The sequence below is a fragment of the Euphorbia lathyris genome, chromosome 8 (assembly GCF_963576675.1).
Source record: "Euphorbia lathyris chromosome 8, ddEupLath1.1, whole genome shotgun sequence".
Classification (NCBI taxonomy): domain Eukaryota; kingdom Viridiplantae; phylum Streptophyta; class Magnoliopsida; order Malpighiales; family Euphorbiaceae; genus Euphorbia; species Euphorbia lathyris.
Genome location: NC_088917.1, coordinates 33,467,182 through 33,539,270, shown reverse-complemented (window position 1 = coordinate 33,539,270; position 72,089 = coordinate 33,467,182). Strand labels below are relative to the sequence as shown.

The 72,089-nt window shown below is 37.3% G+C and overlaps 2 protein-coding genes and 1 non-coding gene across 8 annotated transcripts; 2 read left to right on the top strand and 1 right to left on the bottom strand.

Annotated features, from left to right (window-relative positions):
- The first annotated feature begins 24,200 nt into the window (after positions 1-24,200).
- Positions 24,201-24,319, top strand: LOC136204705 (5S ribosomal RNA). Its single transcript, XR_010675532.1, has one exon. It is a non-coding gene; the product is annotated as a 5S ribosomal RNA (ribosomal RNA).
- Positions 24,320-29,277: 4,958 nt separating this feature from the next.
- On the top strand, positions 29,278-33,052 carry LOC136202317 (uncharacterized). Its single transcript, XM_065992861.1, has 6 exons — positions 29,278-30,477; positions 30,590-30,687; positions 31,281-31,305; positions 31,886-32,006; positions 32,102-32,236; positions 32,465-33,052. Exons 1-6 carry the CDS (start codon positions 29,979-29,981, stop codon positions 32,664-32,666), a joined length of 1,080 nt encoding a protein of 359 aa, XP_065848933.1. The 5' UTR covers positions 29,278-29,978; the 3' UTR covers positions 32,667-33,052.
- A 235-nt stretch (positions 33,053-33,287) lies between these two features.
- On the bottom strand, positions 33,288-43,852 carry LOC136202315 (alpha-aminoadipic semialdehyde synthase). 6 transcript variants are annotated; one of them, XM_065992855.1, is made up of 25 exons: positions 43,593-43,852; positions 42,820-43,143; positions 42,650-42,736; positions 42,441-42,570; positions 42,024-42,197; positions 41,640-41,722; positions 41,043-41,159; positions 40,576-40,651; positions 39,726-39,897; positions 39,315-39,411; positions 39,033-39,199; positions 38,455-38,512; positions 38,157-38,297; positions 37,447-37,791; positions 37,230-37,310; positions 36,840-36,905; positions 36,471-36,588; positions 35,934-36,063; positions 35,601-35,680; positions 35,132-35,287; positions 34,749-34,989; positions 34,480-34,588; positions 33,985-34,146; positions 33,829-33,898; positions 33,288-33,608 (listed from the first exon to the last, which is right to left on the bottom strand). In XM_065992855.1, exons 2-25 carry the CDS (start codon positions 43,066-43,068, stop codon positions 33,556-33,558), a joined length of 3,162 nt encoding a protein of 1,053 aa, XP_065848927.1. In that variant the 5' UTR covers positions 43,069-43,143; positions 43,593-43,852; the 3' UTR covers positions 33,288-33,555. The 6 variants fall into 6 exon arrangements, with proteins under 6 accessions (XP_065848927.1, XP_065848930.1, XP_065848929.1 ...); XM_065992858.1 differs by lacking the exon at positions 39,726-39,897 and adding an exon at positions 39,692-39,725; XM_065992857.1 differs by having other exon boundaries at positions 42,820-43,108.
- Between the last annotated feature and the right edge of the window lie 28,237 nt (positions 43,853-72,089).

Here is a 72,089-nt window from a genome sequence, read left to right as displayed (position 1 = left end):
AGGACATACGCGGGGCGTACCGTCTCTTCCGGAAGCAGTCAACAGCAGTTGAGGAAGTTAAGTTAGTTGGTTAGATTTAGTTGGAGTTAGTTGAGTTAGTTGATGATGAAAAGACCAAAATACCCAAATACCACTCAATAATTACCAAAATGCCACTAAAAAAAACTATAAATAGACCCCCTCCCCTACACTAAAAGACACTCAACACACAACAAAACCCCTCTCTAAAGGTTACTCTCAATGCTCTCTTTTTAGTTCTTAGCTCTTAGCTCCTAGTTCTTCTAAATTCTTCTTTTCGTTCTTCGTTTTTCTTAGTTTTAATCCCTCATTTAGCTTCCTTTAGCTTCAATTCAAGTCCCAAAGCCTCTTTTCAAGTTTCTCGACTCAAATTAGTGTTTTTAAGCCGTTACTCTGTTCAAGTTTCAATTAGAATTTCCTTTCTAAAGTAATTTTCCAGATTCGTCCATCCTTTTTCAAAGCTCAATTCTGTCCATTTAAAGTCATTTTTTGCTTTCAATCCCTTCGACAAAGTTGTTCCTAACGTTCTGAAATTTGATCTAGTGTATTTACTTTCCCAATTCTGTGCCTAGAAACTCTATTTACAAGCTGATCTTTGCACCTCAAATCATTTTAGACATTCTGTTTCCAGATTTTTCCAGATTCAACTAGTCATTTTCAATCCTCAATTACGTCTATTTAAAGTCCGTTTTAGCCTTCGATTCCTTATAGAAGTTTGTTCCTGACATTCCGAAATTAAATTTAGCATGTTTACTCGTCCAATTCCGTATTCTTAAACGCCCAAACGAGCCTCCCAAAGTTGAAGATTAAATCTGCCCCATTTGCCTGCCAACGTTTTGCTATTGCCAAGATCATATACCGTACGGGCCCGACCGGTTGCAGCTCTCCAAGAACTTCCAGCCGACACCAAAATTCAACATCAATCCGAGATAGCTATTGTGGCTCCGAGTTTGTTGTTGAATTCCAATTTATTTTAATTACATTTCAATTCCTTGTATTTGATTTGTTCTTCCATTTCAATTGAATTAGCTATATGTTTAGTATAGAAGTTCTTCAATTGTAATTCATTTTTAATTTTATGCTTACCTCAAACACATGTATTCAAACCTTGATTTACATCAATAAAATACCGATTTTCACCAAATTTCGTGTCAATTTCGCACTTTAAATTCCTTTATTTTCTCATCTTCAATTTACCCGCATTAGCTTAAATAAAACAATTTATCTAGCAAAGTTTCTATAACGGCGCTAGAGACCCAAGAGGGACTTTTTCAATCCTTGCATCCCTCGCCAATCGTTTCGTTTAGAATTCAAGTTTTGGCGCGCACATTCCATAAACTTAACCATTTCAATTGAGAAGTAATCTTCTCTGGCACGCCCGCACCCTAATCACACGTGACAATGTTGAAATTAGCATATTCGCAAAATATCGCTAACAATTTTTGGCACGCCCAGTGGGACCTTTTATTTTATTTTTTTTGGCTTAGCCAAAAATTTGTAAGACTTGTTTTTCATACCACGTATATATTCTTCACGCTCATTTTTTTTTATCATCTGTTTTTATGCCTTGCTTTTATTCCATTAATAAGCATTTATTTATTTCCTTGTTCTTTCTTTTTCAGCACTAGATTACTAACATAATTTCATAATTTTCACCCATAAGTACTCACGGAGAATGCCTCCTAGGAAGAACACGAGGAAAGATCCCATCCCATCGGACTCCGAAGATATTCAAAATCAGAACCGGGATCAGAGCAATGAACCCGGCATGCTTGAAGGTTGTGCGGCTGAGACCGTGAACAATAGCGGAGGTGCAAACCAACAACCACCTCAAGGCCCACCCATATTCGACATGGCACCATTTTTAGCAAAACTAGAGAAGCAGATCAAACAATTTCTACATGGATTTTCGCAATCCATGAGAGAAAGTTATGAGGATATGTGCAAGGCAATGCAAGCCAACAACGAGGCGGTGAACAATTCCAACAAGGGACTGGCTCTCGAGGAAAGGATCGTTGATTTAACCGGAGAGATCAGCAAAATCCTGGAAAAGTGCGCCGAGCTGTTCACACAAAGGTCGACATCTCAAGGACCGGTAGACGGTGGGAAGAAAACGCCGACATTAGGAGCTGGGGAAAGGTATACCCCGCCACCAGCTCGAGAAGAGAATCTCAGGTTCAATGAGCGCGGTGACAGGATCAGCCCAGAACCCATTCAAGTCCCGCCACCTCAACAATAGTTTAGATCTCATACCGGACCTAGTAACCATGCTGAACATTACGAGGAAAGCCATGCTCGTAATGCGGGGGGCAATGTGAGACAAACCAACTTTCACCCACAACGGACGACGCACACATGCATGGAGCCCACCAACAACTTGGGAGAGGCCCAACGCATAAGAAACATCGTCCAAGAGATCTATAGGCCAACCGTGAGGGAAGTATACCGACCCGAGTTCCAGAAACCCTATCCAAGACACTATGATCAGCTATACCCTTTACCCCACAATTTTAGAGTACCCGATTTCGCTTTATTTTCAGGAGAAGAAGGGCAATCCACTGTGGAGCACGTGGCACGCTTCACCTTCCAGTGCAGCGGTTTGAGGATGGACACAAACTTCGACATGATACGCTTGCGGCTATTCCCAGGTTCACTAACGGGACCAGCTTTCTCTTGGTACACCACCTTACCATCCGGATCCATTCATGGATGGAAACAAATGGAAAGACTGTCCCACAACCAGTTTTATCGAACGGAGCCCGAGATCTGTGTTGCGGAGCTGTCCCGAATGACGCAACGACATGGAGAACCGGTTGAAAATTTTATCAACCGATTTAAAAAGATACGACATCGTTGTCGAATCAACATCCCCGAGGTCGAGTTCGTGAAGATTGCCCAACGTGGGTTGGAATTCGAAAACCGGAAGAAATTTCAGGGGATAGATTTCCGCGACTACTACGAGTTGGTGGCCAAGGTTTCAGAGTACGAGGAGTTGATGAGGGAAGATCATCGACGCAAGAAGAACTCTGTGGGAAGCTACTAAGGGGAGGTACAAACGCATGAGGTAGCCATTGCCGACTTAACGAACACCAGATCTCGAACATGTCCCGTGTTGGTAAAAAATCCCAAAGCACTAGAGGTAGTTAAAAGGATCCCAACCACCCAATATACGTTTGACGTCTCGAAGACGGAAGAGATCTTCGACTACCTGCTAAAAGAGCAGTTCATCACATTGCCTCCCAGACATGTGATCCCATCCAAAGAAGAAATACACGGACGAAACTACTGTAAGTATCACGACAACTGGAGCCACAACACTCAAGCATGTTTTGGTTTTAGAAACGCCGTGCAGGATAGGATTAACCGCGGGATACTTCAATTCCCGGAAAAGAAGGAAAGCATGCTGATCGACGAGGACCCATTCCCGGTAGCCAATATGATCACTGCCACTTCACTAGTGTGGGGGGGGCAAAGGAAAGCAACAGGGCGACGTGAGAACCCGACAGATATGGGTACCAAAAACGACGCCATCTAAATTGGAGGACAGCTCAAAGCAGTCACAAAACGCAAAGAAAAGAGACGTGCAACAACAACGGTCGCATTTCGTGACACCTTCGAGTACGTCCCCCGTCGATCAATGGAAATTGAATAGCCACAAGAAATTCCCAAGGCCTCTCTCTAGGAATGCAAAGAGAAGATTAAGGAAAAGAGAGGCAGAAAAGAGAAATAGTCAAAAGGAGTCATCCAGCGTCAACTCCAATGATGCGAAAAGAGGAGGAAAAAACCAAGAGAAGAACCTCCAGATCCGGGTTGGAGATTTCATCATACGGGTAGATTGTGCAGCTACCTCTTTAATCTTACCTTCGGATTTTAGAAGCGAAGACATCAAGAAAGAATTCCCCAAGCCTGAGTACAAGGAGCAAGAAGACGCAACACCGAAGGCACCGGGTGAAGAGGGCATGAAGAGGGTTTACTTTGACAAGCCCACTCCAAGGATGACTCGCCATATCAAACCTCTATACATCAAGGCTCATGTAGATGGCAAACCAATCTCCAGAGTGCTCATCGACAATGGATCAGCCGTTAACATCATGCCTATGAAGATGGTCCTAGCCTTAGGGAAATCAGAGGAAGATATAATCTCATCAGAGGTGTCAGTTTCAGCCTTCACGGGAGAAATTGCAAAGACATACGGCGTCCTACCATTAGAACTCACCATTGGCTCTCACACCACCATGGCCGCTTTCTTCGTGGTAAATTCAACCGCGAGCTATCAGGCACTGTTAAGGAGAGATTGGATTCACTCCAACTCATGCATCCCTTCGTCTTTGCACCAACTTCTTCTGTTCTGGAAGGGAGACGAGGTGGAAGTCATTCAGGCAAACGAGAAACCATTCGAAACCTACTCAGATGTGGTCGAGGCTAGACTCTACGAGGAATTTGTAGGCCCAATCCGAGTGGGATCCAATTACAAAGAGCAATCATGTGGCGAAGAGATTAAGAATATCCTAAGGCCAATGGCAATCGTGCCTCGTCGAAGGCCATTCCGTGATGAACCGATAATTGAAGAGATTCCATGATTAAGACAACATCCGGAAAAGAAGCGGTGGCTTTAACCGCTATATCAAAACTGAATGCACAACAACTAGCGGAGAAACTATACCAGGAGAACGACATGAGGGTCTCAGAAATCGAAGCACCCAAAGGAATAGCAGAACTAGATCCTCAAGGAGAAGAAATCCAATTACAAGATCTGAAAAGGGCGAACCCGAAGTTAGAAGATGAAGGTTCCATGGCAGTCGACCCTCTAGACGAAGTGAACCTAGGGACAGAAGAGGAACCTCGGGTTACGTTCGTCAGTAGCTTACTACGACCAAATTTAAAGGAAGCCATCATCGTTTTGCTTCAGGAGTTCAAAGACTGTTTCGCTTGGAATTATGATGAAATGCCCGGGTTGAGCAAAAACGTAGTGGAACATAGATTGCCAATCAAACTGGAGTTCAAACCCTTCAAACAACCAACAAGAAGGATGAGCAAAGAGGTTGAAGGCAAGGTGAAGGAAGAAATAGAAAAGCTGTTCAAGGCTAAATTCATCAGACCAGCAAAATACGCAGTATGGCTATCTAACGTCGTGCATGTAGTAAAAAAGAACGGTAAATTACGCGTATGCGTAGATTTCCGCGATCTAAATCTAGCTACGCTAAAAGACATCTATGTGATGCCTATTGCCGATATGCTAGTAGATGCCGTGTCTAAAAATGAATTAATATCTCTTTGCGATTGCTATGCGGGATATAACCAAATCCCCATTGCCGAAGAAGACATTGCAAAAACGGCATTTCGATGCCCGGGGTCAATTGGTACGTTCGAATGGGTCGTCATGCCATTCGGTTTGAAAAATGCCGGCGCCACATACCAAAGAGCAATGAATGCCATTTTTCACGATTTACTCGGCACCTCCATGGAAGTATACGTAGACGACATCGTTGTCAAATCCAAGCGAGAGGCAGAACACGTCGGCCATTTGAGGAAGAGCTTCGAGCGGATGCGTAAGTACAATTTGAAACTCAATCCTCTAAAGTGCGCCTTCGGGGTCAAAGTAGGAAACTTCCTCGGATTTTTAGTCCATCAAAGAGGGATCGAGATTGACGACAATAAGGCAAAAGCAATCAAAGAAGCACAACCTCCGAAGAACAAGAAGGAGTTGCAGCGGTTCTTGGGCCAAGTAAACTACCTGAGACGATTCATATCAAACTTGGCTAGAAAATCCAGAGCATTCTCAGATCTGTTAAGACTCAAAGACGAAGAAAGCTTCAAGTGGAACGACAAGCATCAAGCGGCGTTCGAAGAGATCAAAACTTACTTGAGCAACCCACCTGTGTTGATGCCACCAAGGGAGGGTACTCCACTCAAGCTCTATATATCAGCAACCGACGAGTCAATTGGGTGCTTGCTTGCCCAAGACAATGCAAACCGTCATGAACAAGCCATCTACTATCTAAGTCGAACATTGCTATCGGCAGAAATGAGGTACAACCCAGTTGAGAAGACGTGCTTAGCCCTCTATTTTGCTTGCACAAAGTTGAGGCATTACTTGCTCAAAGCGAGAGTTTATATGATTGCTAGCACCGACTTGATCAAATAAATGCTAAACCAGCCTATCCTCTCAGGAAGAATAGGAAAATGGTCACTAGCATTGGCCGAGTTCACTTTGGTGTATCTCCCGCAATCCTCGATAAAAGGGAAAGCAATTGCAGATTTTGTGGCCGACCACCCAACCGACTTTCAATATCCCGAAGAAGCAGAACTGCCAATTTATCTGACGCACAAAGAACCGTGGCAGTTGAAGTTCGATGGTTCAAGCACAAACAGTTCCAACGGAGCAGGAGTGATCATCACAGCCCCATCCGGGACTAAGACAATATTAGCGGTAAACTTGGATTTTGAATGCACGAACAACCAGGCTGAGTATGAAGCTCTAATCATCGGCTTAGAAATCTTGATAGACCTAGGAGCGAAAGAGGTCAAGATTTTCGGTGATTCATAATTGGTTATCCGGCACCTAACAGGAGAATATAAATGCTCAAGTTTATCTTTGCTACCTTATTTCGCGTTTGCAATTCAACTTCTGGAAATGTTTGATGAGGTCAGTTTGGAGCATATCCTAAGAAATGACAATTGGGAAGCTGACGAGTTAGCCCAAATCGCTTCTGGAATGAAAATCTCCAAAGATACAGCATACAAAGTCGTTATCATCAGAAGACAGGGCCATCCTTCCGTGGCGGATAGAGGCGTCCAATTTGAATCATTCGACATCAATATTAACTTAGCTCAAGATTGGAGGAAACCATTCATCGATTACCTCAATGATCCTTCCAAAAAAGTAAAATATTCACTAAGTATTCAATCTCGAAATTACATGTTGATGGCAGGTGATTTGTACCGTAAGAGCTACGACGGAATGCTGCTTAAATGTCTCGGTTTCCCAAAAGCAATGGAGGTCATGAAGCAAGTCCATGAAGGCATATGCGGAGCTCACCAGTCCGGAAGGAGAATGCGGTGGCTTATCAATCGCCATGGGTACTTCTGGCCAACGATCCTACGCGATTGCATCACATATGCGAAGGGTTGCAAGAAGTGTCAACTGTATGGCCAAATCCAACGAGTCCCTTCAGAAGAATTACACTCAGTGGTGAAGCTGTGGCCTTTTAGAGGATGGGCTATTGATCTAATAGGGAAAATATTCCCAGCTTCATCAAAAGGTCATTGTTTCATCATAGTTGCCACAGATTACTTTTCCAAGTGGGTAGAAGCAGCACCAATAAAGCAAGTCGGCCAAACACAAGTGATCCAATTCATCAAAGAGAACTTGATTCATAGATTCGGAATCCCAGAATCTATCACCACGGATCAAGGGACCATGTTCACAGGCGAAGGTATGAATGAGTTCGTAGAAGAGTACGGAATTAAATTGATACATTCCACTCCGTTTTACGCACAAGCAAATGGTCAAGCCGAAGCATCCAACAAAATTCTAATTCAAATCTTGGAAAAGATGCTAGAAGACAATCCTAGAGAATGGCATAAAGTTCTCTCAGAAACACTGTGGGCTATGCGAACATCTAAACACGGGCGACCGGAGTAAGTCCATTTTTCCTAACCTTTGGCCATGATGCGGTAATACCATTGGAAGTCATCGTTCCTTCACTCCGAGTGATGCGTCAACATGATTTAGAGCCGGATAATTATGTGCAAGCCATGACTATGGAACTCGAAGACTTGGATTATGAAAGACAAAAGGCGCTCGATTGCATGATGATCCAGAAAAAGAAAGTCGAAGACGTGTACAACAAGAAAGTAAAAAAGAAAAACTTTAAAGAAGGCGAGCTAGTATGGAAGCTGATTCTACCAATCGGGACAAAAGATCGTGAGCTTGGAAAATGGTCGCCCAACTGGGAAGGACCATTTCAAGTCCACAAAGAGCTTCCCGGAAATGCGTATTGGTTGAAGAGCTTAGACGGAGAACCACATAGGAGATACATTAACGGTAAATATTTAAAGAAATATTTTCAAAGTATGTGGGACGTAATTAACACAGGAACCGATGGGAGCGTCACGCACAACACATGATGTGTAACGTGCGAAGTAGCCAGCCAACAAGGCATAGAGGAAGCACATCCCGAAGGACAGCTCAAAAAGCCAAGTACGCGGGGCGTCTTTATTTCACGCAGGGCGTGACTCAGGCACGCACGAAAGTCACACCCCAGAGGCTCATTTACGCGCAGCGTAATCCCAAAGACGCCACGCGTAAATTTCTTCTTTAGATGCCCCAAGATCAGAAGCTCAAATACGCAGGGCGTGTTTGACAATACGCGGGGCGTGCCCCAAAGACGCAGGACGTAAACCAGACGTGTGTAGAAGATGTACTCCAGGAGCGAGAATACACGGGGCGTAAAATCAAAGACGCCACGTGTATTCATCATCGAGAAAGCACTTCAGGATCAGGAGCACAAATACGCGGGGCGTAACCAGGTACACGCAGGGCGTATACGCAATTTTTCTGGGCATTTATATATTGTCTTTGCAAGTGCTATAAATGTTCATCAATAAAAGAATAAGTGTGCTGATGCGTCCCCACCTAGGTTAGAGATGGGAACTCACTAAGGGATAAGTGTACCCCGTCGTTATCAAGTAATAAATTTCTGGTTTAAGTCCAGGTTATCGTCCACAGGATTTATTTCTGCAAGTACCGAGCTACTCGATCTCGGATGTTATCTAGGCTTAGGAGGTTTTGAGTTTGTTTGTTTTAATTAATCTACTCCTAGGTTGAATTATGCTAATCCTAGCTAAGTTATCTAATTCTAACTAAGTTATCTAATTCTAGCTAAGTTATTCTACGCCTAACTAAGTTACTCTACCCCTAATTGATCTTTCATTAATGAAACTATTCGAAGGAACATGGTATGAACGATAATAATAAAGGTAGAGTATCAAGTCTATTGAATAAAAACCTAATCTGAGTCACTTGTATTCAAGGCGATTAACCCTACTTACCCTCCTGAGGTTCCTAGCGCGTGATTCCCTAAGGCCGAAACTAGGTCTAAGGCTCAGTAAATTGGCGCTTAATCAACTAAGAGGTCGTCAATCTCCTAGGCTCTGACTAGGCCAGATTCAGCTCGCAATATGTGCCTACTAGATTTTGGGGCTTTTGAATGAGTTAAACCAATTGAATAAAGCGTAAGACAGAGATTAGACAAATAATCATAGAACAAAACAAGAGCTAAATTATTATTAAAGGCGAAGATAATTGTCACAAGATACAATAAGTCAAATTCGGCAACTGTATCAAAGAGTACAAACATGGAAAGATAAAAGGAGATACAAAAATCCCTTTCAGGGAACCTGTTTACTCTGCAGCCGGCGACTTGATCTTAAGGACGGACCTTGATAATTCCTCGAGAAAAAGCTTTGAAGGAGCATCAATGGAGGTTGAGGAAGATGGAGAAGATGGAGAGGAATTACAAGGGGAAAGCTAAAATAATTTACAAAAACGAAAGATATCCAATTTACAATGGAAAAATCCTATTTATAGACGCGTCTCGTGCCTCGTTTTGACCTATTTTCGTGTCCTTGTTGGTGTAGGAAGACATGGGGCCGAATGTGGCTTCGTGGGGGCGGAATTGGTCTTTTTGACCAATTCCCGTAGGGCTGCTCGCCGAGCAGGGAAGGCTGCTCGCGCCGAGCAGCCCCCTGCTCGCCGAGCAGGCGCCTGGTGGCTTGCTCGGCGAGCAGGCTCCTGCTCGCCGAGCAGGCCTCTGGCGGCATGCTCGGCGAGCAGGCCACCAGGGGCCTGTTCGGCGAGCAGGCATGGCCTGTTCGGCGAGCAGGCCTCCAGGGGCCTGCTCGGCGAGCAGAAATGGCCCGTGGGGCCTTGCTCGCCGAGCGTTTTCGCCCGAAGCATGCTCGATTCATGCCGAGTGACTTCTATGCCCTTTTTCATCCGAACTTACACCTGCACACGCATAAAAACTCCAGAAAACATTAGTCCAAAAGCCAAATTGATCCGTCAATCGCCTATTTTGAGCAAACGCTTCGTTTGGTGCGACTTTTGACGGACCAATTAGCTTCAAAAGATAACGGAATTCTACTATGCATGTTATTTCGACCGTATTTGCCTAAATTGATCATAAAACGAGCCTAAACGACGAAAAGTAAATAGAACGTTTCCAATTCCTAACTAACTCACACAAAAGCATTTAAATGCGAGAATTGCTCGCTTATTAACCAAATAACTCTAAAACCCGTCCTAAAACCGTACCCAAAGATAGGGGTTTTTGACCCCTATCATGTGCCATGGCCAAAAATAGATGACTTGGCAAATGTTCAAACGGCAATCAACTCACAAAACAATGTCCATTTGTACTACACAAATAAATAAATGAAAGAATAAGCGTACAAACTCAAAACAAAGATGAAAAGTACGGGCAACCCGTGAACGTACCTCACGGAAACAAACAAAAATCAGGCTTTGGGTATTTCGCCCAAGATTCACAAAGTTTGGAGGCAGCCTCTTTGTGTTGCTCGCTCTGTCGGTGCCATGCCAATATCTCATCATAATGATTGGCCAATCGATCTTTCTCACGGCACAACTCTTTCTCCATCCGCGGGAAACAAGCCCTAAACCCGGAGCTAGCTCTAACCATATCTTCCTTAAACACTCGAGCTTCAACCACCTCCCTCTCCAATGCTGCAAGCCGCTCCTCTACAGCTGCAATTTTGGCTAATCGTTGCCTATCCGCTTCTTCACCATCAACCATAGCATTAAACTTCTTGCTGTAGGCCTCTAACTCTGCCATATTTGATTTAACTCGAGCTGCGAGACCTGCTGCCACGTTTTTCTCAGTAACATAGGACTGATAGCAAAATAATACGTGGTTCTTGGCGGATTTCAACGGCTCAGTCTTGAAGGGATGAACACACACACCCATCATAAGGTCAAAATCAATCATAGCTCTTTCAACATGGGTCGGAGTCCAAGAGTCAAGAGGAGAGGAGATAAGCTTACTGAGATTGGCACGAGCATCACTCAAAGAATCATCACTAGGCAAGGATGAGTCAGCTACGGCGTTAGGCGGTCCTTTCAAAAATGAAAAATCCAAACCAGCAAAAGGATTATCAGCCTTAAGACCAACAGGAACTAATGGAGGACGCACTAGAGCTGATTCCTACCATATTCACAAATGACAATTCAATCAAACAATATGACTCAAGCATCCCAAACATAGTTCATAAAATAACGGAGTCGCAAAATCATACAAACCTGAGACAATGGTGCGGCAATCAATCGGTTTAAAGAAGATACAGAAGGAAGATGTGTTCGTGTTGGAAGTTGCAATGGAGTCATGTCCACCTCGGTCGAGCCATCATCAAGAGACAGGGTTCTAATCGAAGAAGTCACGTTCCAACATGCCCCTAGTTGATCCAGCGCTCCATCCTCAAAACCAAAATATAGGTCTTCGTCAGAATCAATTCTCTCTCCTGGTCTCACAGAAGGGCCTGCCGTAGTAGGTACCTACCCTCCCCCATCCAACATGATTACTTTGCCTTTGCCTTTGCCCGTTTCGTTTATCTCAAGAGTATTCGGGACCAGAAGAGTCAGATTGTTATCCTTTCCCGAGCTACCGCTCGAATCTAAAAAAAAAATGAAAAGAATGTATATATATATATATAAAATGTACATACAAAACAAAATAAAAAGAGCTTACCAACGGGTGGAATACACTGCTGAAAAACGGTATCCCACCAAGCATCAAACGAAGGTCGATCCGATCCAAGCAGAAGTGGTCCCTGATCATATCCCACGTCCAGAACCGCAGCGGCTATATCTTCGTCACTAGCTCCATACCGCTGAGAAGAGGTAGGAAATGGGAGTGGCCCTGGAATAGCTTGGAAAAATCCTAATTGACGTGCCCAAAGACAAGGTGCATATAAAGTCAGACCAGGATTTGATGATCTCGAGGTTCTAGTTCGGTTCACCCCGTGGTGTAACCGACGTGTTGCACACACCATCATCCACCATTCAGTACCTTCATGGGGGGCAGCAGACAAGTAAGAAAGCGCCCAGGATGGTAGACATGAATTACTCTTATTCCAAAAGAGAAACAACACATTGTGAGTGGATGGCACTAAAGTACGAAGAAATCTCACAACCACACCAACGGCCAAACTCGAAGAGCTGTAGCAAAGGTCTACACCAAGATGATCTGAAACCCCCACTGATGAAACAGTAGCCAAATGAGGGAAGTAGATAAAAACCCACAGTTGTAACAACCATAAGCCACCCCGAGGTTTTACAAATGGTCTGCCCTCAACCGTAAGAGCTAGGCGGTGGAAGGTTGAAGCTAACAACATGGTGCCAAGAGCTAAACGACGGCCTGAAGCCAAAGCCTTAGCAATAATCAATATTTCAGCGGTAGGCCTAAGACCCAACGGTTCAAAAATGTAATTGCTAAGCATCATCCACAGGAAATGCACATGATCCTCATCATCCAACTCCGTCTTATCCAATTTCTTCTTAATTATTTGGACATACGTCCCAGCCTCTTTAGATAAGATGGCTTGCACTCCAGGGAATGCGTGTGTATCGACACAACTTGGGACTTCCTCTCCAATAATAGGCAACCCCGTCAAAGCAACCACATCACGTAAAGTGATAGACATAGGACCCAGAGGGAGAATCAATGAGTTGCATGTCGGTGACCAATAATTCAAAACTCCTTCAAGCACATTCACACAAGGAGTAATTTCATGACGAGTCAAACGAACAAAATCCCTGATGCCAACCTGGTCCCAGACACTTGCATACCTCAATTCTAAACGATCTACAAGGTCATTCCACCCAGTGTAACAACGAGGGAATACCATACCTTTCTTATTCGCGGGGAATTGATAAGTTTCCCTATGAAGGGCTAATTCGGTAGCGGTACTCATGGGATAAGGGGGCAAATGCGAGTTATTCATAGCAACAGGGCTAATAGTAAAGACACTGTCCTGAAATTGGAAGTACAGACACAATCAATCAAAGCCTATAGATGCTACCTTCAAATACATGATCATGAAATTACAAAAATTACCTCCTGCAAGCCAAGGGTTATGCCTAGGCGAGAATCAGCGCGAATGGTGTCAGAATATGAGTCCGCAGCTGTGACAGACAGATGCAAAACTTCAGCAATACAATTCCATCCCCACGTAATAGCTCTAAAATTCTTATGTTTTATTCCAATTCAATTTATTTTCTCATAAAATGTGATTCTACACACACAAAAGCAAAAGAAAAATCAAAAAGAAAGAAAATAAAGAAGAAAAATAGTTTGCATACCCATGCTTGAGAGACTGAGAGCTTGATTCTGAGTGTTCTTGAGCTTGGGGAAAAGAAAATGGCAGAAACAAAAGTATCAAAAAGAAAGAAGAGTTGTAGATTGATTAAGATAGAGAGTTCCAAGGAATTCAAATTCTAAAAATCCTGCAGGATTCTTTTCTCTATTATCTTAAAAAAGAAAAAAGTATTTAATAAAACTTCTTTTGTACATAAATTTTATTGTTACTAATTCATTTATGCACAAAAGAGGGGGGCAATTGTTGGCCCAAAAATAAAATAATTATTTTTATGTATATAAAATGCTTGGGTCATGTTTTTAGGATATAGTTTATATTTTCTAGAAAATAATACACGTGTAAACTAACCTTCAACCCACGAGAGAGTCCGGCACCACGCGGGCCGTGTCCTCCATACGCAGCGCGTAAACAAGGCGTCCGGAGAAATCAAACGTCAGAGACTCAAATACGCAGCGCGTCCTTCACTTTACGCGGGGCGTACTTTATTACGCGGGACGTACTTGCCAATACGTCATGCGTAAGACGCATCCGCAGAGTGTTCCAAGATCATAAGCACGGATACGCAGGGCGTATCCGCCAATACGCAGGGCGTACTCCTTTACGCGGGACGTGACACCAGAGACGCCACGCGTAAAAATCATCAATGAAACGCACAAGGCCCAGGAGCCATAACACGCAGGGCGTAGTAGGACATACGCGGGGCGTATCGTCTCTTCCGGAAGCAGTCAACGGCAGTTGAGGAAGTTAAGTTAGTTGGTTAGATTTAGTTGGAGTTAGTTGAGTTAGTTGATGATGAAAAGACTAAAATACCCAAATACCACTCAATAATTACCAAAATGCCACTAAAAAAACTATAAATAGACCCCCTCCCCTACACTAAATGACACTCAACACACAACAAAACCCCTCTCTAAAGGTTACTCTCAATGCTCTCTTTTTAGTTCTTAGCTCTTAGCTCCTAGTTCTTCAAGTTCTTCTAAATTCTTCTTTTCGTTCTTCGTTTTTCTTAGTTTTAATCCCTCATTTAGCTTCCTTTAGCTTCAATTCAAGTCCCAAAGCCTCTTTTCAAGTTTCTCGACTCAAATTAGTGTTTTTAAGCCGTTACTCTGTTCAAGTTTCAATTAGAATTTCCTTTCTAAAGTAATTTTCCAGATTCGTCCATCCTTTTTCAAAGCTCAATTCTGTCCATTTAAAGTCATTTTTTTGCTTTCAATCCCTTCGACAAAGTTGTTCCTTACGTTCTGAAGTTTGATCTAGTGTATTTACTTTCCCAATTTTGTGCCTAGAAACTCTATTTACAAGCTGATCTTTGCACCTCAAATCATTTTAGACATTCTGTTTCCAGATTTTTCCAGATTCAACTAGTCATTTTCAATCCTCAATTACGTCTATTTAAATTCCGTTTTAGCCTTCGATCCCTTATAGAAGTTTGTTCCTGACATTCCGAAATTAAATTTAGCCTATTTACTCGTCCAATTTCGTATTCTTAAATGCCCAAACGAGCCTCCCAAAGTTGAAGATTAAATCTGCCCCATTTGCCTGCCAACGTTTTGCTATTGCCAAGATCATATACCGTACGGGCCCGACCGGTTGCAGCTCTCCAAGACCTTCCAGCCGACACCAAAATTCAACATCAATCCGAGATAGCTATTGTGGCTCCGAGTTTGTTGTTGAATTCCAATTTATTTTAATTACATTTCAATTCCTTGTATTTGATTTGTTCTTCCATTTCAATTGAATTAGCTATATGTTTAGTATAGAAGTTCTTCAATTGTAATTCATTTTTAATTTTATGCTTACCTCAAACACATGTATTCAAACCTTGATTTACATCAATAAAATACCGATTTTCACCAAATTTCGTGTCAATTTCGCACTTTAAATTCCTTTATTTTCTCATCTTCAATTTACCCGCATTAGCTTAAATAAAACAATTTATCTAGCAAAGTTTCTATAACGGCGCTAGAGACCCAAGAGGGACTTTTTCAATCCTTGCGTCCCTCGCCAATCGTTTCGGTTAGAATTCAAGTTTTGGCGCGCACATTCCATAAACTTAACCATTTCAATTGAGAAGTAATCTTCTCTGGCACGCCCGCACCCTAATCACACGTGACAAGGTTGAAATTAGCATATTCGCAAAATATCGCTAACATATACAAATCTAAACAATTGTTTCAACCTATTCAATTTACACAGATTATAAACGAAATAGTCCCTGGCAACACTTGATGGTGTTGTTGTCGGGTATTTCGAAATATAATCTAATTATAAATAAAATAGTTCCAAGCAAATTTAATCTAATTATAATCAAAATAGTCCCCGGCAACGGCGCCAAAAACTTGATGCTCGTAAAATATATAGCATTTAATAGGACAAGTGTATCCTATCGCAATAAGTAATATTATGCTAAGCACGAGATTGAACCACAAAGACTATTCGTTACAACTAGCAAATCTACCTAGAATGATCTAATTGTTTAGAGGGTTGGATAAAAGTTGGGTTTTTGAATAACTAACTAATTGAATTGAAAGCAATAAACATAACAAAATAAAGTGAACAATTGACAGGGTAGAAGGTGAATTGACGGATGGCACAATATAGGTTGAGGAATCCTTTGATTAAATCCTAGGTATGGGTTTAGGGAGTTCAGATTTGTGTTTTACCAATGATTGAAGGTAATTGTCCTAAGTGAAAGACTAATATGATCAGTATTGTCCTTCCTATTCACATGCATTCGGGTGAAAGCTTGATTAGGCATATACCCTAGGTCATGCAAAGCATTAGGTTTATTGACAACTAAGGCTAAAGCCGTAGCCTAGCCACAAAGCCTCATTCCTAGTGGTCTCTAGCGAAGTCAGATTTACACAAGTTCGATATAGACGATTCCGTGGTCAGGTTCTCATCTATCTATAATCCTATTTAATGTTAGGGTCACAGGCATTGGGCACATTATATACATAAACAGGCTAGTTGACCATTATCAATGCTCATTCTAGCATAAATCCTGTTCCTAACATCATCTAGGCATTAAGCATGCATAAACTGATCAATCAAAAGGTCCTAGATCCCTAATCACACATATTCATACAATCAATTTCATCCCCATCCCAAATTGGATGGGGATCAGTTCATAGACAAACTAATCACAATAGGAGGAAATCAAGAATAACGGAAAACATCCACAATAAATTATAAAAGCAAAAGAAAAAAGAGAGAGATAGAAATCTAAAACCCGCTTTGTCTGATTCGATTATAGAAATAGAAGATGAAGAGCTTCTCCCATCAATCGTTCTTGAAAGAAAAGACAAAACAGAAAATAAACCTAATCTAGAAAGCAGGAAATCTAATCTAAAAGCTAAAAATCTACATTTTGGAGGAGAGAAAACCCTAGCGGCTCTCTAATTTATTAAATGGCTAATCCCCTCTGAAAGATTAGGTTTAGCTCCCTATTTATAGAATTAGGAAGGAAACCCTAATGCCTCAGGGGTAAAAATGGCATTTACAAAGTGTTAAATGGGCTTTTAGGGCCTTGATCCGCGAATTTCAGCAAAGGGGAAGGCGCAGACGCGCCTTCCCCCGCCTCGTCTCGTCGAGACAAGGCCTGTCTCGACGAGACGAGGGCCTGTCTCGACAAGACAGGTGATGTCTCGCCGAGACAGGTCCTATTTGAGGAACTGTGGCTCCGGCTTTTATCTGTTTAGGTCCATGGGCTTCCGAAAAGTGCTCTAATGGTCCTTGACGAATCCCAAAAGTGCTCTGATGGTCCCTGAATGATCCGGAAATGCTCCAATAGGCTTGGGTCTGGTTCGGAAATGCACGAAAGGTCCCTGAAAATCCCTGAAAACACCGAAAATGCCATAAATAAAGGAAAATACTAAATTTAACTAAAAAGTAATAAAACGATACTGAAATTAAATAGAAACAAAGGGAAAACAAACTAAATTAATCCTAAAAATCCTATATAAATGGAAGCTATCAGGAATCCGGGAGACGAGCATTGGATTGCCGTCAAGAACATTCTTAAGTACTTGAGAAGGACTAAAGATATGTTCCTAGTGTACGGAGAAGGAGATCTGAAAATTGAAGGATTTTCAGACGCTAGTCATCTCACAGATGAGAATGATTTTAAATCCCAATCAGGATACCTGTTTATCTTGAATAGGGGCGCGGTCAGTTGGAAAAGTTCCAAGCAGGGAAGCGTAGCTTTCTCTACGACCGAGTCAGAGTACATCACTGCTGCGGAAGCAGCAAAGGAAGCAGTTTGGATTAGAAAGTTCATTACAGAACTAGGTGTGGTGCCTGACATTGTCAATCCCATTACTCTGTACTGTGATAACAATAGAGCCATTGCGCAAGCAAAGGAACCACGGTCTCATAATGTATCCAAGCACTACCTAAAGCGATACCACATCATTAGAGAGATTATGGCTAGAGGAGATGTGAGAATAGAAAGAGTACCTATAGAGGACAACGTTGCAGATCCGTTGACAAAGCCTTTAACCCAGAAAGTACATGATCATCATTTAACTTCTACTGGGATAAGTTTTAGAAACAATTGGCTTTAGTCCAAGTGGGAGTATGTTGGGGTTTAGTGTCCTATAGACAATTGTTGCAGGATACAAACTTAATGTAAATGAATTGTTCTTTATATCATTTGTTTTAATGAGATATATGTTTTATAACTATATAAAGGCAATCCCTTTTAAGCACTAAATAAAGTCTAATAAAAGGAAATCCGTAAGTTTGTTTAAAGTGATTATAAAGTGTTCATACAAGCATGAAGTGAGACAAAACTTTATAATAAACTAATAAAGTTAAAACCACCCCAAGTCAAGTGATATGTTTAGGATTGATATATCACTATTGAGACTTGTATGTAACAATGTCTTCTGTCCGACAGAAAGCTGATCTCACAAGCTTCATATATATAGATATCTGGACAGTTACATAGATCCGATGAAACGTCGTTCATTAGGATTGGGGATCCGATTTGAGATAACAGGATGGATAGATTCATCATTGTCACCTGTTCATCTCATTGGTATTAATAGGTATAAGTAATCCTCAGACTCAAAGGAATGTTAATTGGTCATCCTGAATTATTGAATGTGAGACTTTGATCCTGCGGTCCCACGATCCTTAACAGAGATGACTCTGGGGTGTGAACTGCAAAGGTTGGGTGTCACAGGAAGTAATGTCAGGGTAGTTATACATTGGATTTAGCATTTATCACTCCCGATTAATGGGAGATATATCCAAGGATCGCTTGTGAAAGACTCGACTCTAAATCCTTGCAAGGTGATAGCTTAAGACTTGAAATACAGATTTCACTTAACCTATCTATTTGAGTTGACTCGGCCTGAACAAGTAAAACGAACGTCTCGCTATATGTGACTTGACATCATCCATAATCATAAGATTCAGTTCAAGGATATAGTTGATAAAGGATCGAATTATACTGTAACTAATATGGAAGTGTTAACGACAGAATCAACTTGTCTTCTTAACGGACTCTGGGGGAATGATTACAGACTTGCCAATAACATACTCAGTACATCATTCCGTTATGCAAGGATTAAATATAATTCTTGAAGAAATTAATTTAATAGTTGCATACGGCCAGAAGTAGTAAGAACCTAATGGATCACACATAAGACTTGGAACCAAAAGAGAGATGGATGTCATTAATAGATGGAAGCCCAAATGAGCCCAGTAAGGCCCATTTAATTAGAGGAGGCCGAAATTTGTATATAATAAGTTAGGAATTATTTTAATTCCCTTAATCCTAATTTGATTAGGTTTGTGAATTAAATTAATTAAGAGAGATAATTAAATTAGGAGTTTTAATTAGATTAATATACTCCTATTATTATCCAATTAGGTTATTTATTATTATCCTAAATATATTAGATATATTATAAGATAATAATTAGGAATCCTATTCCGAATTGAATTCCTATTAAGTAACCTATTCCTATCTAACTAGGGTTTAGATACAAGTTATTATATATACCCCCCTAATGTGTGAATTTCGACTAAGCCCTAACCCTCCCCTCTATGTGATTTTCGAAACCTACATCTAGAGAGAGAGAAAGAATTCGCATCCCCTAGTTCGTGGACAAGAATTCATACGGCTTCCGTCGATTGATTAATTTCATTCATCTCCTTTTCTCTTTGATCTTGTGTTGGTTAATTAGAGGCAATCTATTTTGGTTGCATCTCATAAGGGTTGATTCCATCTTAACCTCACCGTGTTATACTTCGTGCTTTGGATCTCGGAGAAGAATTGTGGGCGCTTCTTTAACAATGGTAGATTGTTCTTCAAAAGGTATTCCTTCTTATCCCTCTTTATATGAAATAACGATTAACGGATCCTATGGTTAAAAGGAAGTAGGCTAAAAATTTTATATTTCCGCTGCTATATCTTAGCCTAATTTCCAACAACATGCTCCCCTCATTTGGGTTCGGGATATGTAATGTCCCGCTTATATTGATTCTTTTCTTTTATATTGTGGCAAGTTGGAAGCTTTAATCATTTTTTCCGCCTCGTACCCCATGATTCGCGCTGTGAATGGCGAATTCCTGTTAACTGGATGGCGTATCTTTCTGCATTGTTCTCTTGTCTATCCAGAGTGGCATGCACTCGCCTTTCAATCTCATCATTCGTGTGTTCAATGTTGAATCATGATGGTGAAGCCGACTCTTGATCTTGATCTCGATCATATTGAGGTTATGCTTGGAGCTATGGTTTAACGCGGATGGATGTTGTCACAACTGTGGGAGCCATTTTATCTAGCTTCGAATATCTTGTCTCCGCATCCTTCAACATTTTGCTAACATAATAGATGGAGAACTGCTGACCTTCTTCTTCTTGAATAACCACGGTGCACATAGCTTTATCCATGACAGATTGATACAAATGCAGGTCTCCCCTTCAGATTGGTCTGCTCATCAAGGGTGGTTCTGCTAGGAATTGTTTTATACCTTGATATGCTTGTTGACAATCTTTCTAGTACGATTCCGCCCGTTCAACCTCTGGATCTTTCTCACCCAGAGTGGGGCTTTCATTTAGGCGCTCTTTTCACCTTTTTCCTCGCATGGCTTTTATTTAGGCGCTCTTTTCACCTTTTTCCTCGCAGGGCTTTTTACTTTATCTGGATTTGCTCTAACTCCTTTTTTGCTAATGACATAGTCAAGGAATTTTTCTGAAGTGACTCTGAATATACACTTCTCTGGATTGAGCTTTATTTTTCATGCTAGTGTTTGGCACTGGTTGCATTATTAGCAATTCCCTTGTACCTGTGGGTTAGCACTGAAAGAACTCCAGAAGTGGGGCATACCCTGTCCATTATTAAAAGATTGTGGTAAGGCATAAAAGCTATATTCACTTACCTTGGGGATCAGTGGCTTGATCCACGGAACATACTTCATAGCAAAAGACTGTTTGCATTGGCCTTGTTGACAGATATCATGTATAATGCAATGTCTCTTTATGGAATTTTTAGTTCATCTTGGAATCAACTTAATAATTCCTTCACGTTGGTCCCTGACTCTAGAATGAACTTAGTCAAAGGATAAAACCGAGTAAATATTATATGTCAAACAAATTCATAATAGAATTTTAATCATGCTTGTTTTAATAATAATATCACGTATAACGGTCATAACCATAAAGATTGCTACTGCACATGAATATCATAATGAATTCTTAATAAATAACCATAATGAGAATGGTTTAAGAATAATGTCCTTTTGTATTTCAATGCGCATTAATATCCAAGATAGCATATTTATTTTAAACGTCATAAAAGTTATGACATTCTATATTGGGTAAGATATCTTACATAGTTGCTATTTACTTGCAATTAATATTGTGCATCCATACATTAATGGCATTCAGAGATCATTAAAGCCTCATTTGAATGAGGTGTAATTAAAGAAAGGTAAGTGATGATTTAATAATATAGTTATATATAAAATTACTCTTATATCATTTCATTTGTACGAATAAAATAAAAGAGAAAGGGTAATTTTAGAAGAAAAATACATGTACCATGATTCTCCTCCAATTTGGAGTGTAAGGGAAATTACTCAAAATCCACTCTCACCTACCTTCACATACAATCCTCCAATCTTTAAGGAATTCTCATGTATATCCTAAGAATTTTGCATAAATTAATGTTCTGATCCGAAACCGACACTTGCACTATTTTGTAGTTAGCTCAGGACATGAAAGTTTTGTTTATCCCATTTGGTAGTTCATCAGCCCATAATGGCCTTAATAGTTAGGGACAATTACAGGATAATTACAAATAGACTCAATATTTTCAAGTCTCTTGTGTTGGTAACAGAAATTCTAACAATGTCAAATAAACAGTTTTTATATGAATAGACACATCCTTGTAAAAAAGGGAATGAAATAACTGTTTGACAAAACAATATTCAAAAATATGAATTTCTGATATTAAAAGTACTATATAGGAGAAAATCCATATATAGATGGTGAATTGTACAAGGAAAAACCAAATATGATTTTTTTTGTAATTTCTTCTAATAGTTATATGCATGTTCATCCAAAAGACCGACCAGATCTAAATCATTTGTAATTACATGAGCCCTTTTATGATATTTTAATATCAAATGACAAAATCACATTGAATGGATGATTTTTTTTTGTAAATCCCAAGATTACGGGTCTTATACATGCGTTTGTACTAATTCAATAATAATATCATATTATACTTGTCATGCATAAAAATATGAGGGCATAGTAAGCATGCAAGATTTAATGAAAGATTTGTGTCTATGACTTCATCTTTCACAGTTTATTAGATTTATCATAATAACATGTAATGATATTCATAGCACTTTATAAGAGTGAGGGATCTCAATTTTCTTTAATTAAAAATGGAATAATAAAGGGGAGGAAACTTATCTTTTTCATCATAAAATTCCAGATTTAATGTAGAAAACTCTTTCCCACTAATATATGGAGAACTGTATCTTTGGATAGATTTGTTGTACTGATTGAGCCAAAGTTTGAGATTGTGATTTCTATTCTGTTGACTCCATTGTTTTGTTCTTTGTGAAACTCTATACAATCAAGATTTTGTGATCTTCTGTATGTTAGAGATCCACGATCACCGCACCAATTGATAACTTGGAAAAAATCCTTGATCGGAGCACTTCCCTGTGAGGCGCCGTTGGGATCGGCCGGGGACACTCCGATGCCAAAGTCAGTAATATTTCTGAGAATAAACTGTAAGCACAAAAGTAGAGAATCAGTAAGTGTACCTCAATAGCTTGGGATGCAAGCTATTTATAGTCATGTAGTTGTAACCCTCGGTAACTAGAAAGTCTCCATTAATGCTCCATTAATGGCGGTTACTGATCTTATTCAAGTATGACCGTTAGCACATTAATGAGTTATTAGTTGCCTTTATTGGGAATCGGCTCTGTCATTGAGTTGGCGTATCGAGGTATGATGGCGGGTCTCCCAAGGCGTTTGACTCTTTGTGGCGTGTTGGAGAATCTATAGATCCACCACCTATGAGTCTTGCTTTATACGCCATCTGGAGATTCGCCAGTGGATCCTTATCCATAAGAGTATTGATGGCGGATCCTTCATTCTTTGTCTAATTATCCTTTTTCCCCATGTATGATATTTGGATGTAATGGAGATGTAGATGAACAGTCATGTCATTACTCATCTTTAATTGCTATCAATTCTCCATTAATCTCAGCATTTATCCTTGAAACCCTCAGAGTTGAGGTATTCGAACAGTCAAGTCTTTATTCCGCTTTAATGGCTATTAATTGCCATTTAATTGTATTTATTCCCATTCATGGATGGTAATAAAGGCGCCTTTTGGTATTCTTGGATTCGTCAAGGCGTATGTACGCTCTCATTGAGAACAATGGCAGGTCTCCGTTACTCGCTCTCATCGGGCGTATCTCATTATGGCGTATCTTGCCATGGTCCACGTGGTGTGGCATAATGCTAGAAACTCCTTCCTTTTCCTCATTATTTGCATATTCACCCCTGCATTAATCCTGCATTAATTATCATTAATTCCACATTAATCATGCATAAATATCTCTTTTAGAAGGAATAATGGTTTGTCATTATCTCTATTAATTTTCCCTTATTCCTTATTCCTTATTCAAGAATAATTTGGGTTGTTATCAGTATGTTTTTATTTTTAAAATTTATTTAGTTTATAGTAGTTTGGAGGTTGTAATATTGTGCTAATTATTATAACAAAAAATTAAATGTGTTATAATTTGTTTTAGTTATATTGATTTTCATGCTATTTATTAAAGTTAAATGAATGAAATTTGAATGGATCCTTACATATTTTTTATCGTTATATAATTTCTTTTCGTTGGAATATTTTGTAAGTTAATTAATTATATCTATTAAATATAAATATAATTTTATTTCCAGTTATATTGGTTTTAATGTTATTTATTAAAGTTAAATGAATGGAATTTGAATGAATCCTTACATATTTTTTGTCAATGTGTTATAATTTTTTTTCCAGTTATACTGATTCTAATGTAATTTATTAAAGTTAAATAAAAAAAATTAAATGGATTTACATATTTTTTTGTCGTTATATTTTTTTCGTTGGGATATTTTATTAATTATTTTATTTTTTTTTTGTTAAACCATCTGGTACTCCGAACCACATTGGCCGACTAATTCGGATTCGGGGCGGGTCCAAGGATTACGGTATTTAAACCCCTCCCAAAAGATATCTGGACCGTAAATTAATTACAGTATTGGGTGCGATCATATCAGCACTAATGCACCGGATCCCATCAGAACTCCGAAGTTAAACGTGCTTGAACGAGAGTAGTACTAAGATAGGTGACCTCTTGGAAAGTCCTCGTGTTGCACCCCCAAACTTTTAGGAGCCTTTTGGACCAAATAGTCGAGAGTTCGAGTCATAGCAACCTCATTATTAATTATTTTATTATATCTATTAAATATAAATATAATTTTTTTCCAGTAATATTGGTTTTAATGCTATTTATTAAAGTTAAATGAATGTAATTTGAATGGACCCTTACATATATTTTATCATCATATAATTTTTTTCGTTTCGATATTTTGTAAGTTATTTTTATTATATCTATTAATATAAATAATATTAGATATAATATTTATAATTTTCTTTTGTTATTTATTTTGGTAACCAATAAAAAATGCCTATAAAACTCTCCTCATCAATTTCTCTATGTTTCTACTGTTATATATGATATCGATATAGATATAGAATCCATTACTAAAAATGAGAACGAACCTTAGAATAGTAATAATGGCAAAACATGACTTATAATTGAAATAAATTTTATTGTAAGCATAATGTTTTAATATATTTCAAACTTCAATAAACAACTATTATGTGAAACTTTATATTTATTCATATAAAGAATGCATATAAATAATAAAAAAAATCAATCTATATGAGTTAGATAAACCCAAATTTAAATAAATCAACGTGACTTCACTAGGTTCTGAATTTGAAAAATTAATCTAACTCCAATTAAAGCTAACAATTGAGTTCATATAAAGCCGAAAATCTCAATTTTAGTTAAGAGTTAACAATCGAAACAACAGAATTGAGAACAAAATAGCTACTACATATGAAAAAGAATCATCGAATAATTACCTCATTTATTCTCTTTGCTCCTACGGTGCCAACTAAGCCAAAAAACCTCTAAAACACTTCTTACAAATTTTATCTGCTTTCGCTAATATATATATATATATATATATATATATATATATATATATATATATATATATATATATAATTCATCACTGAAAATGACAAAGAAACTTAGAATGGTGATCATGACAACACATGATTTATAATTAAAATAAATTTCATTATAAGTATAATGTTTCAATACCTCTTTAATTATTTTCTTCAATATCTCTCCAACTTCAATAAACAACTATTGTGCAAAATTTTATATATGTTGATACCAAAAATGCATAAAAATAAAAAATTCAATCCATATGAGTTAGATAAACCCAAATTAAAAAAAATCAGTGGACTTCACCAGATTCTGAATTTGGAACATTAATCTAACTCCAATTAAACCTAACCATTGAGTTCATATAAAGTCGAAAATCCATATTTTAGTTAGAGTTCACAATCGAAACTATTACATCTAGCAACTTATACTAAAAAAGAATGAAAAAATACAAATATTTATTTAGTCATTTTGAAAAAAAAAGACAAATAAAAAAGAAAACATAGATAAGGGAGCGAGTGGTATGGAACGACACAATTGAGAATAAAATAACTACTACACATGAAAAAAATCGAATAATTACCTTCGGAAACATAACGATTTCCTGTAATTTCTAATACATTTGCTTTTCTCGATTTCAGTTGTCTATGCCTCTTCTATTTCCATCTGATTTCTTCAATTGGAGATATCAAAGTCTAAATTCTCCCAATTCCTGAAAAAAAATCTATTAATACAGTTTATCAATGGAAACCGTTCTTAAATAAATCTGAATCTCTTAAGACTATATTATTGATATTATTGATATCTCATAACATCAACAATATCAATAATCGAGATATCTGAAATTATAAGACTATATTATGTGAAATAAGAACAAAATTATAAGATTAAGAACAAAACTAATACATAATCAAAATTAAAAGAGGTCTTTGATTTTCGGTGGCCAGTGAATATAATGATGGAATATTATATATCATGCTTTATATATAGGTTTATTTGTGACTTTTGGATTTCTTTCGCTTAGTGTTTTTTCATCTTCTTGTAACTCATAATTGATAATAAATAATGTGTTAGTATAATACTTATGATATAGAGATAATTAAACTCATTAATTCATTTATTCTTTTTTAAAAAATAAAAAAACTCATTTATTCCTTTTGCTCCTATGATGTCAACTAAGCTAAAAAGGCTCTAAAACACTTCTTGTAAATTCTCTCTGCTTCCGCTATTATATATAGTATAGGAGTATAGATTTCTTTCGCTTAGTGTTTTTTCATCTTCTTGTAACTCATACTTTCTTTTATTACTTTACTTAATGTGATAATAATTGATAATAAATAGTGTGTTAGTATAATACTTATGATATAGAGATAATTAAAACTCATTAATTCATTTATTCTTTTTTAAAAAATAAAAAAACTCATTTATTCCTTTTGCTCCTACGTTGCCAACTAAGCTAAAAAGGCTCTAAAACACTTCTTGTAAATTCTCTCTGCTTCCGCTATTATACATAGTATAGATGTTAATTAGATAGCATACTGTGATTGTATCTCTAAATTATTATCCTAACTTAATTAAGTGTTCTAATGGGATTAGAATTATATTTATTAATTATATATTTATATTAGATATAAATTATATTGATACTTTATTTATTTAATTAGAAAACCTAATGGGATTGGAAGTCTAATTAACCAAACCTAATGAGATCAGGGTTAGGAAAATCAAATCACTATAAATAGCCTCCTTATGCTACATATTTCGGCCAAACCTACATTCCAGAGAAGATTTTATTCCCGAACCTCACTCGAAAAATTACCTTTCTAGTTTGTTTGTTTCTTAGTTCGTGCGGATACTGTTAGAGGCAATATACACTTGATTGCTTTAATTGGTTGGTTGCTAACGTTTTAGTTTTGTTTTTGTTTGTGTTTGTAATTGACGGTTGATATCCTCGTGGGCACTTTGTTTGCAACTATAGATAGTTCATTAATAAAGGTACACATGTTTAATCCCTCTATATATGAAATAACGATTAACAGATCTTGGAAAAGGGAAATAGATAAAATTTTATAATTCCGTTGTGCCTAAACTTGTCTATTTTCCTTCAAATTCTACATGAACAAGTAAAATAGATGTCTCATTATCTGTAACTTGACATATTCCATAGTTACGAATTCGTCTGAGGATATAGTTGGTGAATGATCAAATTATACTGTACCTAATACGGAAAGGTAAATGTCAGAATCAACCGGACTTGAATGAACTAGGCCAAAGATTCTCCTTCATTCTGGACTGCTCGATTGAGATCCAGCATGGTCTTTTCTTCTGGTACTGAAGTGATAAAATGGTTTATAAAGGATTTTTCCATCTGGTTGAAGTTACAAATGGACTCGGGTAGGAGTTGCTCATACCAAAAGGCTACTGACTCCTTCAAAGTAGTGGGGAAATACATCACAAGATATCGTCAATAGCCGTAGTCGCTTCTATGATCTATCGAAAGTTTTTGACGTAGGTAATAGTATCATCCGCTCCTCCATATTGTACAATTGTTGGGACCCAGAATCCCCGAGGCATGGGATGTCTTTGAATCTCCTTCGACAGAGGTGTGTTGGTCTTTGCAAAGTTTGAATATCCGTTTCGAGAACTGGACTTTCACGACGAACTCTTTTCGAGAAGTTACAAGATGTCTTCTTTGCTGAGGGGCGCACCTTCTTTAACCCCCGCTCGCTCAGATTGGACCTTTGGTGGTGACTGCTTTTGAGTTTTGATAGGGAACGGTGTCTGTGAGGGCTCCGTGATCTGGAGTACTTTTGCCTAGGTAACGATCTTTGATAAAAGGCTCTAGGGGTTCCGGATGATTCCCCACCAGATTCTACTTTTCGGGCGGGCATTTTCCTCTCACCCTTTTTTGCCTTCCGCAATTGTCGCCACAAGTCGACCATCTCCATCTCATGAGTGGCTTTCACGTCATCCATCTCTTTCTGTATCGCTGCTAAATTTTGGACGAATTTGCGGGATACCTCCTCTAACAAGAGTTGGTACTGAAGGTCTAACCGTGGCTGGAGCTCCACTTGATGATCAACCTCTTCGTCGTTACTCCGGTGGATCTCTGAATGAACTCGACCGGATTAAGCCATCGCTAAATATTCTGATAGATGATGGATAATCAAAATCCATGCTCACTGCACCAATGATAACTTGTTACCTTGAACTTGGTCACATGTTTCTACCGTAATGATGATCCGACATCGTTTTAGAGCCTACAAAACAATAAGCAAAGTCAGACGGGGCTGGCGTCCGGCAAACCCGCTCTGATGCCTAAGCCAGTTTGGGATTTAGGATTGATGAAGGTTATGGACTAGCTTTGAGATAATAGTTAACGTACCGAGTATGGTCCATACCTATCTATTTATAGTGTTCAAGTACGTTTAAGGTTTTTTAAATGACGTTAGTGTCAATTTCGTTAGCCTTCTGTGAATAGTGTAGTCCATGAGCTTGTTCTAACTGTCTTTTCTATGCCAGGACTGATGGAATTACTCTTAAAACCTCCTCATTTTATTTGTTCTATATTGTATTCTCACTTTCATTAATGAAATTTTCATTTGATTAAAAAATATGTATTTAAAACATTCGACAAATATGGTTAGCTTAAATCAAATTTTAATTTAATTCTTTAATTTGAATATTTTTGGAATCTAATTTCTTAAATGTTTTATTTTTATCAGAATAAAAAACTTGTGTGTCAACACTTCCTACAAACACTTTGATACGAAATTAAATAATGTAATAAATGTTACGTTTCTCCCCAATTCAAAAAAAAAAAAAAAATCTCTTTTAGCAATAAATGAAAAAACTATTTACTACAATTTTATAGACCTTGCATCGTAGTGTTAATTGTTAAAGAAAATTGGCAAGGTTAAGGATGTGTTTTTGGGTTTTATTTATCAATACTATATAAGTAAGTTATAGTAGAATGAAATGTCACCAAGATGAAGAAAAATATTTATATATTTCATCTAGTAATCATTATTATGTCTCTTTATAGTAAACCTGAAAATGACTATAAAAAATATTCGGGGTTAAACAAACCAAAAAAGCAAAATCAAACAAATAATGAAGCTCCACATTCTGTGGCGGCCATGAATTACATTTCATAGAGAGCCTAAAAAAAAAACTACATATACAAAAAGCAAAAGCAAAATCACAATCAGTTGCAGAGAAATGAAGATGGGAGAGAATTGAGAAATGTTGTTCATCCAATCTATTTCTTGTTCATTAACCATTAATTGCTTGTTCATCCAATCTATTTAGGCAGATGAAGCCAATCGCTATCTGAATTTAGAACAAGAAATAGACACATTCCCTTGCCGCATCTCTCTTCCCCACCCATCTTTCCCCTCTTTTTTGTTGATCAAATTCTTATTCGATTCAGAAGCAGATCGATATTCTCTTCCAAATCGTATTTTCTCCAACTAAAACCCATCAATTTCCGTTTTTATTAGGGTTTATTTTTTCTTCTGGGGAGGGATATTCGAGATTTGTACGTTAATTGCTGTGATTCCTTTTGATCCTTATCTCTTTATTTTGGCCCCATTTATTTGTCGACATTTCCTATCTTGTTCTTAACGGGCATCGGATCTTTGATCTTTTTGGTTTTGGATTGGTTCCTGTCTGCTTCCTTATAGTTTTCCCCAATAATTTGGAGAATAGATTAGGTAACTAGATATCTTTCCTTTTTTTTTTTTTTTTGTAGGGTTTTTCCGTGTTTTTATGGTGGAATGTGAATGTCATAAGTTATGTTAAAGAGGCGAAGCACCTTGCGCTGTTTTCTTAACCATATCTCTATACTAAAACATCGCCAAGATAAATCTCTGATCATGGCTTATATTACCCATAATGATCCTTTTTCCAAAGGATTCCATAATATACCTCAACAGACTATGGCTTCATCGTCACTTTTACCCCTTTTAAGGAGCAATTCTGTTTCAATTGACAATGGTGGTTGTTGCAGTAGTGTTGGTTATAGGATAAACAGAGGCGGTGGTGTTGGATTGAGGCTGAGAGGTTGCTCCCAATCTCACAAACAAGGGAATGATTGTAGGTCTCGTGCATTCATTGCTCCTCATAATCAGCTGGTTCGGGAATTGGAGGCTGGATTGGAAGACAGCATCAGCAGCAGCGAGAGGAATGCTCGATATGTAAATGGTTATGGGACTTGTCAAGGTGGAAAACCTCTTGGCTTCCCTGAATATCCTCTCACTGAAAAAGCTGTTGTTGCAGTTGACGTTGATGAGGGTATTTATAAAATCTCAACCAAACTTCGTTTTTCTGTTTTATTTTGTTTGAATGCAACTTTTATCTGGTTGAAGTTTTTCTCATTTGTGTTTTTTATCCTTTCTTGGAACAGTTCTTGGGAACTTTGTTTCAGCTTTAAACAAGTTCATCGCTGATCGATACTCTTCCATGCACTCCGTATCGGAATACCATGTGTATGAGTTCTTCAAGGTATAATATTGATAAATGTTTTACTTTATCTTATGCAGCTTCATTCTACAAGGTTATGTTTGAAATATTCATTAGATTTGATATTTGCATGTTCATACCGACTTTTTTCATTGCATCATCAGCATGGATATTTCTTGGTCAATCAGGCTTTAGGCTGTGAATTTCGAAACTAACATAACGCTATATTAAGCAATAAAGGTGTATCAGTTTAATGCATGAATCTTGCTGGAGTAGTTGTTCTTAGGCATATTTTTTTATCCTTAGAAGTTAGATAGTTATCAAATTCAGTAGGCCTTATTTGTAGTCTATTAAAATGACGAACATTATTGAGATGACTTTTCTTGCTGTGTCATATTCCAATTTGTTTCTTCTATTATTTGGAAGAAATGGCATTTTTTTCCCCTTGGATTGCTTTATATCATGTTAACTTGATTTGTTTTGAAATGTGTGTTGAAATTTCATTCCAAGGATGTCTACTCTTTGATTTATTATAATTACTTTTCTTTTTTACATATATATATGATTGACTTTACTTCTGTTGAAAATTATTTCTTCTATTTCTGGTTCTGATCCCCACTTCATTGTTTTTACAGATATGGAATTGTTCCCGTGATGAAGGTACAGTTCCCATATGCATATCTTCGACTGATTGACTCAGAAGGCTAACTTTTAGTTTCCATACTGCATAACATCTAGTAATTCAAAAATTGCATTTTTTTTTTATGAAACTCAAGTTTGCCTGATGAAATTTAGTCCAAGATAAACTTTCTATGGCGACTCCTAAAGTTGCCATCTATATGATTTTGTTTAAGTTGCATTGGAGTTCGATTTTAAGTATTGTGCCAAATGTTCAGAAGTAAAAGAGACCTTTGTCGATTCTCTCCAGCAAGATGCCTGCATCTTGAAAAGGGTGGTCTGAGTAATCCTCACTAACATTCCCAATTGTTGTTTTGGAGCCTTAAAATATGAAGATGCTTATCTTACCAGGCAGTTTTAATGTTGACAAATTTAAATGCAGTAACCTGAGCTGGAAATACTTGTTAGTCTGAATTTTGGCTTTGCATTTTATCTCATTCATTCATTGGATATGGTATCATGATTATGATTTTAGCTAGAGATTCTGTAATCAGGGAGTTTCCCTTAAAAATCAATCTTGTAATGCTGAATTACATGAGCACTTGATCCTTTGTTATTGCAGCCGATATTCGGGTCCATGAATTCTTTAAGACAACATATTTCAAGTCTGGAATCTACCCACTCCCAGGAGCTCAGAAAGTGCTTGATAACCTGTCAAGACTTTGTACACTGTCTGTTGTGACGTATGTACTCCTATCATATTGCTTTGTTTTTTTTCATGTATAACAATTGAACTCGAGCATTAGTCTGAGCTTTTTATTTAAAACATTACAAATAGGTCTCGGCAGAATGTGATCAAGGATCACACAATTGACTGGATAGAGAAGCACTATCCAGGAGTGTTTCAAGAGATTCACTTTGGCAATCACTTTGCTCTGGACGGAGAGTCTAAACCCAAGTCAGAAATTTGCAGGTACTTTGATCGGCAACCCTGCAGCATGTTGAATGTTGGCAGGAGTATGGTTCAATTATTTTCCTAGAATTTTTCAATCTTATCTCTTGAAATCCTAGAATTGTAGTTAGCAGGCAGATAGAGGCTATCTTGTTAAAGTACCCCACTTTGGAAGGGGGAAAAGAAAACTTAGAAGGCTGATTTAACATATAGTAGAATTGTGGTGCTGATCCAAAATTCATCTGGCAGGTCCTTAGGTGCGACGGTGCTGATCGATGATAACCCAAAGTATGCTCTTGAATGTGCAGAAGTTGGAATTAAGGTTCTGCTTTTTGATTATGAGAAGTCATACCCTTGGTGCAAGTCAGATTCAGTTGATCAGCATCCCCTGGTCACTAGAGTTCATAACTGGGAACAAGTGGAGCAACAACTACTTCCATGGATCTCTTAGTTCTTATTGATTCCAAAGGATGAGATATCTTACTTTTTTGCTGATATATATAGTAACATGTTCTTGTGCCTGAAAAATCGGTGGATGCTCCTGCAGAAACTGTAAAAGAGACCATCCAAATAAAGGCATTAGGACTCTAGCATCAGTTGATTGTTACATTACAGTTAAGTGACGATCTTGTATATTTTTTCACATCTTTTAGGAGATTCAGGATAGAGAATTCTCGATGCCAGATACCCTTTTCTTCTTTCTTTTTTCAGGAGTGTTTGTCCTAAATCTTTTTTTGGGTTTGGTCACAATCACATTTCTCCTATAACGTTCAGGCGTTAATTGTAGATTGATTTATCAATAAAAGAATATAGGAATCCATTTGGAGTTGTTGTCAAGACAGAATTTGCATATTTTTTCTATAGCCATCATTTCAGATGACAATGTAAATATCCAAAAACCAGTAATCTTCATAGCTGTAAAAATTATACCCAAATTATGAGTTGAGGACAGAATTCTAATTTGTATGTAAAAGGCAAACTTCCTTATCATTAACTCAATGGCTATAGCCAGTGAGTACCACTTACAATTATTACAATTATCTTGTTTTAATGTACAGAACAAAGATGCTCATACGTTTAATTTATATATCTTATTAACACTGTGTACATGGAAAGGTTTGAAGCATAATGCGTACTGTTACAGTCCTAACACAATTTGAACCGCAAATCAAATCTATACAGGTGTGGATATCAATTTCAATTTTATGTACTCTGATATTTTGAGTCTGCACTTTTTCCTCCCGAAGCTCTAATAACTATTCATATGTAGCAAGTAGGATGACTTCATACTCAATCTCTTCTTCATCTTTTCAAACATATTTCCTTTGTAGATCGATGGATCAATCAATCTTCTCAATTAACTTAATTCCTTGGGCTTGTAAAATACTCAATGCTACAAAACCAAGAACAAGGCAAATCAATTATTAAAATCTGACAATATGGTTCAATTTTACCTATAATAATAATTTCCGTTCTATGGAGAGTTATCAGATAGACAGAAGCAGTAGATCCCACCACCTAGTGAGAGAAATTATACTTGTGTGGTCTAATAATTGATGATATTGCAATACTAACATCATATGAATTGTTTATAACAAGTGGATTTAGTTTACCTGGCAGATATACTTCAGGTAAAATAGGCCTCAGAACGCCTCTTGTCTTGATCTTGTTCTCTAGTAAGAGCTGAAACAAATTTAAACAGTCCTTGGTTAATGGATTGTCCAACCAAAAGAACAAAAGAGTTGTAGAATAGATTGTAGTATAAGCACCAGAGCACCGATTGCTGCAGGAATACCAACGGTGAGAGCCATGGAAGTAATTGTTTTCCCATTTTTAGTTGTTCCAAATTCCAATAAAGTGCCTCTGTGATATTCTGTAGGTGGGTTGTCAGGGAATTCTACCTCAAGTTCATGATGCAAAAGCACCATATCCTGACCACAAATTGTACAAACAGCAATTAAAACTTGGCTGTCCTGCTGATGAAATTACAGCTCTGAGTAAATAAATTTCACTTAATTTAAAAAAGAAAACCGCTATTCAGTTGCTCGAGTTCAGTTTACAGTTTTATCATTTTGAGGGTTTTCTCCAACTACCACAATGAAAAGGGTATACAAGAACAGAACAAATGTAAATTCAATGTTACAAAGCACTAAAGCCAGCAGTGGAAAATAAAAAATCCAATGCCTTCAAGAAAATATCAAACGCTACCAACAAGAAAACTAGACAAAATATTATGCATATATATTCCATGCAAGGAAACATACCTGTTCAGTACTGGAATATGTCAACCTTTCTTCCATACGGAAGCACGTAATATCAAATGCACTTTTGCAGGTTGCAGGAATTTCTGTGCAATCATGAAGTCCCAAAATTCTAATCCATTGAGGAAAACAAATTAGATTGTAGAAATATGTGGGTGTATGTGTATCATTTAGGCAACTAAGCATGAAATGATAATAAATAGCCGAATGGACCCATGTCAATCCTTGTATTGTACCTGAAAATAAATTTTTAAGGTAGTCATAGAACTTACATTATAGTTTTAGCAGCTTTTATTGCAGTTTCTTTGTCCTCGCAATGTCCAAGTTTGGCAATCTTTTCAGCAATATCTTTCTCTCCCAATAATAGAGATCCGTCCACTCCGTCAACATGAAAGTTCAGCAGTTCATTAAGGAATGTTCTGAAAGTTGGTCTCTGTTCACATCCAAGAAGTGGATGAGATTCTGTACTGAACAAACCAATTCTTGCAAATGTCCCCATTATTTTGCCAAACCCTGCACAAACAATTAGTGCATAAGATCCCAAAATATGTAATATTATATATTACTTAAAAGTTATGTAGCAGGCTAAGCTGATTTAACCATTGAATGTTTTCGACATTGGTATAATTATTATTGGAGCCAAACGATGTAATACCTTCATATCGAAGTGTTCCACGGAAGATGGTTGATGCATCTTCTATTCCATACACTTTGCCATAAACTAAAGAGTCCCGATTCGGAAGACATTCTAATGCAAAAGCTGGGAGCTGAGGTATCCGAAGTTTGCTAGCTGAATCATAAAGTTTATCACCTGCAAGGGTCCTCAGGAGGTTTTACACTGTCAAAATAATGACTTTTTTTTATACTTCATCATGAGTATTTGTTGTATGTGATAAATATGGTAGCGGCGATAGTACATCAGTATCAGCAGATGAGTAGAAAAAAATTCCATGATGACATAAAAACTTATCTATGTTAAATGTTTTTCTTTTTGATGAAATATCTATGTTACATGTTGGAGATATGCAAAACTGGAATTATGTAAAATTTCCAAAAAGAAAAATAATAAATAGTATAGAAAAATATATGCATATATCCTAATACTTGGCTTTATGGCAGCTTACCTTCAACATGTACAATCTCGCCACAGGATCTGTAGGTGGCAGGATTGCGCCCAGCTCTGATTGCTCCAGCAGGACTCCAACTGGCCAAGTAGAATCACATTTAGCAATTTGAAATTATAAAAAAGGGCAATAATATTTCCTCTCTTACTGAAAATTATAATATTATTCTGTCCTGATGTTCTGGAACAGCATTAAGATTGTATGGTTCATACTTATCTATTCATAAACAAAATTATAAATCATCCAAATATTATCTCCTTCATCGAGATCTTTTTTTTTTTTTTTTTGAAAAAGAAACGAAATCATTTCAGTTGAAGAAGCTCCATGAAATACCTGAATTTATATGCTAGTGGGTTATCGGCAGCTGCAGGAGATGGAAGAGCCCCACAGTAAGAAGTAAAAGACTTTATTATCCCCTTTCTAGCACGTGCTTCGTTAATCATCTTCATTGCCATCATGTGATCTGAAGCATCATTTTATGTTGTTCAAATTTTATAAATTGGTACATTCTTGTGAAACATCCAGGTAAATATATTGGCTATTCAAATCAGCAGATCATAATTTGAAGGTTGTGAATAAGAAAACTGTAAACAGCCAACACTAAATTTATTAAGCCTTTTTAAATCTGATATAACAAATTCAGGTAATTGGAAACTTGAGAAGCGAACTAGCCAAATACAGGTTAATTATTCCTGAACACATTCAGCATTTTATATGCAAGAACTTATCTGAAGTTCAATACCAGTAGATAGAGGTAAGTTTTTCACAAGAACATGGAGTTTTAAAAATGTTTTCCATTACTCTAATCACACGCCTAAACATGTCCAGATGTTGAGATATAGAAGAAACAGAAAACAATCGGAAAATTACCTATTCCAGGGTCTAAGCCCATCTCGCCAAGTATTGTAATATCAGCAGCTTTTGCCTTCTCATCTAGTGCTGACATAGAATCATCAACATAGCTAGCAGTGACAAGATGTTTTTGCAGCTGAACCAAACACAAATGTTTTTGAAATTTCAAAAGATGACAAATAGCGTTGTATTTAAATTGGTGAAGACAATTTTCACCAGGCTACAGCTATACTCAATACATTTTTCAATTGCTAAATTGCATTTTAAGTCTCCTTGCTTGACATTCTTTTAAAAAATGCAATCTAAGACATTTGCACGCTGCAAGCCTGAGTAGTATACTAAACCAAAGTGACTATGATTCTGAAAATATTAAGAAAGTGTTACTACCTTGATGCATGCATTTGCTATAACAATGTGGCAACTTGGGGGAAGTAAGCTGATAACAACCTCAACCTGCACAATTGGAAGAAAAGAATTAAACAACACAAGATTGTGATATATTCACTGCATGTGATCCTGGAGATAGGGGGAATACATTACCAATGACCATCATTGATGCTGATTTCTAAGTGATATATATATTAAAGAAGTTAGAACCCTTTTCCATCTAATCAACAATTAATAGCACCCTCTTTTTGTTAGATTACTATCAGTACATTACAGGTGCATGCTACAGATCACTTAGGATACGCTAGATCATGTTGGAACCCATATTATTTATCTTATTTTAATTCTCAGTGACAATATTAAAGTGTAGTAGCCACTGGAGAAGGGTACCTGTGAAATATAATTGCATAGACTTTCATTGTCCATGATATCAAGCTGAACTGCTTTTGCATTAGAAATTCCGTCAATGATCTGCGAAAGATCAATAATTGAAATCAAAATAAGGAGAAGATGGACACACAGACACCTGCTATTGCTATAATTGTTATTATCATTGCTATCCACATGCAAGAATTTTGGCAGAAAAATTCAAGGTGTGAGCTTATACCTCTTCTGCATCCTTTAGATAAAGAGATGCAACAATGATATGGACATCTTTCTGCTCTTCAAAATCTGTATCTAGGCAAGCTTTATACCATTCACAAGATGCAATGCTGCCAACTGAAGAAAGGAATTCAGCAGCAGGTCGGCAAACCCGACCTGCACCAACAATTAGAACTGAAGTCCTAGTTCTATCGTTGTCCTTTTTAGTGCCATTCTCCAGGACTTTACCAACTTTCAGGGAGATTTTATTAGCATCATTAGCTAACAACCCTTGATTTTCATCTGGATTAGCAAGAGAAGTTAAAGAATCAACAATTTGATCCAGAACTTCCTTATCATCTGCACCAACCTGTACAAGGCCATTAAGCAAGTCATATTGAGCAGTATAAAGTCCAAAAATGTCTGAATATTTAGTGCACTATGTCCATTAATTTGTCAATTTTAAGATTCCATACTATTTGAAAAACATGTCAAACAGAACTTTAGTCACTAATTCTTTTAGAAGCATAACTATTCCTGACATATGAACTTCCAATTTTTCGACATACTTGTTGCGATAATTTTAAGAGATTAAATGAAATTCGAAGAGAAGTTACACAATGAGTCGAATAAAACTGGGAAGGTCAGCGAACATATATGACTTGACTTTAATGTGGCTAGAGAATCTTTTAGTTCCAAAATCAAACCCAAGTACCCAACTGAGGATCAACTTACTTCAAGTTCTGAGTACGAGGTAGCATCAGCACTTTGACCAACTTGACACTTGACCAAGTGAAAGGAACCGCCAGCAGCTTCGATAATATCCAAAGCCTCATTTATTAAGAACTTATCAAAAAGATGACCACTCAGAGATACCTGTCGATCATAACAACATTAGGAACGATTGGACAAATAAAAGTGGTTTTGGAAGACAATATAATATTTAAAACATTACATAAAGGAGACAAGATTGTATTATCCATTGATGAAAATTCGTGCAGAATATCCAAACATGTAAGCAAAATTGACATACCAATGTATTGAATTTCTTCTTGCTGGAATGTGAATTTGCAGAATTTTCTGGCATATCTCTGCATACAAATGAAGGGTATGCATACTACTTATTAAAGAGAATCACATAAAAATTGATTCAATAGTTAGTTACATATGAAAAAAGTCCCAAAATTTCTCCACTTGTTCCTTGTTTCTTCTTAACTCCCTCTCCAAACTCATGTATCAGAAGACCAAGTTAAACGATGAACTATATCATTCTATATTATATTGATTTCAGCAATATGGGTTTCCAAATATTCCCTCTAACGATATACCGTCATTAAGAATTTCTCACTTGTTTTTCTTTGCCTCAATATCTTGCATGTCTCTGTCTTAAGGTTTTCACTATGGCCTACTTTTTATATACACCTAACTGAACCAACGACATCAAAACAAAAAACCCATGGACCCATTACAAGAAAGCATATAACTTCTTGGATAATCGAATTGTTCAAGTCAATGTTCACAGTTCAGATCCAATGAATCCCACAACAATTAGCATGCATGCTAGTACAACGGTAAGGAAATACAAACTGAAATCTGGAACCAGGAGCTTACTCTGAATCAGATTTACGCATTCGCAGAATATATTCAAACAAGGGGGTTAATGTCCCACCATGTGCTATGCAAGCTCTCCTTAGATGTGAAGGTAACTTGGTTATGTCAGTTGTAGAGGCCAGACCGCCAATAAATTGGGATAGTATGTCTCCGAAATGTTGAGAAGCCTTTGATGATGGAAGTATGTTTCATGTTACCAGAAAATGTAAACTAGAAAAACTAGACACAAAATAACATAAATGTGAAATTCTTAAGAACTATGCAGGGACGAAGACGACAAACCTCTTTCGCGAATTCTGTAGGAAGAATGTCAACAGAAGAGCATATCACACCATTTCCCTCAATGTCATGATGGTATGAATCATTCAAGGGATCGTATCTGATATTAAGAAGTAATTATAGTAAAAACGGCAATTAACTTTACATCTATTGCTGAAAATTGAAAACAAAATTCAGGAGATAAAGCTTTTGCTTGCTAGTTACTAACAAAACAAATTCATGTTGCACGTCCAAGCACAATTCATGTTGCACGTCCAAGCACAAGTTTTCTTTCTCATATATCATCTCAATTATGACAGTCAAAATCAAAGATACTTAAGCATGGTCTAATGTTGACATACAATCATGGATCAGGCAAGAAAACAGCAAGGCATGAATACCTTCTACCGAAATGAGAAACAAGTAGCTCTGTACCTGAAAAATGGATAGTCAATTGAAGTGGTTTGATTAATAAACTCTATAGACCCTCCAATATCACAACTTATATCAGCAATTCCAATAAGAGGGCACCCTTTCCTTGTTAGATCTTGAAGCTGTTGGGTGCTCAACAATCTAGGAAATCTCTTCTCCCAGTACATGCAATTGACTATAATTGTGCAAAATCAAATGATTGAGAAAAAGAAAAAGAAAAATCAGAAAAAAAAAGTATAAAAGAAGATCCACGGAAAAAAAAACACTTCAAGAATAGAAGTTTTCCGCTGAATCTGAATTACTCTTTTCTAAAAACAACGATTACCCAATCATTAAATTAAATCAATAGCAACAGAAAACATAAAAATTGCAGTCTTTCAGTTGTTAAATATGTGCAGAGTGATCCTTATGACTGACTGCAAAGAATAAAAAACCTTTTGCTCTTAGCGGAAGTAGACCCACAAGCGTTCAGGGGTCTAAAGCAAAATTCTTTTTTCTTCTTATTTTTTTCGACACTCCAATTAACGAAAAAAAGCTCCTGATCACTGATTGAAGTTTCCAAAAGACAGCCCCATGCCCGTGCTATGGCCCACAACTCAAAACAATCGAGACATAGGGAGAACAGAGGAAATGAAGGAGAGACCTTTCAATATAGATATTGTCGAAGCTTGGAATTAATGAAATTTGAGAAAATTTTCCAGGTCAACATGGACTTGCATGTTATTAGGTACGTGTCAACTTGAACAGAAAAATTGGTACGTGTCCATTGAACCATTACTGACTATATAAGAATTTCACTAGATGATCCCCGTATTTTACATGAAAAGATATTTAAAGAAATAATATCACATACCAATGACAGATGCGTATGGACCTATTTTTTCATGGAAGATGGGTTTGTACTGTTCTGGGTGTGCATAATAATCTGCCTGAAAAGAAAACAAAATGTCCTGCATCAGCAAAATGCGCACTATTATCTGAATAAAATTGATCTATTGACTGGCTTTTAAGGAATCGTTGACTGTATCCTCAAAAATTAAAGGATAAACAATCAAGCACTTTTTGGATTAAGCAACCATAAAGTTGAAAGCCAATTACAGCTGGTAATAAGATCAGGAGTCTGAGACTGGGGTAACTTTATTTTGTCATGGAACGCTGACAGTTAAAGCCTACAATAACTTTTATGTATTATCTCTAATATATTCTTGCATGTAAAAGCCACTTGAACTTGAAGGGTGTAGGTATAAGTTGAGAGATGAGCCTTAAGAATAGCTCTTATGTAGTTTGACAATTTATAAAGAAATTTGAATGACTACTCACTTTGTCAAACGTTTTGGAAGGCTCTGCAGGTTCAACCATATCTTTACTAGTCACAATACAACCATAAACTTGATATACTCTCTTTAATGTTCTTGATGTAGGACTTGATTCACTGGCCTATCAAAATCAAGGGTTGCAAGTGAAATGATCGTCATATATAAACTCAATGCCCAATAGACATGATAGATAATGTAAAATATTACAACAATAAATTAAAATAAAATAATTAGTAACGAGTGCTGGCATGAATCCGAACGTAGAATTGTGGCCTAAACATTAGGAAGCGTCTATTGATGTCTAAGTACTTCGTCACAGTATCATTAAAAGCGCCTAGGGATCCTCTAGAGTTGAAATCCTCTAGAGTTGGTGGAGTTGTAATCATCTCAACCATTAATTGCAAAATGAATGGATGAGATTTGATTGATCAATAAATGACTAATTAAATATTAAAATTTATCAATTAAATCTCATCCATTAATTTTGCAATTAATGGTTGAGATTACAACTCCACCAACTCTAGAGGATTTTTAACTCTAGAGGATCCCTACACCATTAAAGCAAGTATACATGCTACGAATACTGTTCCTTCAAGCTTACTTGAGCAAATAGTTCTGGAAGTCTGCTTGGATCAACAAAAGTATGAGGAAGAAGCTTAAAAATCTCTTGTGCGCCTTGGGAAACTATAAAGAAAAACAGCAACAGAAAGTTTATCATGATGTAAGACAATATTAGAAGATCAAATCCATTTATGGAATTAAAGCAAAAAGGAAGAAAATCTATTAGGTGTATTAATATGTAAAAAAACTAAATATTGTTGCCAATAGAAATTTTAAAGTAAAATGCTAAGCTCAAAAGCTCAAAAAAAATTCTTAAATATATATTTAGTATATCCAAGCAGTTGAACGTAACCAAATTAGCACTACAACCAGCATCTTCGAAATTCATGATACTGAATTCATATATAGGCAATATTATGCATACCATTTCCTGAACCAGTAAATACAAAAACGAGAGGGCAAATCCCCGATGGCAATCCCAGCGTTGCTATCTCTTCAGCCACAGAAATTACAGCAGCTTTGGCAGCAGCCAAGGAGGAATACATGTAAGATGAACCCAATGAGAGAAACGGTGTTGAATATCCGAGGCTTAGGTACCCTGAAATTAAAATTTTTGAAGTAACACCAGAATGAATTCAGCAAGTACACTCCAAATTTTAGCAGAAGATATTTATTTCAGCAAAATTGGATGATCAACAAACTGAAATGCTTGGACTGTTAGAAGCCAAGAAAAACAATAACTATTAAACTGTCACCAGATGAACATTGAACCCTATATCATCACACTTGATCAGAATTAATAATTATAAAACTGAATATTCTTCTAAGTAGTGGATCATACGCTGTCCTAATCCATGCAAGAAATCAACAAGTCCTGCTCTCCCAGCATATTTCCCAAAAGCAAGTAATCTTTTCCCGTGGTCCCCAACGATAAGTTCATAATCATATAGCGACGCCCTCTCTGTTAGGATCTACACATCAAACTCAAAATCAACACAATCATAAAACTTTATTCCACCCTACTTGATCTGAATAAGGATATATGTATACCTTATCAAGCAATGGCATGTTTTCTTTCTGGGCCTTGTGAGTATGGGAAAAGAAGGCATAAGCTCTATCAGGAAGGATCATCTCCAGCTGCAAAAATTATATCACAATTCTTATATATAGCTTCCTGCTTGGTTAAAAACAAACAACAAGAAACTAGTCACTAGTCCCACCTTGGGTTGTTTTACTCCCACAATGAGGCCACACTCAGATAAGTCCTCTGATATTTCACAACCAACATCCTCATACATTGCATCATGATGAATTCTCTTTGTCGATGGCTGAACTATTATGCGAGCCACTCCACTTCCGTCCCTGCCTCTATTTAGAAGGCGTGCGCAGTGTGATGGTGTCAAAGGCACTCTTCTTTCCCATTTGTTACACGACTCGGCGAGGATCCCAACAACTCCATTGCCAAGCATCCTTTTACCTTCTTTTTTTTTTCAATTTCAAATCAACTTCCTGATCCAAGACTCAAATACCAAAATTCATAAATCCTAAGAAACAAAAAGCAGAGTGAGAAACAGAGCTTCAACAAAGTCGTTGAATGTGCAGTATAGTGCGATGGTCCGTTTGATCCAAACAAGACAAACACAAGAAGAAAAAAAATTAGTAAAAAAAATAACAAACAAACACGCAATCAATTATATGACATGGTGCTTCTATCTATTATAATATTTTACAAACAACGACATCAATTATGATTCCTTAAATTATTGAAATTCTTTCCAGGCGTCGTTATACAATCTATTATTTGAAATCAATAAAGTATTATTTTATACTGAACTTCATCGATTATACAATAAGCAAAAACAAACTAAAATGGATCATCAAGAGTTGAAACTACAAATTTCACAAAAAAAAAAGAGAACTAAGAAATATTCCGATTAGACGTTTGTATGCGAAATGCGAGCTTAATGATGATACAATCCAGCAATGAAATTACCTTCCGTCTAATGAATATAAATCCGCATATGTTTCATAAAAAGAATTGCGGTGTTTCGCTGTGAGAGAGAAGCAAAGTGAAAAGGCTATTGATGGTGAGATCTGAAAGAGACAAAAGGAAGAGAAGAGAAGAGAGGAGAAAGCGGAATTGTTGAATTTTTTGATCAGTGCAGTTCACGATCAGTTTATCAATCAATCAATCATTTGGTTGTGATCCGATTCACCAAACCAAAGTGGCAGTGAGATGAGAAGGAAAGTTTTCTGTGCATCTGTATATTCAGCTGCTTATGATGTGGATCTGACGTACATTTCATTGCCATATACCTAGCGGGTCCCACTTATTGACGTGGCTAGATATCCATTGACATAGGCCCACGTAGGTGCCCCATTAATAAGCTGTAGTTGCCAATTAGGACAAGTAATATTTTTTTTTTTATATATATATATAATTATTTTAAATACCCTAAACCACGTGGCTTGCTTTCCTTTTTTGGATAGACGTTGCTTCATATTTTACTCGTGAGGAATTAGCGGTCCCAAGCCCGCGCTTTTTCTGACAGCTACACGCAATGTTAGAAAATGTTGCAAAAACCGGTCGGATTAAATGGATATATCGTTGCTTTCAGATAGGGGTGGCAAAAAAAAAAAAAAATCAAACCGGTAACCAAATGAAAAACTGTATATTAATATAAATATATAACATAAATTATACTACTTTACTTTAAAAAAAAATATATGCTATCTTTTAAACATAATGATACGGATCGGTTTCCACTGAAAGTTTTAATCATAAACTTACAAAGATATTTTTTCTCTAGCTAAACTAGAAGGATTGAATCCCGGGTTTTATGGACTAAATCCATAGGAATATGAAATCCTCATTGTTGAAGGTGAAAACCTTAACAAGCTTCTTGAAGAAGATTAATATTTGACTGATAAAAGTTGAAGAACAATTACAAGAAAGAGATGTATTTATACAATCTCAAAACCCTAAAGCAAATTACATAAAAGGGTAAATCCTTAATTAATTAAAATGATAAAGATAAGGGTAAAATGGGTTAAATATAAAGGGATGACATGGATGGTAAATAGGGAGTGACATGGGTTGTAAATAAGGAGTGGCATGATTGTAATTAAGGAGGGAGCTGGAGTAAGGAGCAAGTTCCTTAAAATGAAGGTGCGCGGAGCGTGCCTAATTCTACGCGGTGCGTATGTGACCTCCTGGACTTCTCTCCGGATCAGTATCCATTATACGCAGAGCGTGTCCAAATCTACGCGGTGCGTGGATTCTTAAAATGAAGGTACGCGGTGCGTGCCTAATTCTACGCGGTGCGTATATGACCTCCTGGACTTCTCTCCGGATCAGTACTCATTTTACGCGGAGCGTGCCCAAATCTATGCGGAGCATAGTTTGGCTGCTGAACTCTTCTCCGGGTCACCTTCCTTCACGCGAAGCGTGCTTTAATCCACGCGGACCGTGTCTGAGCTGCTGGTGTGTTGTGTGGCACTGTCTTGACCTCTTTACTCGCTTGTTGCTCGTGCTTTGTTCTTCCTCCTACTTTCTTCGTACGGACCCGGTCCCAGAAGGAGATGCCCCGCATCACATAAATACTTTGACGAAATATTATTTACATTTCTTTATGTTTTAAATGTAAACTTGATGGATTCTTTTTAGTTCGATACTTATGTTTAAATTCTGAAATTTTATATGAATTCGTTTCGTTTGAATTTTTGAAATTATATGTATTTTAATATCGTTACAAATTTAGGTTTGGATAAAAATTATAGTTAACCGTTGATTTTTGGTTAACTAGTGAGAATTGGTTAAAACCCGTTAACCGAAAAACCTAACCAAAATTAATGGACCGATTGATATGGACCAGTTTCGGTTTGGATGGTTAAAAAACCGTTGATAACGGTTCGGTTAATTTTTTCACCTAATTGACCGGTTAACCGAACCGTGCCCACCTCTACTTTCAAACATTGAATATATTGTATATCAACAGTTGATGGTTAGTTTGTTTATTCATGGTAAGATATTTATTTTTTGGGTAAATACTATTTAATAGAAAAAAATAGGATAGAATAGATAGAATTGAAAAAGATGACTAATATAATCCTATAAACAGATTTTTAATTAGTTTTTAATTATAAGGTTATATTAGTCATTTTTTTCAATTTTATCCCGTTATTTTTTTTTTCGAAAAGCATGATAAGCTATTTATTATTGAATAAAGATAGATGGATAGAAATTTAGAGAATAGAATATATATAAAAAATTTATTAATTTTTTTTATATAGATTACTTTAATTTTAAGTAATTCTATATGGATTTTTTCTTTTTCTTTAATTTTTATTGTTAAAAAAACGTGAATTTGCAATATTTAATACAAATTGTCTTTTCTAAAGAATGATTAATTAAAATCATAAAATGCTTATCAATAAAAGGAAGTATTTATTTTGAATTTCAAAAAAGTCTAGTTTAATTCGTTCTTCCACTTTTTAATTTTTTTATAAGAAAAATATCTTTTCACTTATTTAGTTGGTTTGAATAAAAAAATCTATGTTTCTTCTTCTATTATTTTTCTTTATTCTAATTATTTTTTTAGTTAAATGTATTTAATTTTTCTAACATACTCATATTTTTGTTATATTTATAATTTAACATATAGATATATACTTCACAGGAATAAAATTTTATGTTTAAAATTTATAGCTTAACATATAAATTTAAAGTTAAAAATTAAATTTTGAAGATTTATAATTTAGCTTTTATGGTATAGAATTTAAGAGATTACTCTTTTTTCTTTCAGCCCATAAAAACTCAATTTTAAATGTTTTTATTTTGATAATTATCATTAAATAATTTCTTATATCTTCCTTAATTTTGAATAAATTATTATCCAAAATTTTTATATTTAATTTTATTTTAAAAATTATATATGTTTAATTAAAATATTTAATTATAGTAATTTCACCTTGACATTGATAGTTAAGAGTCATTTTATCCTTAATGTTGACAAGTTGGATCAATTTCAGATATCATTAACAAAACTATCTTCTTGATCATTAATTTTTTGAATCAAAGAAAAACTATTATTAACTTAAATCAGAAGATAACACATCAATAATAAACGGTGGTGGACAGGTCCACTCACCACGAACAGAACTAGAAGTAACAACTTTAGCTAGGCTATGGGCTGCTAAATTCGCTGATCGTTTAATAAAAGAGATCGAACAGGAGTTCAAATCTCGCAACAAATCACAACACTCGCGTATCACATCAGATAAATAAGATAATTGACTTTTTTGGAGCTGAATAGCCCGTACCACCATCAGGCAGTCGGACTGAACTTCAACATGGCTTAAGTTATAATTCTTGATCCATGATAGCGCTTCGCGGATTGCCATTGCCTCAGCTAAAGGTGGATCCGTTATCTCAGCAAGGTAACCCATGCTTGCCGCAAAGCATCGCCCCTGATAGTCGCGTAAAAGGAAGCCAAAAGAGCAGAAATTATTTAACCCATTTACCCCTGCATCGACGTTACAGATGTAGCAGCCTGCAACCGGTTTCTTCCATTTACACAAAGCACTAGTGTATTGATTTTGTTGATCTGGGTAATGTCTTTGCGCTGCCTCCCAAGCCGTCAGTTCAGCAGTGGCGGTCTGAAATATTTCCTCAGGCGTTCGAAATTTATCATTCCAAACTTTTTCATTTCGTGCCCTCCATAGTTGCCAACAGATCATCGCAATAAGGTTACAATCCATCGTCATATCACCAAGGATATTTGTAAACCAGTGGATAAAATTCGTGATTAGATCCAACCGATTGTCTTTGAACAATAATTTCCATACCTGAGCAGCTCGAGGACACCCAATGAACACGTGAAACTCGTTTTTCCCGAAAGCTCCGCACACCGGACAGCAGTTAGGTAGCAAGCTATGACGAATTGCAAGATTATTCAAAGTTGGTAGACAGTTGGTAAAAATTCACCATAAACAGTTCTTGACTTTCGGGGCAACCTTCAAATTCCATATCAGCTTCCAATTTATTTCGTTCGGATTTATTTGATTCGACGGTGTCAGTCCTATTGCCCGAAAATATCCGCTCCTAACTGTATAAGCACCATATTTATCAGATGGCCAGAACCAACCATCTTCAACACGCATACGCCTGGCCGGTATGGAATAAATGAGTTTGGCATCCCGTGGGCAAAACGAACTGTTAATAACCTCCTTCTTCCAATTTCCTTGATCATCCATATGGTCTTTGACAAGTCCTGAGGGCAAATTCGTTACAGCCGAGCTTGTTGGGAAAGGGTTCTGATCGTCCGGCAGCCAAGGGCTGTTCCAAATGGAATTGGATTCTCCATTACCAATTTTCCTCCTCAATCCTTCGATCAAAATCCCTCGACCCGCAATGATGCTGCGCCACGCAAAGGAAGGGTTGTGCCCCAGGGTAGCTTGTAAAAAATCAACATTAGGAAAATACCTTGCTTTTAGAGTTCTTGCTATCAGAGAATCCGGATTCGTAACAAGGCACCAACTTTGTTTTGCTAGAAGAGCAAGATTAAATTTATGAATGTCCCGGAAGCCCAATCCTCCGTTAGCTTTCGGCCAACAAAGTTTATCCCATGCTTTCCAGTGCATTCCATTTGATGTTGAGGAGGATGAATTCCACCAGAACCTATTCAGCATATTGTTAATATCATTACAAAACTCCAAAGGCATGAGGAATATGCTCATGACATAAGTTGGAATAGATTGCAACACAACTTTGATGAGGATTTCCTTCCCCGCACGGGATAAATATTTCTCCTTCCAATTATTGATACGTTTCCAAATTCTATCTTTTAAGAAATTGAATGCTTGCATCTTACTTCTTCCAACAACAATCGGTGCCCCCAAATAGAATCCCATATCCTCAACTTCAGCAACCCCAAGTTCGTTGCATACATCTGACCGATCTTCAATTGAAGAATTGCCGCTAAAAAATACCGAAGACTTTTGGAAGTTCACGCACTGACCCGAAGCTTGTTCATAGCACCCTAAACAGTATTGAACCACCATTGCCTCTCTCTTATTGGCTCAAAAAAATAGATAGCTGTCATCTGCAAAGAATAAGTGAGAGATTTTTGGGACATTTCTAGCTACCTGAGCATCATGAATTAAACCAGCATGTTCCTTAGCTGATAATAATGCAGATAATCCTTCAGCACAAATTAAGAATAAGAAAGGAGATAAAGGGTCTCCTTGCCTCAGTCCCCGTTTAGGGATAATAGGTCCAATCTCTCTACCTTCCTGCACGATTTTATATGAGACAGTAGATACCATCATCATAATCCATTGTATCCATCTTCCGTTAAACCCCATCTTGACAAGCATATTCTCCAGAAAGCCCCATTCAATACGATCGTATGCTTTACTCATATCTAACTTCATAGCAGCGGTCCTGTGTTTTCCTTGTCTTAGCCCTCTTAAGTTATGGATTGTTTCATATGCCACTATAATGTTGTTAGATATAGATCTTCCTGCAATAAATGCACTCTGAGTTGTAGAAATTATAGATGGGAGGATTACCTTAAGACGGTTAGCCATCATTTTTGACAGAATCTTAAATAATACATTGCAAAGTGCAATCGGGCGTAGATCAGAGACAAATTCAGGCTTTCTGATTTTTGGAATGAGCACGATCAGAGCGTCGTTAAGCGTCGTTGGAAGCCTATTAGCTTGGAGAATAGAGAAGCATGCTTCAAATACATCATGTCCCACAATGTTCCAAAAGTGCTGAAAAAAGGTCGGATTGAGCCCGTCAGGTCCCGGACTTTTGTCCGGATGCATTGAAAAGCAGGCACTTTTAACTTCTTCCCTAGAAAACGCATAAGACAGTAATTCGTTTTCCTTCGGAGAGACCCTGGATCAAACATACGGCAGTAAAGTAGAATCATTGTTGCCCGTACTGGTGAAAATTCCATTGAAATACTCAGACAGTATATCGTCCATCCCATTGCATTTTGTACGCCATATCCTATTAAAGTCCTTCAATGTAGAGAAACTGTTTCTTTTCCTTCTGTCAGATGCGTATGCATGAAAATACTGAGAATTTGCGTCACCGTCCCTCATCCAGAGCAACTTAGCTATTTGCTTCCAAAAGTCATCTTGTTTTTTTAAAGTCGATAAATACGCATGTGAAGCTTGCTTATATCTCTCCATACCATATACATCCCTCCTACCTTTATAGCCTTACATCTGGGTCCTGTAAATATCCAAGGATTGCTTGAAATTCGATTCCAGCAAGGAGCTCCACCACTTAAGAGCCTCAGTACATATCATTAATTTGATTATCTTCATTGTAGATGAAAATCATTTAATCATTCATAAATAGACATATTATGAGCCCGTTGGCCCGCTAGTCCACCCAAGCCCAATTTCTAGAGTGTGTACATGTATATTTAAAAATGGTCTATGTTCTTCCAGTCCACTTAACTTGTTCAAATTGGTCATTTTACCCTCCAACTCATCGAATGTGCTATTTACCCCTTTAACTCCATAGAAATGGTATTTCCCACCACCTTAACTTGTCCAAATTAGTCATTTTACCCATCCTCAACTCATCGAATGTCCTATGTACCCTCTTAACTCCATAAAAGTGGCATTTATCACCCCTTATGATCATATTTACCCCCATTAACTCCATAAAAGTGGTATTTCTTACCCCTTTATAGTGCAAAATTAATAGCACTTATTGAAATGAGTTTGAAAATATATATTTTTAATATCAACTTTTATTTTGTTTTAATTTGATAATTATATTGATTCTTCATGTGTTTATTATAATAATATTGTATTACAATAATTAGATAATCAAAATTTAACTAGCAAAAAAAAGTTGAAAAAAGAAAGAATGAATAAAAGATACAAATAACAAGAACATTTTTTTTTGATAAAAAAACAAGAGCATTAATATAAACAAGTTAAATACATTATATGTAGGGAAAATGTACTAAAATAGGTCTATGATTTTGGGGAAGTATCAATTTAGGTTCCACGTACAAAATAACACCAATATAGGTTTAACGTTTAAAAAATGTATCAATTTAGGCCTCGATGACAGATTGTAAGGGGTGAGAAATACCACTAAAATAGAGTTAAGAAGGTAAATAGGACATTCTATGAGTTGGGGAGGGGATAAATGGACAAATTGAGGGGGTGAGAAATACCACTTTTATAGAGTTAAGGGGGTAAATAAGATATTCTATAAGTTGGGGGGATAATTGGACAGTTGAAGGGGTGAGAAATACCACTTTTATGGAATTAAGAGGGTAAATAGGACATTCGATAAGTTGATGGGTAAAATGACCAATTTGAACAAGTTAAGGAGACTGGAGAAGTATTAGACATTTAAAAATTGACTCGGTCCGGTCTGAACCCACTCAAACCGGCACATGGAATAAGTTAGGCTTGATATTTATCTCAAAAGTTTGACCCAACCCAGTCCTCCCATCCTTATATTATATGTATTTTTTTTTAGAGAGATTTAGATATATATTTATTATCTTTATTTGATTTTTATTATTTTGTTAAATATTTTTTTATTATATAAAACTATTTATTAAGTATTATTGAATTATTATCTAAAGGTTTAATTTGTTGCATTTTTATTGTTTATATTTATAATTTAAGTTTAATTAATTTTTTCTTAAATATAAATATATATTAGTTAGTGGAAGAACTGAGGTGGACTGGATTTGAAAATCAGTTTTGTTGTCTTGGTCTAGCTTTATTCGAGTCTTATGTATATATAATACAGTCTGGCTCGGCTTGAACAAGATAATTTAGTATAAAACTCGATTAGACCTGATCTAGCTCACTCATAAACAAGTCTACTCATGAGTAACAAATTGCAATGAAAAAAGAATAGCAAAAAATAAAATAAAAAGTATAATGTATTTTGTGGGTTGGAGAAAAGAAATTAAAAAGCTAAATGTTTTGTCAAATTTAAAAATATTATGTATTTAAATCTAGTTTGAAATTACAAAAAATATATAAAAAAAATAGAACCAACTGATATACAATTAGTGCATAACACATGAACATAATTGAGCCGAGCTTTGGCCTGCTCAAACTCGGCTCGCTATGAAATTAACGAGCTCGAGCATGAGCCGAGCTTTGGCTTGTTCAAGCTCGGCTCAATTCATTAGAAAATAAACGAGCTCGAGCCGAGCTTCGAGCTTATTTCGAGTCCAAAATCTTTTTTGAACTTGGCCCATTAAGAAAATTATCTAACCATAAATTGTTTGTGAGTAAATCGTTAAATATATTTATAAAGTTTGTTCGCAAATAGCTCTTTAATTGTGTACATAAACAAGCTCACAAGCAAAGTTCATGAATAAATAAACAAGATGTTGACAAATAGTTCGTGTATTACTCATTTATTATGTTGGTGAACGAACTCATCTAATAGCAAATGAAGTAATATTAAGTTTAGATATTTGTGAACTAATACAAAACTAAATTTCATAAATGGTCTAATCGAACCTTCTCGCGAGCTTTCGTCTGCTCAAGATCGACTCGTTTACGAACCGAGCCAGTAAATCATGCTCACGAGCGGCTCGTTTATAAATCGAGATGAGTCGAGCTGAGCTTTTATCGAGCCAACCACCGTGCCGCTTATGAGCGGCCCGGCTCATTTACAATCCTATCTATATATTTTAATGATATTTAAAATTGACTTAACTTATTTATTTTAGAGATACAATTGTTTTTAGTTGTCAATATTAGAGATTACATTGTATCGTTGTAAATGTTAAAAATAAATTTTCTCTTTGTTGCTAATATTAGATGCATTTTACTTTATCTCTATATTTTATAACTAAATAAATAAAACTTCAAATCTAGGATAAGAAAAAAATTAAAAAAAACAAGTAACTTTGTATTATTTGGGTTAATATAAATAAAGAAAACAACCTTAAAGAAAATAACCGTAATTAAAAAGACCATTATTATAAATATTTAATTCATGTTTGAAATGGTAAATAATAAAAGAAAAATTTAGAAAAAATCAAAGTAAATGCTTCCTTTTATTATTAGGCATTTTATGATTATTAATCATTCTTGGAAAAGACAATTTGTATTAAATGTTACAAATTCATGTTTTTCATAACAATAAAAATTAAAGAAAAAAAAATCTATGTAGAATTATTCATAACAATAAAAATTAAAGAAAAAAAAAATCTATGTAGAATTATTTAAGGTTAGAATTCACCTTTTAACTAATAAATTTTTTTTCTAGCCATTCTATCTTCTAAATTTCTATCCTTTTTTTTTGGTAAGCAGGGAAGAAAAAAAACAAACAAACAAAAACCTAACCCGGGATCAGTCTAGGAAGACTGACCCCAATCCTATCCTCAAGAAGAGAAGGTAACAGAAAAGAAGGAGGAACGGAAAGGGTAGAAACACCTAACATCCCCCCATGCCCAGCAGCTGCCAAGCGATCCGCCACGCGGTTTTGCTCCCTATAAATATGGGAGAAGGTAAGAGAATCGAAGGCAGGACGAAGCCTCAAGATGGCTTTAATGAGATTCTGACTCTTAAGACAAACAGCCTATCTATCCGAAATCCTGTTGATAGCCTCCAAATTATCAGACTCCACCGAAAGTCTTTTAACACCCATGCGAATGACGAGTTTAATGCCAGACAAGATCCCCCAGAGCTCCGCAGTAAAGGAGGAGCCCGTACCTAAGTTATGGGTAAACCCAGCCAGCCAGGCGCCACCAGCATCCCGAAGAACTCCACCAGCAGCAATTCTGCCATTACTAAGGCAGGAGCCATCCGTATTCAACTTGACAACCCCTTCCCTGGGCTTCCTCCAACCAACTAACTGGACCTCTTTAACCGGGGAGGGGTGAACCAGGGGCTCTCCTTCAAAACTCTTTGTAATAACAGAGAGTTTTTTCGAGAAGTAAAACCGGAGGTCAGGAATAAAGACAGTCTTCTCAGCAAATAACTCTTCATTCCTCCATTTCCACATTTGGTGACAAATAATAGCGAAGAGAATAGCCCCGTGCTCCATACTGGCCAACAAATTCCCATTAACGCCTTCAGAGAACCAGTCAATATCAGAGAACCCCATAAAGGAAGGAAGGATGTGGTGAGGAAGGACCCCTTCCCAAACCTTTCTACTATTCGGGCAATCCTTCAAAGCATGGCACAAGGTTTCCACATGGCCGCTGCATCTGCTACAGGCACCAGATACAGCCAAGTGCCTCCTGTGTCTATCTGCATTCGTGAGGAGCCTGTCTTTGACTCCCAGCCATAGGAAACTCCTAATGCGGTAGGGGACTTTGAGGGCCCAAATGGACTTCCAAATTTCCAAGGGAGGATCATCCCTATTAGGGGTAAAAGCTTCATAGGCCGATTTGCAAGAATAAGAACCATTATTAGTCAAGGCCCAGCAGTGTCTGTCCTTATCCTCCTCCTGATTACTAATCTTCACACCTCTAATATTAAGGAGGGTCTCCAGGCTAAGAAAGGAGTCGAACTTAGACCAGATCTAGTCTCCCTCTGAGTCCACCACATCAGCAATTCTCCAGGAGAGGAGATCATTCGGCGGAGGGGCGATGCACACCTCAATCAACGGTTTGTCACCAATCCAGGTTTCATACCAGAAACTAATGGATCTCCCATTACCCACCTCCAAGCCAATCCCCATACAGAACTCAGCAAAAATAGCACTAAGCCCTTTCCAGAGGAAGGAACAGCTGACAACCCTCTCCTTCGGGCCACCAAAGATTCTATCTTTCCTATACTTGCCGCACAGAAGACGAACCCAAAGGGAGGAGGGGGATTGCCACATTCTCCAAAGAAGCTTCATTAACAGGACTTTATTATTGTTCTTAGCTTGCCTTATACCAAGACCCCCCTGCTCTTAGGCTGGCAGGCTTCCTTCCAAGGGACCAGGTGAATCTTCCTCCCATCCCCAGACTCTCCCCACAGAAAACGCCGATAAATTTTATCAAGATCGTTGAGGACCGGCTCAGGGAGCTTACAGGCTTGCATGATGTGATTTGGAGCAGCGCAGTTGATAGACTGGATTAAAGTAAGGCGACCTGCAAGGGAAAGACAATTAGCTTTCCAGCTAGCACACAAACCGTTAGATTTGTCCAAAATGTCTTTAAAAGAGGCTTTGGACACCCTGTCACTATGAAGAGGGACCCCAAGGTATTTCCCAAACGATTGAGTCAGGGGAATGCCAGACATCTCACTCAGTCTTCTACACAAGCTATTATCCATATTCTTGGAACAAAGCATACGGGATTTATGGATGTTAATCTTCTGGCCAGAAGCCTCACAAAAGCAGTCGAGGATATCCATCACAGCCTTAATTTGTTCCTCATTACCCTCCACAAAAAGCATGACATCATCAGCAAAGAGTAAATGGGTAACAAGGGGGCAATGTCTGTTGATGGAAACAGGGTGGAGAGTCCCTTTGCTCACCGCCTCTTGGATCAGGTGAGACAATCTTTCCATGGCAATAACAAAAAAGAAGGGGCTCATAGGATCCCCTTGACGAATACCCCTGGATGGAGAGAACTCATCCGATATATCCCCATTGATCATAACCTGGAAAACAGGAGAGGAGATACACTTTCCAATCAAATTCCTCTAGTTCTCCAGGATACCAGCTTTGGCTAAACTATCCAGAAGAAAGCTCCAGTTCAACCTATCATAGGCTTTCTCTAGATCCAGCTTGAGAGCCACGATCCCTTTCTTGCCTTTCTTAATCTTCATAAAATGGACGACCTCCTGGGCAATAACAACGTTATCCATCAATTGTCTTCCAGGAACAAAGCTCCCTTGATTTTGGCTGATAATATCCGGAAGGATCTTCCGGATTCTATTAGCCACAATCTTAGTAATAACTTTATACAAGATATTACAAAGACTGATGGGTCTCATCTGGAGAAAGGAAGAAGGCTTGGCAACCTTAGGAATCAAGACAAGGAGGGTTTTATTAACCAAACTGATATCGTTCGAACCACCAAAGACACCTAACACAAAGCTGTATATACCCTCTTTAACAGTGTCCCAGTGTTTATGATAGAAACTAGCGGGGATACCATCAATACCAGGAGCCTTAGTGGAACCGATGCTGGAGAAGGCCAGCTCAATCTCTTTAAGCTCAATGGGATGGAAAGCATTATTAATAGCATCCTCCCCCAAACGAGGAAAGGAAATGCCAGAGTGGGCACTCTCTAGGTCCACAGCTTTCTCTCTGAACAGGTCCTTGTAGAAATCAAGGGCAAGGCGCTGAATGTCCTCCTCCTCAAAAATCCACTCACCACTGGCGTCTTTAATAGCCTCGATCCTATTTCGATGTCTCCTAATGATCGTTGAGAGGTGGAAAAACCTGGTATTCCGGTCCCCATCTTGAATCCAAGCCTTCCTAGATTTCTAGAACCACAGAAGCTCTTCCTGTCTAAGCACAGCTTCCAACTCGTTCTGAAGAGCTCTTAGGTGACCATTCAGGCTATGATCAAAACGAACCTCCAAGCAACGCTGAACACCTTCCATTCTCCTCAAGAGTTTGTTCTTCCTCCTGATAATATGACCAAACATATTTTTATTCCAAACAGCCACATTCCTCCTGAATTCCTCAATAGCGAGGAGAACATCAGAGTGGGGATGCCAATTGCTTTTAACGAAATCCTTAAACTCGGGGTGAGACTCCCAAGCCACCAGATACCTAAAAGGTCTATTACCTTTCAGCCGATTTCCTTTGACCAAATTAATGAGGATAGGGCAATGGTCTGAGTGACGGAAAGGGAGATTAAGTACCTTGACCTCAGGAAACCTATAAATCGCTGCAACATTAGCGTACACCTTATCCAACCTAACAAACACACTATTCCTTTTCCAGGTAAATTTGTGGCCAGCAGCACCCAGGTCCGAAAGCCCGCACATATCCATACTTTGCTTATGATTAAGACACCGGTTCACATAATGATTACCCCCTCCTCTCTGATCACTCAAGAGGGCAATGTCATTAAAATCCCCGGCAACCAACCACGCCTCCACCATGTTAGAGCTAAAAGAATGAAGGATCTCCCACAGCCTTCTTCGGTTAGTCGAAACAGGATCAGCATAGACGAAGGTAATAAAGAAGGGTTTATTATCCGGGTAACACACCTTACTATGGATGAATTGACTGTCCATGGTAACAATATCAATATTGACTTGACCTGGCTTCCAAAAGAGCCAAATCCCCCCTGCCCGGCCAGTAGCCTCCGACCTGACGCAATTCCAATTCTTAAACTTTCTAACCACCTCATCTGCTTTGGCTCCACTAACCTTGGTCTCAAGAAGGACAAAGCAGGAAGGGTTAAACTGTTTAATGAGATCATTGACATGAATGCGGGTAGCCTTGCTCGCCGCACCTCTAACATTCCAAACGAAGAAGTCCATCAGAGGGGGAGACTACAGACGCAGGCCCAAACCCTAGATCAGGTATTTGTTCGGGGCTCCGGAGAGCCTAGAGGCGGTCCCAGAAGGACCCCTTTTATCCAAAGAATTCAAACCATGAAGGTTCTTTTTAGGTTTCCCTTTGGGATTCTTCATGTTTAACTTACTCACTCCTATAGTCTTACCAATAGGAGCATCAACAGGAGGATGTAGAGTACTCGCCTCCCTACTCAAACCCTTCCCAGCTGACAGGATAGACTGGGGAATCTCTTTGCCTTTAGCAGAAGCATTAGAGACAAAGAGAGGATTAATAGAATTACCCAGACTAGAGGCATGCTCTACCGACTCCAGACCAGGCATGCTTAAATCAATCTGCTTATCAGAAGGATCCGAGTCCTGATCTTCCTCCATAGACAAAACACCGAACCTTGACCCGGAACCCGAAGCTGAGTCCACTCCAGTCTCAATCCCCTTCTTAATATCCGGGGGTCTGACCTTGATCTCAGGAGCAATATGGAGAGTAGTCATCTTCGTACTGATATCTGGTGAATGATTAGCATTAACATTAGCCCGTGGCTTCCTTCTCACTGGCCTCTTGGCAAGCATCCATGGGCCAAAGCTCCTTACTTCCCCTTGACTCTTCTCAGCTTCGCCTATGATAGGTTGCACCAACTCCTCCACGTCCTTCCTCCTCTTAGGACAACCCTCAAGGGTATGGCCAAACATACCACATTCATAGCAGATGTTGTGTATACCTTCATATTCAATAGCAGTGTCCTTTATTATTACCTGATTAATTATCGGTGTTTATAAAATTATGATTGATTATTATTGTTAGTATATAATTTTTTTAATATTATTATGTTTAAAAGAGTATTGGATGAGTCTCGAACGTAGAAACGGATAAATTAAAAAAATAGGGTGGACACAAAAATCTAGAAAACCAAAAAATCAAACTGAAATCGAACCAAAAATAAAATTAATCGATGGACTAATGTACGGTTTTAAATTTTAAAAATAGTGGTTAATAGTTACGGTTACGATTACGATTTCAATATTCTTAAGAAAAAAATGAAAATCCATAATGTGAATTGGTAAATAATAGTATTACTGAAAGTGATTAATACGTAGTTTTAGTTTTATTAGGGGCAATTTTGCCTTTTATAAATTTATTTTTATCTGTTTAATTGTTTTCTAACATATTTGTAAACGGAAAATTGATATAAGGACTAAACGGTTTAACGAATGACACACATTTTTTTTCCGCCGTTAATCTTTTTAACTCGTCATTGACCCGTCGTCCCACTCATTAATAAAAATTAGAATTATTTTTATTATTTTTATTTTTATTTACTAATGGTTAGAAACCGAAATAAAAGGTTAACCGACCGAAATAATTCGTTAACCTATTAGTGGTTAACCGAATTTAGTGGACTAACCTTAACAGACTGGTTAACCGATCACGTGCACCTCTAAAAAAGTATGCAAATAGTTAATATCAACATGTTTTAAATTAATTACTGTAACAAATATAATACACAAATTAATAAAAATAACTTAAATAACTATATAAAAATTAAAAATATTAATTTATTTAACATAGCAAAACAATGTTTTTTGAGTAATAATAGTATATTGATATAAATGACTTTAAAAAAGAAATGTTTTTTTTTATGAAAATAAAAATAATAATTTTGTCCAAATTAAATAAGTATAAAGAACTTTTCGTGAAAAACTCTAAAAGGATGTTGTTTCCATAAAAGAAACCTAAAATCTGTTGTTTTATAATGGTAACCAAACGTTATCACTAAGCGGGCATTTTCTAGGCTAAAAGTAGATCCTGTAAGAATGGAACAGACATTTGTGGACATACTAGGTGTGACAAGACATATGTTGCAAACCAAAGGTTAAGTGGTACTAGAATGTGAAATGGGAGATGAAGACCGAACTTGGAAGGGAGATCTAGAGTTTCCCATTATGGATGGACAATTGGCGTATAGTGTCATTCTGGGTAGGCCATTCCTTTTGGAAACAAAGGTGTTAATTTCTATCTGACATTCTAACGATTCACATTCCCACTGGTAAAGGAAAAGTCATGGTTAAAGGAAATCAAAATGTAGAACAAGAAACGTATTCGGCCTCTTAATTGATTCACCCATAAGAGATAGAAGAAGAAAAAGAGGAACAAGTAACAACAACCCTAGGCAAAATAGAGCTGTTGACTATAACAACTGATAAAAAGGTAAAAATCGCCAAAGAGTTAAAACCGGAGGTGTCAAACCCGACCCTAGACGACCTCAATCGGCATCGGGCGTGAAATAGAAAGATCATAATCAATTTATCCAAATATCATTATATTACAATTGCAATACCAAAGTTCTAACCATAATTCTAACAATAAGCAGCCAACTTCCAAATCTCACCTAATCAGTCGATAACCTTCTCTATACTTTGTACTTTCTCACCTAAAAACATTAAAACATTTAAAAAAGTGAGACAAAAATCTCAGTAAGCAATTATCAACTATAAAAACCAACTTTACTTAACATAGCTACATATATACATTTGTAAAGGGATTTAATCAAAACCTTATAAAATATACGCAAACTTAAGTTCATAAAATAAAATTTGTATATGTGTATCCATCATCGAATTCCACCCGTGTAGATCATAACATCAATCATAACAATATCGAGATATCTCATTTATATCTCGTTCCTTGTCTAACAGTTAGGACTACCAGCCGTGCACTCTGGCCATACCGCCATTAGATATGGTCTTACAAATACAACTTCTACCTCGGGCAATCCTAGATGGACAAAACCATTTTATCTTTCAAAATATCACAACTCATAAAAATCATATTTGGACTTCAATCCAAAATAATAACAACAATAACCGCAAGAGATTTCTCAATCCAAAAACAATTCGTAAGAAATCATCAAATTCATTTTATTCAATATAGATATACATTGAAACCAAAAACATATATGTATATATGTAAATCAACCAAATTAAGCCTTAAATCAACATAATCAAGTAAAATATGAAAATCACATAGAAGCATAGTCAATAGCTTCATTTGAACTATAATTTCACAATAAAAAGCAAAATCATGAAAAACCTCAATTTTACAAAATTCTTGCATAACCCTAAAATATCAATTTCTGAAACTTCTTTGATTATATATATATCTATATACATAAAACTCAAAATATAGTTGATAGTTACTTACATTAGCTACCAATTGAAGAAAATACACCCGTTCAATTCTCCTCTAAATTCTGTCTAAGACGTTTCCCTCCAAACACTGCCGAAACTTAAAAACTCTTCGGTTAGGACTTAGATCTATGCATAAGGATGCTATGGTTTAAATTTCGAGTGATTCGGACGGTCGAATCTCCGTAAATCAAAAAAACGGTGGAGAAACGGTCGAAGAATAACGAAGATACAAGAGATGAGAGAAGAAGAAAAGAAAAAGAAAAGAAAGGAAATGTATGGCGGCACCACCTGGATAAAGGTTTGGCATATTTATCCCAAATCTAAAAAATATCCAGTTTGGTCCTCCATCTTTATATCATCTTTTAAAAATTACTTTAAACTTTTAATTTACACATAAAACCATCGAATTAACTTCAAACTTTTCCTATAGTACCAAATTAATATCATATACCCAATAATTATAATATATACTAATATCAAAATATAAATTTTAGAAATTTAGACACGGACGTGACAGGAGGTGAAAGAAGCTATTCTCAAGGTGTTGGTTGAATGTTAACGCATTTTCGCATGGGAACATGCAATCTTAACAAGGGTTAGCCTAGATATTATAACACATAAGGTAAATATGGATAAAGACGCAATTATATTGCCACAGAAGAAGAAACAATTGCACTGAGAGGTAAAAGACGATTGAGGAAGAGATATCTAAGCTGATGAAACTAGATGCAATTGAGGAGGTAATATACAGAATGGTTGGCGAATATCATTTTGGTGAAAAATCCTGGTGGAACGAATGTGTGTAGATTTTACAGATCTCAATAAAGCTTGTCCAAAAGACAAATACCCGCTTCCTAGTATAAATATTTTGGTAGATGGTACCACTGGGTATAAGGTGTACTCCTTCACGGATGTGAATGTACCACATTTTTTACTCTTGAGCACATAGAATTCATCAAACAATTGGTTTTTGAATTCTCCACCATTATCACTTATGATATGAGCAATTTTCAAATCCTTTTCATTTTCAATCCTCTTATAGAGTGCTGAGAATGTCTCAAATGTCCCATCATTGCTACTGGACAAGATGATCCATGTATGTCGAGAATAGTCATCTACTGCAACTAATGAAAATCTTCTTCCGTTCAGACTCAGAAACTGAACGGGACCAAAAAGATCTAGATGTAGTAATTCTAAAGGATGTTTGGTTAAGATAATATTTTTACTCTTGAAAGATTTTCTAGTTTGTTTTCCTGATTGACAAACATTGCATAAATAATCCTTTTCAAATTTTAAAATTGGCAGTCCTTCAACAAGTTGCTTTCTTGCTAATTTGGCTAGAAGGTCCATACTTGCACGATCAAGTCTTATGTGTCATAGCCAGGAAGTTTCTTTCTTTGAGACTAAACATATTTCTTTTGAAAACTTATTTTCTAAGATGATCATAGAAACATTATCTATCCTAGGAGCAATAAGTATTAAAACATTATTCTTATTGTCTATAATTTGACATCTAGGGGAGTCGAAGATAACCTTCATGCCTTTGTCGCAGAATTGAGCCACACTCACTAGGTTGTACTTCAGACCTCTCACCAGGGAGACTTCACCAATAGAAGGATTAGTTCCGATGGATCTAGAGCCCACTATTTTACCTTTCTTGTCATCTCCGAAACTGATGTTTCTGCCTCATTTATACTTTAGTGTGATGAACTATTTTTCGTCACCTGTCATATGCCTTGAAATACACGGTCAATGTACCACATTTTTTACTCTTGAGCACATCTCAGGCTAACCTGCAAAATGATTATTTCTTCTTAGGTACCCAAGTCTTTTTTTGTCCTCTTTTGTTAGTCTTAACATATTGTTCATCATATGAATCATAATATCCATTTTTACGCCAACATAACTCAATAGCATGGTCTACTTTACCACATAAGTTTCATACAACCTCTAACCGTGGTTTCCATCCTTTCCTATTGGAAGCTTTGCCTCTAGAGTACTAACGATGGTGGCTATTGCTCTTCTGAGTCACTAGGTAATTCTGAATTACTGTGATGTCTTTTCTGAGAGATTTATTATCCTCATAGACCTTAGAGAAAAACTTCATTATCGTTTGAAGATTTTCATCTTGATGAGTGTTGTCTTGAAGAAGATATCGGATATCTCTGAGTTTGACTTCTTCAACTTCATCACATCTTCTAGTTAATGCCCTTATCTTTGTATTATACTTATTTACAAGTGAATACAGATCACATAAGGCATTAATCATTTCTTCTCGGAAGAGGGATAATGAATTTACCTCATTGTTCTGATCGAGCTCTTTCTCGCCGGAGGTGTTGGATGACTCAGCAACCTCAACAGCTCTAAGTTCTTCTATCTCTATAGTCATGAAGCATATATTTGCTGTTAGAGTAGCTTCATTCTCAGAGGATGATATTTCATCATTGTCACTCCAAGTGGTAACCATTGCCTTCTTACTGTGTTGTTTCTCCTTCTTGCGAGTTGGGCAATTGCAAATGATATGCTCTGGTTGGTGACATTCAAAGCAGGTGATGGGCTTTGAGGATTCCTTCTTGAACTTTATATCACCATACTTATGTCTGGTCTTATCAGACCTTCTGAATGGCTTTTTCCTATATTTGTCATTCTTTCTAAACATCTGATCCATCTTGTGGTTGAACATGGCTATTTCTTCACCATCAGAGGAGCTTTCATCAGTAGTATCTGCCTTTAGCACTATTGACTTCTGCTTTTTATCCTCTGACCTCTCATTGACTTCAAAGTTCTTCATAGATTCATGAGTCAGCAGGGATCCAATTAGCTCATCATATTTATAGGTAGTCAAGTTTTGAGCCTCTTTAATGACCATCTTCTTGGCCTGCCAACTCTTCGGAAGGCTTCTGAGGATTTTTTTGACTCGTTCCTCTTCCGAGAAAGCTTTTCCCAATTGTTTAAGCTTGTTGGTGATATTGGTAAACCTTGCATTCATATCAGATATGCCTTCACAATCCTTCATTTCAAACAGCTTATGGAGTCTCATATTTTGATTTACTTTTGACTCATTTACTTTGTTGGTACCTTCATAGCTTACTTCCAGCTTTCCAAATCTCTTGGACCGTTTCACAACTTGAGATCTTATTGTATTCTGCAGCATCTAAAGCACAATGGAGCTTATTGATAGCCGAATCGTTAGTTTATAACTTCTTTAAATCTCCATCTGTCCATTTATCCTCAGTCTTTAGACTTGAGTCCTACCTACTGTCTCAGTAGGTTCATAAGGGCCTTTGATTATTATTAACCAGACGCTCATGCTCTGAGCTTGGATAAAAAAATTTCATTCTGTTTTTCCAGAATGTATAATTGGATCCAAAGAACAGAGGGGTCTGGTAATGGATAGACCCTCCGAGAGGATTTAGGTGGTCTCATTATTAGGGAGAAAACATGTGCTATTGGAAGCCATTAGGGATCTTGAGCTCAAGATAGTTTTATCTTAGTGATAGAGCTTTAGCTCAGATACCACTTGTGTCACATCCATACCTAAAGTTTCTAGTCCTTAGATTAGGTTATATCTTTTAAATGGGTGAATAATATAGAAATAGTTTAGAGGCTAATTTTATGTCTTTGTGGGAAAAATTAAAAATTTAGGATAAATTTTAAAAAAATATAAATTTAAAGGATCTTAATTAATATTTTCTAAATAATTGAATTATATAATTGTTGACTTGAGAAAAAAAATAACTAATGTTAAGTTACCTATATTAAGTTATTATATATATAATAATAATAATAATAATAATAAAATAAAAATAAATTCTCTTCAATGATAAAATATTTATAAAAATAAAATTTAGAATATTGCATTACATGTCAATCTTCCGTAAAAACAAAACACACATGTCAACTACTTAGAATAATTAAAGGCTTAATGTATATTTACACCTTTAAACTTGGTAAGTTTTGTCTATTGGCACCTTTAAGTTTTAAATAACTTATCATACATTTATAGTTGGCTTTAAAAACTTACCACATACCTATAGTTGACTTTAAAAATCTACCACATACCTACAGTTGACTCATTCAGACTTCATGCACATAAAAATATTGATCTGTTATCTTTGACAGATGAGGTGTCATACAAAATGAACTAACGCACTTATGTTTTTTCTATAGCACGCACATGCCACCTTATTTGTAAAAGATGATAGATCAACGATTCTATGTGCATGAGGTCCAATTGAGCCAATTATAGGTATATAGTAGGGTTTTAAAGCTAAATATAGGTGTATAACAGGTTTTAAAGCTAACTATAAATGTGTGATATGTCATTTTAAAAGTTTAGAAGGCCAATAGATAAAACTTACCGCGTTTAGGAGTATAAATAGCTAATAATTAAATGACAAGTAATGGATGAGGCGTCAATAGCATGGAGGGTTGAAATCAATTAGAATTTCTTCACAGGCATATGATAAAAGGGCTGAACTTTGTTCATATTCTCTAATTGGGCGTTTGATTCTCAGTAAAGGGGACTCCCCTTGGAAAGTTGCAGCTCTTAAGGATTGGGGGTTTCAGGATAATTGGAGACTTATATCTATTGGGCGTGGGTTCTTTCATGTGGTGCTTAACTCTCAAGAGGCTAGAAATTATGTTTTCTCAAAGGGAATTGTGAATGTTAAGCCAGGTACGTTTCGTTTACAATCATGGGTTCTTGATTTTGATCTGTATGCTGAGAAGTCTACTAATGCACAAGTTTGGGTTAGACTATATTCGCTTTCGTGGGAGTATTGGGATCCACAAATTCTATCAGACATTGCAACTGGTGTTGGAGGTCTGATTAGGCTTGATAAGGCTAATATTGAAGGTGATTATGGGCATTATGCTCGAATGCTGGTTGATGTTGATTTGAGTTCTGATCTTCCAATTAAACTTGGAATTGAAAGAGCAGGGAAACAGATATGGATTGATATTGTTTATGAGAGATTGTCAAGCTTTTGTAAAATGTGTTCTAATATTGGTCATATGGCTTATGATTGTAGGAAAAATAAGAGACCGGCTGAAGGGAAAAAGATTGAGAAACCTTTAGAAGTGGTTGTTAATGCTAAACAAAATCTTAATTTGGTTAAGGTGCGTAAGGAATCACAGGTTGTGCAGGTTCAGCAGGTTAATGCGAGGTTGCTTAATGATCTTGGGGTTCATGATGGGCCTCCGGGTTTTATTGAGGATCGGCATGAGGGTGACTTGGTTGTGCCTTTGTCTGGCAACCCGCTTGGGTATCAGGAGGATGGTTCTGATGTTTTTCATTCTCCTTCTCTGGGGATGGCAAATATTTTTGGGGCTTTGGAGAAGGGTAATTGTTCAGCTTCTGATCCTGTACCTCAGGGTTCGAAATCTTGGGCAGATTTGGTTGAGGAGGATGATATTGGTTGGAGTACTGTGAATAGTAAAAAAGTGAAGCAACGTGAAAGGATTATGACTACTACTGAGAACATTTCATCTCGTGCGAAACAGGCCAGTAAGCCTCCGATTCATTTTAAATGAGTGTTTTATATTGGAATTGCAGGGGTATTCTCAATAGAGATACCCAGAATTATTTGTTTCGTTTGTGTTCGGTTCATAAACCCGATTTGTTATGCCTTGCTAAGCCAATGGGGAGCTTTGATTCAGTTAGGTTGTCTTTTTGGAGAAGTTTGGGGTTTTCTTTGATTGTTGTTAATGATAGGTCTTTGCCGACTCTTTGGGTTTTTTCTTCTGTTCGTTTTTCTTCTTGTTCTGTGTGTTTCCGTCATGAGCAGTTTGTTCTGTTGCATTTAAGATCAATTAATACTTATGTTTGTGTGGTGTATGGTAGTGTTTGGGCTAATCGAAGAACTTCTATGTTTGATAGTATTTTGGATCAGAAAAGTAGGATGGGTGGGCAGTGGATTATTATGGGGGATTTTAATGCGGTTTTAGGTGCTCATGAGAAGCTTGGTAGAGTTCCTGCTGCTAGGCCTTGTAATGATTTTCGTAATTTTATTGATAATGGTTTGTTGATGGATTGTCCCTCTCAGGGTAATTTTTTTAGTTGGTCTAATGGTAGGGTTGGTTCTGCTAGAGTGGAGTCTCGCTTGGATAGGGTTTTAGTTTCGTCTAATTTTTCAGATTTCTGGAATACTGTTAGTTGCACGGCTTTGTTGCGGCATCATTCTGATCATTCTGATCATTGTCCTTTGTTTTTTACTTTTTCTAATGGGCCACGGAAGTTTTCTCGCTTTCGTTTTCAAGCTATGTGGGTTCTTTATCCGGGTCTTAAGGATGTGGTTGTGGAGTATTGGAATGGTTCTCATCCTAGATTACCTCCTATGCAAAGTTTGTGTGACAAGCTTAGGCGTCTTCGCCCGATCCTTAGAAATTGGAATAAGAATGTTTTTGGTAATGTTGACATTGCAATTTCTAAGTCTGAGGAGAGTTTGGCTAAAGTGCAGCATGATATCGTGGTGTTTGGTTTTTCTGATTCTCTTTATCTTGAGGAGATTGCGGCTCATTCTAATCTGGATGCGGCTCTTCGTAGGAAAGAAGTTTTTTTACGGGAAAAAAACAGGATGAAATGGTTAAAAGATGGTGATAGGAATTCAGCGTTCTTTCATAGAATGGCTTCAAATCGTGCTGCTATGTCTGGAATTTTGACTCTTAGGATTGATGATCAATTGGTTACTAATACTATGCTGATTAACTCTCATATTGAGGATTTTTATTCAACTTTGTTTAAAAATGATTTGGGCAGCCCCGGTAATTTTGATTTGGTTTCTGAGGTGGTGCCGAGATTGGTTACTGATGCTGAGAATGATTTGCTTATTCATTGTCCGGATTTCTCTGAAGTCAGAAAGGCTGTTTTTGAGATGGATGGTTCTAGCTCTCCTGGTCCTGATGGGTTCACAGGGATCTTTTTTCAACATTTTTGGGACATTGTTGGTAAGGATGTTTATGAGGCTGTGAGGAGCTTTTTTCTGAATGGGATGGTTCTTCCTGGTTTATGCTATAGTATTATGGATTTAATTCCAAAAGTTGATGGTGCCATTACACTTGATCAGTATAGACCGATTGCTATGAGCCATTTTTGTTATAAATTAATTTCCAAGATCTTGGCTGATAGGCTTGCTTCTGTTGCTTCAAATATTGTTTCTGCTAACCAGTTTGGTTTTATTCATAAGCGAAGTATTCATCAGTGCATTGCTATGGCTTCGGAGGGCACTAATATGCTTCGATAAAAGTGTTTTGGTGGTAATATGGCTTTAAAGGTGGATATTAAGAAGACATTTGACACTTTGGATTGGAATTTTCTTTTAGCGGTTTTGGATGCTTTTGGTTTCTCCTTGCAACTTCGGGATTGGATTTTGAATATTTTGTCGGCTTCTAGAATTTCTATTATGAATAATAGGATAATTAGTGGCTATTTTAAATGTTCGAGAGGGGTTAGACAGGGGGATCCTCTTTCTCCTATTTTGTTTGGGATTGCTGAAGACTTTCTTAGTCGTTGGTTGCTTTATCTTAGAGATTCGGGGAGGTTAGCTTTGATTCAGTACATGGGTTTGGAGGTATTTCCTACTCATTTACTTTATGCGGATGATATCTTGCTTTTTTGTAAAGCTTCGTCTGCTAATTTGGAGGTTATTAGGGATGTTTTTGATATGTATGGTTCTTTGTCGGGTCAGAGGGTTAATTGGAATAAGTCGGAATTATTTTTGGGTAGCTCGATTTGTTGGAATTTAGTGTCCTAAATACAATTGTTTTGGATATTAATATTAATGAATAAATTGTTTATTTGGTCATTTGTTTAATCAGATATATAGCATTAATATGTAACTATATATAAAGGCACAAATCTTTCGCAAAGGAAGTAATCCTAAGTTTATTCAAGTAGTTATAAAGTGTTCATACAAGCATGAAGTGAGACTATACTTTATAATAGACTGGTAGACTTAAAGTAAACCCAAGTCAAGTAATATGTTATAGGGATTCTATTGAGACTTGCATGTAACAGTGTTTTCTGTCGAGACAGAAAGCTGATCTCACAAGCTTTAGATATTCTGATATCTAGACAGTTACATGGATCTGATGAAGGAGTTCATTAGGATTGGGACCCGACTTGAGATAACAGAATGAAATGATTTATCTAATGTGTCAACTGTTCATCTCATCGGTATTAGTAGGTATAACTAATCCTCAGACTCAAACATTCATTAATTAGTAATTCTGGATTGCGGAGTCTGATACTTTGATTCTGTGCGAGCACGATCCAATAGGTGAGAGCCTAGGGTGTGTTAGAGCAGGGTTGGGTATCACGCGAAGTAATTACAGAATGGTTAATGTCAGATTGAGCATTCGTCACTCCCGATAAATGGGAGATATATCCAAAGGGCCGCCTATGGTGAATTGACTGAAATCCTTGCAAGGTGATACAGTTAAGAGTAGAAATAAACATTTCACTTAACTTATCTTTCAGAGAATTCAACCTGTACAAGTAAAACCGGACTCTTCGTTATATGTAACCTTGACACGTTCCATGGTTATAAGAAATTGACTGAAAGGATATAGTTGATGAAGGATCGTATTATACTGTACCTAATACAGAAAGGTTAATGTCAGTCATCAACCTGACTTCTTAATTGCTCTGGGGGAATATCATAGGTTCTGCTAGTAACAGCTCTCGACGGTATTCCGTTATATATATGTTGGAATTAATCGTGATTAATAATTTCAAATGATATATACGGCTAGTGGCAATAAAGAACCTAATGGGTCGCATATGGGACTTGGAATCGGAGGACGAAAATGTAATTAGTGGGACATACACATATGGGCCGAAATTTACATTAATTTAGGGATAATTAATTTGATTAATAATTATAATTTGATTATGGTTATCAATTAAATTAAAAGATTATCTGATAATATTAATTAGAAGTTTTATGTGATTAAAACTCTATTTTTTTTGGTAGAAAAGGAAAGGAAAGGAAAGCAAAACAAGCAACTACACCGGGATTAGCCTAGGAAAGCTAACCCCAATCATATCCTCTAAAAGAAGAGGAGAAAGAGCGATAGGGGGAACGGTAAGGGTAGAAACACCTAACACCCCCTCATGGCCTGCCGCCGCCAAGTGATCTGCAACACGGTTCTACTCCCGGAAAATGTAGCTGAACTCAAGGATATCAAATGAGGGGCTAAGCCTCTTAATAGCTTTAATAAGGTTGCGGCTATGAAGACCCATGGCATGACTACCCAAAATCATATTGATGGCCTCCAAGTTATCTGACTCCACAGAAAGCCTCTTAACACCCAGCCTAATCGCCACCTGGATCCTAGAGAGAATGCCCCAGAGCTCCGCAGAGAAGGAAGAACCCAAACCCAAATTCTGGGTAAACCCAGAAAGCCAGGCGCCTCCCGCATCCCTAAGAACACCTCCGACAGCAATCTTACCATTACTGAGGCAAGAACCATTAGTATTCAGCTTCACAATCCCCTCTCTCGGCCTGCTCCAGCTCACGAGGTGGACATCACTACTCGGGGAAGATCTGGCAAGGGACTCACCTTTGAAACTATCAATAATAGAGGAGAGTTTCTTCAAGAAGAACTCAGCTAAGTTAGGCAAAAGCACAGCTTTATTATCAAAAATCTCCTCGTTCCTCCATTTCCACACTTGATGACAGATAATGGCAAAGAAAATGTCCCCATGCTCCATATAAGACAATAACTTTCCCCTAATACCATCTGAGAACCAGTCGTTCACAGAATGGGACATGAAGGAAGAGAAAGTATGATGAGGGAGAATTTTCTTCCAAACCTCTTCACTCTTAGGGCAATCCCTAAGAGCGTGGCACAACGATTCAACATGGCCTCTACATCTACCGCAAGCTCCAGAGGTCGCCAAATGCCTTCTGTATCTATCTGAGTTAGTAAGTAATCTGTCTTTAACGCCCAGCCACAGGAAGCTCCTCATGCGGTAGGGGATTTTAAGGGACCAAATGGTCTTCCAAATATCCGAGGGATTATCAGTCTTGTTAAGGGAAAAAGCTTCAAAGGCAGATTTGCAAGAATAGACTCCATTGTTAGTCAGCGCCCAGCAATGCTTATCCATGTCTTCCTCTTGATTACTCACCTTCACTCCTCTAATTCTAGGGAGAGTCTCAAGGCTAAATAAAGAATCAAATTTAGGCCAAACCCAGTCCCCTTCAGAGTCCACCACATCGGCTAACATCCAGTTTTGGATATCACTAGGCGGGGGGGAAGTGCACACATCCACTAATGGTTTATCCCCAATCCAGGTATCAAACCAGAAGCTTATGGACTTACCATTACCCACATCCAGACCAACCCCCGAGCAAAACTCAGCAAAAACGGCGCTAAGCCCTTTCCAGAGGAAGGAACAATTGATAACTCTCTCTTTCGGGCCCCCAAAGATCTTATCTTTTCGATACTTACCACAAAGAAGGCGAACCCAGAGAGAGGAGGGGAATTGCCACATACGCCAAAGGAGTTTCATTAATAAAACTTTATTATTATCCTTAGCTCTCCTAATGCCCAAACCCCCTGAATCTTTGGGCTGACAAACCTCACTCCAAGGCACCAGGTGGATCTTTCTTCCCTCCGCAGCTTCCCCCCACAGGAACCTTCGGTTAATCTTATCAAGATCATTAAGCACATGATTCGGAAGCTGACAAGCCTGCATGATGTGGTTGGGAGCAGCGGAATTCACAGATTGAATTAAAGTTAGACGGCTAGCGAGGGAGAGAGTCTTGGCTTTCCACGTGGCACACCTCGTATTGGCTTTGTCCAAAGTATCTTTAAAAGAAACTTTAGACACTCTCTCACTATGGAGAGGAATCCCCAGATACTTCCCAAGAGAATTAGTAAGAGGAATACCAGACAAATCACTTAATCTTTTACAAATTCTCGGATTCATATTCTTAGAGCACATCATCCTAGATTTCTGGATATTAAGTATCTGACCAGAGGCCGAACAAAAACAATCCAGAATATCCATAATGACACTCAACTGCTCCTCATTACCTTCAATAAAGATAAGGACATCGTCCGCAAAGAATAAGTGGGTCACCTGGGGACAGAAACTGTTGATGGCCACCGGGTGGAAACTCCCAATATCAATGGCATCTTGAATAAGGTGGGACAGCCTCTCCATAGCAATAACGAAAAGGAAGGGACTCATAGGATCACCCTGACGGATGCCCCGACCCGGAGAGAACTCCTCCGACATATCCCCATTCACCATAACCTGAAACACAGGAGAAGTAATACAAACCTTAATAAGATTTCTCCAACTGTCCGGGATCCTAGCTCTCTCCAGACTCTCCATCAGGAAGTTCCAGTTGATGCGATCATAGGCCTTCTCCAAATCCAGCTTAAGAGCCACAATGCCTTTCTTCCCTTTCCTAATCTTCATAGTGTGCACCATTTCTTGGGCAATCACCACATTATCCATCATTTGTCTACCGGGTACAAAACTACCCTGATTCTGACAAATGATCTCCGGAAGAATGCCATGGATTCTATTAGCCACAATTTTTGTAATCGTATTGTAAAGAACATTACAAAGACTGATGGGTCTCATATGCAAAAAGGAAGAAGGCTTATCAATTTTAGGAATAAGGACCAGGAGAGTTCTATTAACCAGCTCAATATCCTTAGACCCATTGAACACACCTATGATAAACTCATAGATACCCTCCTTCACAACACCCCAGTGCTTGTGGTAGAAGCCAGCTGGAAGACCATCAATACCAGGCGCTTTAGACGCCCCAATGCTGAAGATGGCATGGTCAAT

What these genes read in the sequence shown, in the direction of transcription:
- LOC136202317 (XM_065992861.1), top strand. Translation starts at nt 29,979, where the DNA reads ATGTTAAAGAGGCGAAGCACCTTGCGCTGTTTTCTTAACCATATCTCT. An exon ending in GAATTGTTCCCGTGATGAAG is followed by an intron (nt 31,306 to 31,885) that starts GTACAGTTCCCA and finishes TTGTTATTGCAG; the next exon opens with CCGATATTCGGGTCCATGAA. An exon ending in CCCAAGTCAGAAATTTGCAG is followed by an intron (nt 32,237 to 32,464) that starts GTACTTTGATCG and finishes TTCATCTGGCAG; the next exon opens with GTCCTTAGGTGCGACGGTGC.
- LOC136202315 (XM_065992855.1), bottom strand. Translation starts at nt 43,068, where the DNA reads ATGCTTGGCAATGGAGTTGTTGGGATCCTCGCCGAGTCGTGTAACAAA. An exon ending in CTACAGAATTCGCGAAAGAG is followed by an intron (nt 39,200 to 39,314) that starts GTTTGTCGTCTT and finishes CCATCATCAAAG; the next exon opens with GCTTCTCAACATTTCGGAGA. An exon ending in TAGCAAATGCATGCATCAAG is followed by an intron (nt 36,589 to 36,839) that starts GTAGTAACACTT and finishes TGTTTGGTTCAG; the next exon opens with CTGCAAAAACATCTTGTCAC.